Here is a 60,948-nt window from a genome sequence, read left to right as displayed (position 1 = left end):
CCAAAGTGTAGTTTTTCCAAAATGTTGGTAGCAAAAGCGTATCATGTCAAATGTAAGAGATAAAAGAAAAAGTAATACATGTTAAGGACCATTTGTGCAATTCTCCCAGAAAAAGGACACATGATGATCGCTCCTCCAGTCGAGGGCTCTTAGATTCTTTCTCACAGTTGCGTCTTGGAGGTAAAAAAAAGTGTGCGGACGGGCCATTTTGGTACCATTTTGGTAACAAATTTCACCACAACCGGCCAAACACATCAGTGCATCGTACTCTAGTCTTGGAACGATCATGAATGTCTATAACATAAGGACCATATCGATTCTGCTACAATGGCTATAGCTTGCACAAAGCAATCAAAGTAATTTGTCTTCTTTTCTGATGCAAGATCTATACATGATACATTTCCAGAAGAACTAAAACCACAAATTAGAAAATATGCACGTGGAATCCCTACTCCTTTTTCCCTCCTTTTGAAAGAAGGGCTACAAAGAGACCAAAACTGCCAGTAACTAAAGGAAAGAAATCATTCTGAGGCCAGAAAAGAAAATATCATTAAAAACAAAAGAGGGAACTAAGATAGGACAATGACAAGATCCTTTGATCTTCATCTATAACTACACAAGTGAACTTGATGATTTATCGACAGAGCTAACCATCCTCTCCCTAAGGTTAAATTCTTAAAAGCTGCGTGTCCAATAATGTTTTGGCTTTGCACCAGCAGTAAAAAAGCCTTGGCCAGTAATATCTGCCAAATGTTACCAATCCTCTTTCTCTATCGCAACACTATGAAAACGTCGAGTTTTTATCCCCAGCAACCCAATACTTTTTAACAGCAACTAATATCTTTTCGGGAACCAAAGGGCCATCCTCATGATCATACATTTTCATATTCCACCTCATACCTGCAATGATTCTCTTCACCTCTGTTAATACATCAGCATGATCTCGTAGTATAACCGCTCCTTCTGGTCGTAGGATTCGATCCATCTCTAAAAGAATATCTTCCATATTACATCTGCATGAATGTCAATACATGTTGGAATTTTCACAATCCAATCTATCACGCAAAGGCTCAGTTGCAGCAGTGTGCATGAAAAAAGCATGCACGACAATGTATTACATGCATAACCAGATGGGGCTCCTTCTTTTTCTTTTTTTAATTGATCAGCCATATACTCAAATATGCAATGACATGTAAAAAAAAATTTGTTCTTCCATGTATTAATAACTCTTCTGACAATTTATTTTGCAGGAATAAATGGTGAATGAACCATTTTGCTATCTTCAGCAATCGAAAACTGTTAGATGATGAAAATTACACAAAAAAAAAAAAAGACCATCTTCCTGAACAACTTACTTGTCCTTGTACAAGCTGAAAACTCCTTCAGCATGAATAAGGTCATACGTCCTGGGATAAGTGGAGAAGGCTTCGCACCTGAACAGGAAGCAAAATAGTAGTAAAAACAAAAATTGAGAAAAGGAGTTGTTAAAAGTAGAGCCAAACAGATCAGAATAAGTTTGCAGCTATTTCTTTGCAGGTTTGCACCAAGATTGTCCATTAAAAAACTCCCACTTTAGACGAGCTAACAAAACATCGTGGAAGGTTCATATGCTAAGTTCTTAGAGGAGCTAAGTTCCTCATGTTATTTGCTAACAATTGACTTCAATCAATCCTAACAAAAAAGAAAGCTGAAATTTTTCTTACTCTCTTTCTTTCTTTTTGCATGAAAGCCTGAGAGTAGGGGGACCTAAAATGTCGAAACTTGACACTACTGCAGTCATTGACTAGAGGAGGCAGATGTTTAACATCCTTAAAGAGAGAGGCATGCACAACATACAAGAGGTGATTATGATAATTAATCAACTTTTAGTTGCCACTCTCCTCCTTCCACCATTCCTTCATTTAGAAGGAAAAGTGACCAAAGATTAAATGAAGTTGAGCAATTAAAAGAGCATAGAAGAGAGGTTACTGAACAGCAGTTGTCAAAAGACAAATGAAGATTATTGGCTCGCCTTAAGACAAATAGACAGCTCAATTTGCTACCCTGATTAATGAGCTAGCTGTCCATGAATTTCATAGATGTCTCACCATTTCAAAAAATTAATTATCTATGATCTCTTAGGATCTTGTAAAAGTTGTTCAACACCTCATATCTGCTTTTAAGAAACTTTCTCCCCATTGATAGACAAGGAGCTTACATGCAGTTTGCTGTCAAACTCAATATCCCAAACCTAACCCCTCCCAAACCAAATTCCTATCTTTTGAGCACTTTTGCTAAAAACAGATCACTGTCACATACCCACCACTTACACGTATTAACCAACTTGTGTATTTTGGCAGTGAGACTTGGATCAGTTCCATAGTGGATGGCAATCTTAGAAATTCAAAGGACACCAACAAAATCAAAACTTCTGCTAAGTAGCAATGCTAAAAAAGTAACACTTTCTCTATCTAGAGACTCGATACCCTCCAAGTACATAAGCAAAATCCGTGTTCTAGGAACAAAGTATAGCTATTGATAAAGATCAAGAATGACCTAATACCCATCATAGGCTGCATGAAGATATAAAAAGTCAGTGAATAACAATCTTGCCCTGCTCAAAACATGTACCATCTAGTGCACTCTAGTCCTTCAACTATCAGGTATAAAATCAAACTCTGTTTGATTTGAAACCTGATATCTGTTGAATCAATGGCTTCAACCTAATGAAAACTGAAACATAATACAATTAAAACTAAGAAAAAAAAAAGAAAAAAGATCATCTGAAACTTGTATCTGAGGAAAACTAGTAAGATGTAAAACCCATTAAAACATCTAAATTGTTAAAATTTGCAAATCTCAATCAGGGATCTTCATTGAGATCCTAAAAGCACAAACCAAAACATGCAAATTTTTGAGATACTAACCAATCATGGTATATGCCAATCAATCCTCTCTCAAAAATTACTCCTAAAGTATCTCTGTCAGCTATCGTTGGCATAACATTCATGACCCATAGTTTTGGGGATTCAAATGCTGCGGCAAAACTACCCAGGCCAGCATTCATATCCATCACATTGCGGTATCGCCCAGAATCAAGGAGCTTATTTATCCTTCTATAGGCACTCATGTGCTTCTTCCATAATCTGTTGTCCTCCTGAAATGAGTCAATAGACACGCCAGGAATTGATCCACTATCTACTCTTGGAGGAATAGCATGAAGTCTTTCCGGGAAAGGCTTCAATTCACCACCAGCAACTTCTTCCTGACTTCTTGTCTCAGGATAGGGTGTCACACAATTCTCCATTTTCTTGTACCTGCCGAAGTAACAGAAAAGTATTATGTCACAAGAAGACAGGCAAAAGGTTCAAATAAGAGTAATATGGTTGCTGCAAACTTTTATACCAATACAATTGAAGAATGATTGATCATTAACTGTTACCAAAATTGCCTTGGCCACAGAGGTCATCAAGACAACAATAAACCTAAGTAAGTTGAAAGAATATTTACTGGAAACTAACATGAAATGAGTTTCTAATGTATAATTTCTCCAAAAAATGATTAACCTCCCTCATGGTTCATACTTCAGAATTGGCAAGCCACACAAAATCAGATTAATTCACAAAAGACAAAAGAAATGTTATTGAAAACCATCATGAATTATTCGCTTTATGCAAAAGAAACCCACTGTTTATGGATATATGCAAATTAACAAACGTATATGCAAAAGAAAGACAGCATCCCTCTAAAGTTAAACAACACAGGTCAAAATTGTATAAATATTAACAGAAAATAAGTCCATTGTTACACAATCTAAATGAAACATCTTATGTCATGCACGCGTACAGCAAAGAGGAAACAGCAGACAGAGTTGTTTTATGGGATATATATGAGGTTTAATAAGAGAAAGTTGAATTTTGTTCCTTTAACTAATCCCACCTACATAACATTTTGTAATGTTGCCAAAAGGAAAGTATAACAAATGACTTGAAACAAGTCAACGTGAACTTAAAGGTCTCCTGTTTACTCTGTTTTCAAAATAAGGAATATGACCATCACACCTACATGCAAAGGACTTGGTTAAGCAACTAAAAAGTCCTCATCACAGAGAACAAGATTTGGGTGCTTAAGCTCAATCCATTATCAGGGTAAAGAAATGTAAAGGAAAATGCAGCTTTAAGTGTCTGGTGGGATAACGAGATCATGAAGTCAAATATCTTACCAAATATCATCAGCATCCACTGATCTGCACTTGGTAACACGAGAGTCTCCATGACTGCAGTAATCTTCATTTATTCTTTTCCTCCATATTGCAGTTTCACCCTTCTCATGCTTCTTTTCCCAACAAAGCAGTTCAGCGATCTCTTCAATCTTCCTCTGTTCCTCCTGAAGTTCTTCTTTAGGACGCTGCCATGCTTGATAACTGTTTCTCCAGTTGATAGGAGGGCCAGAAAGTATCCAATATCCTCCAGGTCTAAGCACTCGATCAACTTCCATCATGTATTTACCATCTGTAATGACAAGTTAAATTCTTCCTCAGGAAAAGAAGAAGAAGAAGAAGATAGGACATCTTATACAAAAGATATGTCCAAGGCCATGAAAGAAACAGCAAATTGTCAGTAATCCCTTGAATATCTTCCTAAGTTAAATCCCCATGTGTGATCCAAACTACCTCACACAATTACAACACGAAATAGATTGGTGTATGAATACTAAATAACTTCATTGTACCTTCATCAATTATGCCTACCTAAATTAGAGATAAATCTCCTAACCATATAAGAAGCCATGCTTCATATGTCAAAGAAGCACCCTAAGGATATTCATGAGTCAATTCTATTATTTGAATGCACCTCGTCCATCATATGCCATTCCAGAAACAAAATCGATTGTATATGCCCACTTACCATTTGCTCCCCATGGAATCAAGCAACGAGAACAGTGAGCCATATCAAATGCCCTGGAAGGGTACGGGAGCTTTATAGTTCCAAGTACACCAATAACTGCTGGGACACCTCTTTCCAGAGCAAATTGAACTTGTGCTTCATGTGAATCTCTCGGTGCAAATGACATGGTTATAACATTCTTCTTGAACAGATAAGCACCCCAACTCGCTACCTGGCATGATAATAAGCAACAAAAGATTCAAATATGGTGCATCTAGGAACATGAAATCGACATATAAACATATTACACATGAAAGAAAGAATAAAAGACAAATTAAAGAAGAGAGGAAGTAAGAATTGTTAAGGCATCATGGCTGGACAACATTAGAAAACTTGATTACTTACCCCACATCCAGTATCTAATGCAGTTCTAACTGTTCCATCATTTATTGGAATTACAGATGCTAGTTGTTCAATATATGCATCTGCACCATGAGGAAATTGTGTTCCACCACCAGGGAATTTAAACACATTTCCTTCATACTGAACCCAGTTCTGAACTGCTTTCTCAACAGTCAAGCTCTTGTGAGGTGCATTTGCATAAGGTACATAGTCACGACTCTTTGGCCATCTAAAAGGAGTCACATATCCTTTTGGGGCTGGAATAAGACAATGAAGTTTCTCTTGCTCTGATGGACAATGCCTCTCCCTATAGTTCATATCTTCCCGAGGAAATGTCATTGCCCGCGCTTGATCTTGACACGGAGTATAATCAATATATTGATCATCACAAGGCTTATATTCCTTAACTTCTAACATTGAATCATTAACTGCTTTATTGCCATGATGTGTTTCAAATTCTAAATTGCCTAGAATACTGCAAGCTTTAGCTTTTTTTGTTATCTCATATGCTATGTTGTCTCCCTTCCCAGAGCCACTCCTTTGCCATGCTCCTAAAAGAAAAAATACACAACAAAGGCCAGCTACAATGAACATAGACACCGAGCTTTTATTCCTACTGTCTCCAGGATTCCCCTTTGTCACCATGATTCACCTGTCAGTTTTTGTCTTGAAACATTTAAGAAGAGGAACAAGTAGAATAATGCGTGTCATATAAACCAAACTAACAGTCTAATCAGACAGGAAGGAATCGGCTGAATGAAAACATAAAGAGGAACAATTTCCATGTTACATAGAACACAATAATTTGGCAAACTCTGATGCCAAAATCATAAAACATAATGTCTCCTTTTATTTTGTATTTTTGATTTTTTGCTGTCTTTCGGTTATCTTTTCACACATTTCACTAGTTGCCACAAAGCATGACACATCCTACAAGCTGAAGTTCAACCATCTTTCTACCTTACGAAATCAGAATAGATAGCATTAAAGTTAACAACTGATGGTGTTTTAATATATCTAATTAGCCAAGCACAAACTCGTAGTTCAGAGGATAATAATCTTCTGTTAAGGTACAAGAACAAATCAATTCAGTCACCAATATGCCATTGCTAGCCTCGTACATTGACCATACATATCAGTTGGAGTACATCTAAACAAACAAATCCAACAACTAAACTCGTTAATCTGGAAACCTGAATCCCCAAAAACTAGCCAAATTCTAGCTACATAAAAACAGCACAATCAAAATATTCATCAACGACCATCTTCAATAGTCAAATCCTTTATCCCGTCTTCATTGCTGTCTAACGACACAGAAAATCATAAACTAGCTCTGTCCTACAACCAAACTATGATATTAAACTCCCACACTTGAAAGCCATATATGCAAAAGCTCATGAGTACATTGATGTAATACCAAACTAACCAAGCTACAATATTCGTGATCAGAAGTTTGCAGCAAAACAAGAACGCATGATTCCCAATTCATCAAATTCATTCTTCTTCTGCTTTTTCGATTTTTATATGGTTTCATCTTAACCTGACGCATTCAATTCACCCATCAAATCAGAGATTAATGAAAAAATCTAATAGTACAAGTTGCACCTTCACCACAAAAAGCTATCAACATCTCGAAATTCCAACCCAAAACAATGCAAAACAGTTTTGTGTAAACCATCATAATTCCTCAAAATTAACAAACTTTCATCCCATAAGACCAAAGGAAAGGGAAAATGAAAGGACCCCATTTCTCCATTTGCTCTAAAATTGTGACCAATGCATCACAAAATCATCAAGGATTAATCTTCTGCATATACCTTAAAGGAAAAAAAAAACACAAGAAAAGGAACAAGAAATGAACATAACTTGGACAAATTGGAGAAAAAGAAAGAAGAGGAAGAAGAAGAAGAAATCTTACAAGAGTTAAACGAGAGAGCAAAAATCAGCAAATTCAAAATGGGGCCAAATGAATCAGCATTCAGCAACACATGATGAATGCTTCATCCCAGAATGACAACTTCTGTCCACCACTAAATTCATTTCTGCCACATAAAAAGCAGGAGGAAAAAACGAAAAAAAAAATGCTTGAGAGAGAGAGAGAGAGAGAGAGAGAGGAAAGCGAGGGGACGCGAAGAGTTTTTTGAGTCGTATTGGATTGAAAACTCTCCCAAGAGTCAGTCAAGACAGGAAGGTACAACGTACGATGATGTTTCCCTCAGGCACCTCAGGTGTTAACTGGGATTCTCTTACTTCTAAAATATTCTTTCTTTTGATTGCTATCATTTTAATAAACTAGTTGTGGATTAGATTAATAATTACCCAAAACCTGCAATTAACATTAAATTATTACAGGTCATAACAAAAGACACACTTCACTTAATAAAATAACGAATAAACAAAAAGCCACCCTGGCCCTCAACGTGTTTAGGAGCCACTAGAAGGATTTGGCTAAATGATGTGTACAATAAAGAAATGCATAATATTTATAGTGAATGAATTTTACACACAATTTTTATTGTTAATTTTTTTAAATATTTTAGATTATTGCTATATTGGTAGTTATTGCTTAGGAGTGGTTACATTGAAAAAAAATATATGTTTAAATAGTAAGTGCCTGTTTGATAACATAAAAAAGTGCTGAAACTGAATTCATTCAGACATTCAGATGTTTGATAACATAAAAAAGTGCTGAAACTGAATTCATTCAGACATTCAGATGTTGTGGGTGTTTGATAAATAAAAATTCACCTGCTGAACTTATTAAGTGGTGCTGAATTTGTATGTATTTTTTTCAGCACAAGAGTCGTAGTTGAATGCTTAATTTGATAAGAATCAAGATATTTACTTCAACTACTTTATCTTATCTACCAAATATATCCCTGTTTATTAATCACATTCAAAATCCTTATCTAATTAAATAACCTAATATTCCCTATTCAAAATCCTTATCTAATTAAACAAAACAACCTGATATTCTCTATTCAAAATTTTTTTTTAACAATAGTATTTTTTTGCAGTAATATTCATCCACAAACATTTATATTTTGATATATTTATTTTTTTGTGCAGATAAATAAATCAAGAAATGCTTATAGGTAGTTATCTTGACGACATACATTTAAATAATTAAAGTAAAATTAATTTTCATATGGGGTAAAAATGAAAGTACATAGAGTGCCAATAAAATGTTTACATCAAACTCTCTCTTCCTCCTTTATTCCCTTTGTATTTGGTAGTGTTAATTTTTTTGAAAAATGAAATTAATTTGGATAAGTGTAAGAAATACAAGGGGGAAAATATATGTGTATATATATATATATATATAATGGATTAAGTTCATATGTGAAAAAATTGAATTTCAAATTTAAAATTAGATTACATGGCACATATCCAATACTGCTTGTATAAATACTGACAGTGCAAAAAAAAAAATTACCTTATATAATTGGGTGTAATTTAGGTGCGCTAACAAATATCACTAAGCACTTATTAAAAACGAGTAAAATGAATATGAGAGTCATCGTGACAAGCATTTTAGTAGCCCATTAATGTAGTCTTGACACAATATTAAAATCTCACTTGATTTTCCTTCAAAAAAAAAAATCTCACTTGATTTTCCTTCAAAAAAAAAAATCTCACTTGATTTTTATCTTATTAATTAATTCCCACTCTAACTCCGTCTAACGCTCAATGCTCTAACACTCTCTCCTTGTTTCCTTTTTTGCTTGTTTCTTTTTTCTCCTACAAATCTTTATATTTTTGCTTTTGTCTTTTCACAAACTCTTAAAAGAACAAAATCGGCTAAAATTCAACATCACGTTAAAAAAAATTTTTAATTCTAGAGTAATAATAGGCTACCTTTTACGCCTTTGACTTTTGTTGATTTATATTTATTTTCTCATTTTTTATCCTTTTGTATATTTTGCATAACCCAAATCTTCTTTTTGTTCCAAAATTTGGGTAAGAAGTCATCAAAAAAATACAAAAAAGATGACAACTAAAAAGCTTGAGTAAAAATCAATATAAGTCAAAAGCCGTAAGATGTAGTTTTTTATTAGTGTAAAATTAGAGTATCCTTAATGTGATGTTGAATTTTTTTTGCCGATTTTGTAATTTCAAGAGTTTGTAAAAAAAAAAAAAAAGAATATAAAGATTTGAAGGCCAAAAAAAAAAAATGGAAAGAAAGAGCCAAATAAAAAGAGGAAAAAATGGCTGATGGAAAAAACGGTATATTAGAGAGTTAGAGTGGTGCTAGGAAAACTAATAAGATAGAGATTAAATGGGATTTTGCTGATATGATAAGGTTGGATTGGTGAGCATAGTTTAAAGTTTTTCAGGATCATCCTGATATACTTTTTACTCAAATGTAAAATTTTTTAGATAAATTGATGTTTTAATGATTAAATACAGACAACTAGTATAAGACCTAGACTTTTTTTTTTTTAACCCAATGCTATACTAAGTATATATTTTAATAAGGAAAATTGCTTCGTCAGAGTTACAGACACATCTAGGCCGTCCATTGCATATACAGGGCAGCTGGCTACCAGTTTAATCTGTAAAACCACCAACCATTCCAACCTAAAGAATCTCCCCATACTCTCTCTGCATTCTAATTCTACTCTCTGATCTTCCCTGGTTGCCGCCTTCTTTCCTCCTTCAGTTCGATTTTCCATCCGATTCCTTTCTTTTGTCAATTATCCTTTGGTTTTGATGGCAAGGGAGATATGCTTGGAAAACATGTTTGAACGTCTAGATTATTATTTGGTATGAACTCCGAAGTCGGCAAAGATACAAATTCAGGAAAAGAAGAAATTCGCCTCTTGATTGCTTTAGCTGTGGTGAATATCAGCAAGTTTGAATTTTGAATCATTAACAATTTAAAGGAGGCGACCCCGAAAGGGAAGCAAATCGTGTCTCGATTTTTTCTGGTTGCGGCCATGGTTGGTTGGCAGCATAAGTTTTAGTCATTAATAGTAAAGATGTTCGGTTAGTTAAGGAGGAAAGAGGAGAAAGACCAATAAGATAGGGTAGAGACATCAGAGGAAAAGAGAAGGGGAGTGGGAGAAGAAAGGAATTCAGAAGATGAAGTAATAATGTTGGGGTTACAGATAAATTAGCATTTTTAATGGAGTTTTTTTTTTGTAGTATTGCAAAATTAGGTGACCTTAAGTTTGTAGATTACAGTGACTCTTTTAATAAAAGTTTGACGGGGAAAAAATGATCAATTATAATTTAGTTATCATGGTCATAGTTAGACTTCAAGGTTTCTGGGACAGCTATGTCAAGATGCGAGAGACAATACGTGTGGAAAGGCAGCTGTGCCCTTTATGGATTAGTTATTTTTGGGGGTTGTTTTTTAAAATTTTACTATAACATTATTGTATTTGAAAAACTTTTATTGTAGATGTATGAGGATATTTTTGGGGGTGTTTTTTGAGGGAGAGGGATATTTTTGAGATGTATTTTGGGGTATTTGGTAGAATTTAAAACTATTTTAGATGTTTTTTAAAAAATGTACACCACTCACCACCACCACGTACTATACCCTCCTCCCTCCTTTCTTCCTCTTTTTATTTATTTATTTATTTTTTGCGACCTGAAACCTATCCTGACTTGAGCTACTTAGAACTCGAGCCAATACACCAAACCGGGGGATACGCCATGGGCCCCATTACGCATTTTTCTCCCTCTTCCTCCCCTCTCCTCATTCCTCCTCCTTCTTACTCCCCTTCCCTTCTGTCCCTTCCCTACCAGCACCATCTCTCCTCCCTCTCTCCCCCCATGATTGGTCACAGCTAGAGGACCACGACTAGATTTAGGTCTAGTCACAACCAGCTTCTGGTCGTGATTAAAAGTGGAGGAATGAGGGGAAGGAGGTTTTTGACATGGGAAAAAGGAAGGAAGGTCAAGAGGGAGAAGGAGGAAGGAAGGGAAGGAATGAAGAGGGAGAAGGAAGGGGGGAAAAAGGAGGGAGAGAGAGGAGAAAGGAGGGAGAGGATGGTGGCAGTAGTGGCGGTGGGTGGAAATAGTGGCAATGGGTGGTGGTGTGTGGTGGAAGAAGAAGAAGTGGTAGAATTATCATTTATTTATTTTTTTAATTTGTGAGCTACTTTCGTATGGATTGATGTTTTTGGAATTATTTTTTGTTCATGTATTACTATAGCATTGTATCTAAAAAAATCATGTTTTTGAAAAATAGTCAAATCCAAATAGAGCCATTTTGGGCAGATAGTGTGCTTGCTCCAAAACTAATTTTTGTTGAAGTAAGTTTAAATTCTAAATTATGAACTTTTAACGAGAGTTATTCTTGGTAAATTACTAAGTTGAACGTTAATTTCGTTTCCTTAAATTTTGTTAATAATTAATGATTTCAAGATTATATTTTTGAGTTCTTTTTTTCATTTCTTTTATTAGTTTTTGCAACTAAATATTCGTACTGTACATAAACCTTGAAGCACTAGGAAAGATTTGTCATACCTAATGTGCTTTTGATGATTATAACTCTTTCATAAGATGATAGTTTCTTTACACTTAAGGGTAATTAATTTACTCTTTAAAAAAAAGAAGAAGATAGTTCTTAGCACATTTTACAACCCTTTACTTAATCACACTCATGCAGAATGGATAAGTCAATAGTTATTAATACCAATAGTTACCCTTATCCATCGTTTGTTACACAGGAATGGTCAGAATGGAAAGGTCTTTCCACCCAGAATGCTAGGAGAAAAAAAATTTATCATCCTAGTATATGGTATTAGAGCTGTTAATCGAGCCGTGTCGAGCCGAGTATTTGGCTGCCGAGCTCGACTCGAGTTTAATTCGAGCCGAGCTCGACTCGAGCTCGTTAAGAAAACGAGTTTTAAAATGTGTTCGAACTCGGCTCGTTAAATGTACATGTGGCTCGAGCTCGAGCTCAAGCTCAACTCGTTTATCACAAACGAGTCGAGCTTCACGAGCTCGAGCTCGAGCTCGTGCAAATTAACATTAATAAAAATCTATAATTTTTAATTTATATAATTTTGATTTCTAAAATGACAAATATACCCTTCATTAACGAGCTCTAACGAGCTACTCGAGTATTAAACGAGCCGAGCTTACTCGGCTCGTTAACTAAACGAGCATGTTTCGAGCTCGAGCTCGACTCGTTAACCAAAATTAACGAGCCGAGCTCGAGTCTTAACGAGTCGAGCTCTAACGAGCTTTCGAGCTACTTGATTGGCTTAACAGCTCTAGTTCTCTTCTAGTTTGTGGTTGAAATGCTAAGTTTCTCGTGCTCCCTATCCAAAAAGGTTTCAACTGATAGTGATAACAGTGCCCCAACACACAAGCTTTTGCCCTGTAAGCCACTGGACTTGTTCGCAATGTTCTTATGATTTTCCCTTTTTCGTTTTTTGGCTTCATAAGCTTTCTTACACTTGATCCAAAAGGTAATATGCCTTCTTGGTCAGATGGGTCAGAAAGGGAAAGATGGATAATCCAACAGTGTTTCACATAAGCAAAATGCTTCCTCAGAACTGTATCAATCATACTTGTAGGTCATTCACAATTAGAATTCAATGTAAGTACGAATTTTCCAGAATGCATTAAGTGCATTTAATGGAATAAACTTTTCCTCACTGAACTCTCCACTGATTTACAAAACTGTTTATCTTTCGACAAAACGGAACACACATCAATTCTCCTTCATAGGATAGGATATGCATTTGGATGCAAACGAGCCGAGTCGAGTTTTGGCCCAATCAAGCTGAGATTCAACTTAGTTTTATGAAATTTGAACTCGAGCTTGACTTCGACGAGCTCTCAACGAGTAGAGTTCGAGGTTGACCTTAAAAAAAATAAAAAAATAGTTAGTTTATTTTTTAAAAATAAATATAATAATAGTTTTTCTTAAAAAATAATAAAATATTAGATATATATATATATAATTTTATTATTCAAATAAATAAATAAATAAATATATTTATATATATAATCAATCCGACTCGCGAGCTAATGAACTAAGTATCTTTGAGTTCGAACTCGATGTTGATTGAGCTCAAATCGAATTTGGACTCGAGCTGCTCGTGATCAACTCAATTCGTTTGCGGTCCTAATTCCCCCCCCCCCCTCCCCACCACCACCGCCACCACCACCACCACATTGATTCCTAAAATTGTCACTATACTTTCTTATCATGATTCAACTCCAAAGCGCTCATTACCTATTTGGGAAATATCTGTAAAGTAACAACCAAAGAAACTTTACCTCCTTGTTCGGACCAGGAAAACCACTACAATTAAAATTTTGACGCCAGCCTCTCTCATACAAGAAGGAAACAAGAGGACTCCTAATGAAGGCGAGAACACCAACATTAGACATGACTCATAAATCAACGTTAAGTTTCAAAAGGAATGTTCTCATCTTTTGATGAAGCAGCAAGTGGCTACCAAACAGGGACAATCACGAATCCATCAATAACAAAAGTGTAGCCTGCAAGCATGCTCTAGAAAAGTTCAGCCAGCAACTCGAAGAGATGGTAAACATATGCATACCTAAATAGCTCAGTTCATTGTAATCCTTTGATCCAGCAGTAACTGTAAGATCAAGATAGATATTTTTGCTTGAATATGTCTTGTTACACACCCTACATTTAAAACAAGATCTATAAATTGCAGGCCTGCAAATATTCAGCTTTTGAAAGTCATCATGCATAAAACGTATAATGTGTCCGAAGCATTAGTATAAAAGAGGCATTAGATCTTACACGTTAAATCCTGAAGGACCTCTTCAACCAATGGATCATCGCAAATTGTGTTGAAAATGAGATTTGAACTAAAACCTTCATTGATCTAGGAAGTTTCTTCTTAAAAGTTATGATTCTTCATTTTTGCCAGATCAGTTTCTTCTTGACTTTCGATTGGAAAGTCATGACTTTTGGTCCAAAAACTGTCTACCAACGGTTTCTTCATGACTTTTGATCTATAAATATATGTTAGTAGGACAGAAAGTTGGTAACCATTAATTCCTTTGTTACATCAAAAGTTTCTGTAGAAGTTCCAAAGAATCATCTTAAGAGAAAAGTGAAAACATAGAGTTCATAGACTTCCTAAATTTTTGTGCAAATTTGAGGGAGAATTCACAGTTGAATCCTGGGAACAGATTGCTCACACACTTCTGCACAAAGGAAAGGAGCAAAATTCTGTTTTAGGACATTGGTCAAAGATCAAGCCTCTGTGATTTGTAAGTTAGTAATTTATTGTTATTAACATTGTTCTAGTTTATTACATCAGTAATTTGAATTTGTTTAGTGGTAAGATTTGTTACTGGTAGGTTTTTCATTTCCTTTTCTTAGACTTCTCTTTAGTCTCCAACAAATTGGGCAGACAAACAAGTCAATTACTGAACCCTCCTTTGATTCAATTTGTGCTCCCTAAAAATTCTGAACGCAACAAAATCATTCATAGTCTGCATTGCAGCAACAAAAAAATTCTGCTTCTTCCACGTTGAATCATCGTACAAATAAAAATAATAATTTTCCACATTTAAATAGTACAGTTTTTGAAACACGAGTGAGTGATTCATAAATCAAAAACAAGACCGTGGTTGAGTAGCATAATTTTCCAAGAATAAAGTTGGGTAATAGGAATGGGACCATGACTAAGTGTTGAATAAACTCAAGATCACTTTTTGTTTTTTTTTTCCGGTTTCCTATTTCAAAATAATTTGCTGACAAGATATCCTTATGAAAGTTACCAATCGTCAAAATAACGGGCATCAAATTTCAATAGCTCCTAAAGCTTCCAAGACGGTGCAAATCAAACAACATATATGTACATAATAATTCTAAGTATTTGTTAGGCAAGGAAGGACAAGAAATATTTTACTGGTTCAAGAGCAACAGCAGAGGTGGCCGGGAAGGATCATTTGTGGAAACTGTTGAGAGGAGAAGAGCCGGAGAGGAGGACGAGACAAAGAACGAGTATAAGAAAAAAAAGGGCATTTCTGATGTAGAGGAAAATGATGATCTTGAACTCCAATCATCCAAGGCGACGAAGCCACGAGGCCCACGACAGCCATCTCAATCTTCCTGTTCTTCGTCTTCTTCTTTTCAGTATTTTCGTTCTTTTTCTTGTCTTTGCTTAATGGGTTGGGACCGTTGGAGAGCTTTCTTCTTTGTTCTTTCTGCTTCCTTCTCGACGTTTGTTGGTGGCAGTATTATACAGGTACATAGACAAGGCTATATATATGGGGGATTTCAAGACGGAGAGGAGGAGAGGATGGAAATTTTTGTGATAATTTTGTTGCATTATTCTTTCGTGGGATTTCTTGATTTTGCGTGGACAGACGAGGAAGGAAGGAAAGTAACTAACTAGTTCTGATGCCTTTTTGCTGCGTCATAATTTCAACCACTATAGGAATTTTTTTTAAAGTCTTTTTCATCTTTAAATACGGTTGTTTGAAGCAGAGAAACTCCATTCTGGAATCTGGAATACAGAATTAAAAAATGAGGAAAAAAACTCATGTTCAGTGTCATCTATACATTTTTTATTTTAATAGATAAAAATTCGGATAGATTTGACTTCAATCATCACTACGGATCAAAACATACTTTCAAAGAGTTCATACAAATCGCCATCATAGAGTCATCTATACATTTTTTTATTTTAATAGATAAAAGTTTAGTAATTACTACGGATCAAAACATACTCTCACAGAGTTCTCACAAATCGCTACCAATATAGTTTTCACGTCATCAGCGGGATTTAAAAATGATCTTTTATGAGAAAGTGGTCCATTCTTACTAACGAAAGCCAACTGGTGTTTGCGTCGTGTATGTATTAGTCCATGCGACAGTATCTTATACTTCCAAACTAGTAGGTTATTAGAGTAATCTAATTATAAGACGATCTTTTTAGTTAAAAAGAAAAAAAAAACACACACACACACACACAAACACACACTCGAGCCTTTAGAACAGTGGCTTGTCAATTAGTCGTGCAGCAGGCAGTGATGATGGATTTTGCACACAAGGTTTGGTTTCTACCGATAAGTGATAACTCATCTATCTATTCAAGGTGCAAAAATCAAGAACAAGAGACAAAAAGCTGAAGTTAAAGAGTTCAGTTACAAAATGAACGTCCCCTGAATTAACTGAAGGTCCCTGGATGAAGCAAAAGCATAAATTGGGAGTTATGATTTAGGAGGCAGCTCCTCTTGTATAACCAAATGTTAAGAGATCCAAGCAAAAAGGCACTTTGTAGAATATACAGAAACCAACTCAGAACTCCTGGTTCCGGATCCACATGTTAGGAGAAAATCACCTTCACTTTGCTAGACAGGGCTTGCCCCATTAGTTGTTTGTATATCTCCTGGCGCTCCTCAGGGTAAATCTCATAATCTGGATGTTCTGTCCATGTGAAATCTGCAAAATAAGTACTGCAAAAATCTCTGTATGGGCTCAAACAATCTAGACGTATGTGGTATAACCGCCTCAATGAATGTCTAACTAAAGAAGGTTATACCAATGATCCAATATGTTCACGTGTTTTTATCAAGAAAAATGGATCAAATTTTGTAATAATTGTGGTATATGTTGATGATCTAAATTTGATTGGAACTCCTGAAGAGATTCAAAATAATGTTGAATATTTGAAGAAGGATTTTGAGATCAAAAATTTTGGAAAGACAAAATTCTATCTTGGTTTACAAATTGAGCATTTAAAAAGTGAAATTTTTATCCACCAAACTGCATATACCCGGAAGGTATTAAAGCGGTTTTATATGGATAAGGCACATATATTAAGTATTCCAATGGTCGTCAGATCATTAGATCCTAATAAGGATCCATTTAGATCGCGAGAGGAAGATGAAGAGATACTTGGTCCTGAAGTACCATATCTCAGTGCAATTGGCAAAGAATATTGGAATGTGACGATTAAAGGATCCCAAATGATGTTTGCATCAGGGGGAGAAATTAATACACAAGAATAGTGTACTCTTTTTCCTTCACTAGGGTTTTTGGTTCCACTGGATTTTTCTCTAGTAAGGTTTTAATTAGGCATATTCTTTGAGTAATGGACATCCAAGGGGGAGTGTTATGAAACAATTAAAAGTATGGATGTCCATTTGTATTCTCAAGAGGATTAATTCATGATTTATGATTATATTATGTATAGAAGTTACAATTCATAAATCTATTCATGTAGTGGAGAAACCGTTTCATAGGTTTCTTCATATTATTGTAGTAGTGGATGTTTAATAGGATTTATGTACCTTTAATCTTGTAGTGCCTATATATAGAGGTACATTGAAACCTTTTAAGAGAACTTTTGTATCTTGTTGAAATATAAGAATATCATTCTTCATTGCTCTACTTTTCCTCTAATATCTCTATTCATACTATAGTATTTTATTAGTTTTATAACATTGAACTATTTTTCCTATTATTTTTGGTAAGTTTTTGTTGAGTTAAGATTGCAGAAAAGCCCAACTAAAATTTTTGATGAGCGAGCTAATAATTCACAACTGGAGGGCTTGAGGCCCATTATATAGCTGGTTACAATTTCAAAATTTCCAGCTTTATGGATTTTTTAAAATTTTTTTCCTTTTTGGGTGGTCTAAATATAATTCTTTATCCTTTTTTCCCTTTCTTTTTCCCACATTGTTATCAGTAAAGGTATTTAGTACTGGCTGCACCTAGGGGTGGTAAACGGGTCGGGTTCGGATTGGCGGGTCGGGTTGAGGCCTAAGTATAACAAAGAACCTGCTGACCCGAACCTGACCTGTCAATCCGAAACGGGTCAGGGTACTTGACACGAATCCGAAAATTTCGGGTTGGCGGGTCGACCCGAAATGACCCGAAACTTAATTTTAATTTATTAATTTATCACTGTAATTTCTAATAAAATCAATTTTTCACAAAATTTATTACATCATCAAGTAATAAAAATTTAAATAAATAATTTCAAACCAAATCTAAAATAAATTAAACACCATAAAGGTGTTTTATCCCAAACTAAATATAAAATAAATTAAAACAGCATAAAAGTAAAAAATAACATAATATATTATTTGTCCAAATATAATAATTTTAACTTTACACAAGTTAAATAAATTCATTTAGGATTAAGTAATTAATGCCTTTGGAAAAAAAGAATGATTTAGTTTAGTTAGATAAAATAATTTTTATGTTTATTAAATTAGTTTTAATTCGTAAACGGGTCACATCGAGTCATATCAGGTCACAACGGGTTGACCCGAAATTGACCTGTTTTATTTTCGGGTTCATCGGGTTCCACCCGATTCTGACCCGAACTCCCAAAATCCCAACCCAAACCCATTAATTTCGTGTTAGGTTCGTGTCGTGTTTTCGAGTCGTGTCAGGAATTGCCACCCCTAACTGCACCCCTTGGTTCAAAGCACGTACATTTGTCATATGTTTGACATACGAGTTAGGATTGCAAGTGAATCGAGCTACTCGCTATCTGAGTTTGACTTGAGTTCGGTCAACATCAAATTTGAGTAAAAGTCGAGCTGATCAAATTAAATTCAAGTTCGAACTCCAAATAAAAAATACTAAACTCGTTAGGTCACAAATCGACTTAAACTCGATTATATATATATACTCATATATTATTTTTTATTTTAATAGTAAAATTACATATATATTCTTAAAATTTTATTATTTATTACGAAAAATTATTATTTTATTTATTTTTAAAAAATAATTTTTTATTTTATTTTTTAAACTCAAGTTCAAACTTCATAAATCTAGATTAAAACTTAACTTAAGTAGGCCAAATCTTGACTTGATTCAACTTGTTAGCACCTCTAATATGAACATTTGTCATACATTTGAAAAACATGTACATTTATCATGCGTTCGAAATACGAATATTATCGTACATACATTTGAATCTCACTATTGATGTTTAAAGAAAGAAGACTTCGACTGCTACTATCTATTTTAGAAAAAATTCCACTTTTGATGTTTAAAAAGAAAAGAAAAGAAAAAAAAAAAAACTTTGACTCCTCGTCCCACTACCGGTATCTGAAAAAGAGAAGTTTTGACGTTCATTGATTTGTATGCTGTTGAGAGAAAAGAATATGACATGACAATAATCCGATCAGATCAATTTACAGCCATAAATTTTCCTCAAAAACTATATATGTATCATGCGATCAACTCAAAGGAAACGCAGGTTGTTGGATTCTCTAGAAGTTACAATGTAGAGGAGCCACAGAAACTGATTGCACAATTCCAAGAATCAAATGGAATCATGCGTTACACAAAATTGAGACTCCTTCGCAACAAGAACTCAGCTGAAACATGAATCATTTCCTATAAAATTCAGAAGGCCATGATCATTATATGCAGTAAGAAACACCTACTTATACATGGTTCAAGCAAGTACTTGTCCATTTGAGAAAGTCCCCAGGCTATCATTATTATCATGTTGTACCCTCCCACTTATCTCCAAGCACAAACCATTATTCAGGCATTTGTTCAAATTCTCTTTAACGGATTTCCTAGGCCCTGGATCCACAAAAACAGGTTGAATTTTAAGAGTAGGGTTTGGTTTGATGCGGGCCGATTCTCCCTCCTCTGATGGCTGTAGAAGAAGTCTGTTTTGCAACTCTTCAGAGGCTTCATCTTCGTTCATCAGCACCTGGAGAAAGCATAGCAGGAACAAAAAGCATAGCCAAAAAGCGAACAAAACCAGCAACTTATATAGAGATCCGAAATTAAGTAGAAGTAATTTGACAATAGCACGACGATGATGCCCATAAGATGGTACTGTCACATTGTAAGTTGGATCAAGGGAAGATTTTCATGGCATCCAATGATGCTTGTGAAATAAGTCACATTATAATCTAAAGTGCAATAATGTTTCAATGATTTCCCTTGCTGGAAGGAACTGTAGAACTGAAAGAAGATTTAAGTTGACAGTACTAACCTTCCGACCAACCAGATCAAACGTCATAATGACTTTATTACGCTGGGCACGTTCAGCCTCCTCTATCTCTTCTCTTTTCTTCCTTAACAGTTCTTTCTCCTGTATGGGGAAATAGGGAAAAAAGAAAAAATTAGAGAAAGCTCAGCAACAAATAGACAGATACAAGCTAAACTATACTTACCTCCTGTGACAGCCAGCTATTCCCCTCAATCTCATAATAGTCACTTTGGTCATCTATAACTGTTGTACGTGCAGCAGCGTTTCGGTCATACTCAACAAGCCTCTTTGCATAAGCTTCAGCAGCTGCCTCAGCCTCTGAGAGGGGAACTGCACCTTCATGCAGACCAGCATAGGAGCTTCCTTCCCTCAGCACAAGGGCACCACAAAAGTTGCATGGTCCCTCACCTTCTTGTTCACAAACTATTTTCCCACAAGATAAACAATTGCTGATGAGCCTGTGCTGACGAGCTTGGCAAGAACATGGCTTCCCTTTCTGATACACAATTGATCCTTTTGAAGCCTCAGCCAGGGATACAACCTTTCCAGACTTTTTCTTCTTAGAATTGCCTGTGGTTCCTTTATTCACATTCTGTGACTCTGATGTCCCAGTTGAGGTTCGATTTTTCCGATTAGATGAGGCTGCAACATCTTTCGATGCTTTCTGTGGTTTTTTAGCTCCAATGACCAAGCCATCATTAGTACGTGGTTTGACATATGCTTGTAAGTTGGAAGTTGAAGTATTTTGAGTAGGCTTATTCACATTCTGTGGCTCAGAATAACCTCTCCGCTGTAAATACTCTGCAATCACATTTTTGCCAGCTTCCTGGCCTATGATATTCTGCACAAGAGAAGAATAACAAACAGTCAGCAGTGACAACAGCAGTGGCACACTTGATTTTGGATTTGCAAGCACGAACATCTCAGACAATTTACACGTGCACAAATTCTCTCAGGGTAGATTGGCACGTTGACAACTTAAGTGGGAAGCTAATTAGGACCAACAACAAACCTGAAAGAAATCCAAGAAACACTAACCTAGAATGGCCAGTAGTGGAGGCTTAACTGAATTAAACAGTTAATCGCACATCTATCACATCTATTTCTTAATATGTACAGTATCTGTGTGATCACTACTTCAAAAAGGCATAATAAAATATCATGCTTCAGCAAGCTGTGGGTGCAAATTTCTAAAGTCTTTAAGTTGCATCCAGAAGGCTTTTATTCAAAGTCCAAGTTTCATACAGTGAAACTATATCCTAGTTTACCATAGCATAACTTGACCCCAGAGAATAAAATTATCCAAAAGTCAGAACATAAAATGCACCCGTATTGGGGTTAAGGCCTGAAAGACTAATCAGTGACATCAAAAACTGGTGTTTTGCCTTTTCTTTTCCCAATGTGTGCTACTGAATTCAAGATTAGCATAAACATGTTATCATAAAACGGAATCAGAATGCATGGCATGATTGAACAACCTAACTCTTTTAACCATGCTAACTCAGTAGCACAAAGAACATCCTATGTAGTCAGCGAAGAGAAGTTTTCACCCTAATAGCCAAAATTGTGGTCCTATACCAAACTCCCAAACTGCCAATATCTAACAACTAAAGATTCAAGCTTTGAAGCACCACCAATAACGTATAATTGCATATAAAATCTCCAGGAAAACAACACCCCAAAAAAAATATGAAGCCAACTTCAAAAATCTAAACCAAAAACACAAAAGCAAGAAGACCTCCCCCCTCCCTCCTCCAAATATGTGACCTTTTTGCATATATAACCAACTAATTTGCAAAGAAAAAAGAAATCCCAGATGATAAAATTCGCATATGAAACTGAATTCGCAGAATTCGTAGAGAGGAGAAGAAAAGAAGCAAAGTACATACATCAAGATACTCTTTAGCATCAAGAGGGGGGGCCATCTCACAATAGGAAACAAGCCCAGATATGATTTCAGCATCCAAATCAAGACCCGTTTCAATCTTCTTGCATAGCTCCAGCAATGCCTTCTCTAGCCACTGCCCTGCCGTTTCCATTCTTCTGTTGCTAATACTATACTACTCTATACTATGGCGTATGCTTTGTTTGTTCAATGCTCTGCCTCTTTCAGTCTTCCTTCCTTTTAAACCTGCACTGGAAGGGTAGCAGTAATTGAAATTGACCCCTTCACAAATTAAAAGGGAAAAAAAAGGAAGAAAAGAAACAGGAAAAAGGAAGGTAGTAATCCGGTAATCCGCACGCAAGAAGGATTTCCGATTAGCCAACAATTCGTGGGTTAAAAAAAAAAAAAAAGGAGTGGAACATGAAGGTGTAATAATGCTACAAAAGATTATCAAAAAAAAAATAATGCTACAAAAGAAAAAAAAAAAAGGAAAATGCTTTTCCACAATTTTTGTGTGTGTTATGTTGAGAATAATTGGAAAGGAAAGAGAATAAGTTTGTCAATATTATTATTAAATATTTTTGTATTTTTTTGAGGCTATTTGAGCTCCTTACTTATACTATAGGAATCATTCTGGTTTTTGAATAATTTTTTTTATGTCTAAGTAAATTAAATATTTGCTATAGAATAGCTATTAAATTAAGTCTGCACTAATAAAATTCAAATGTTTATTCTTACTGTTATTTTTGAAAAAAAAGTCTCCCATAACAATAAATCAATTATTGTATGTTCAAATAATAAGGAAAATGAGCTTATTATTAGAGATAAATTCTTCACCAAAATTTGTATACTGATAAAATTTAGCACTCAAAAGCCAAAATTTAATAGAAATCGCTTTAGTTTCAAATATATTAAGAGGTAATTGACATGAGGTAAATTGATAAATTGAGTTTATCTTTCAAAGTCATGCTAAGCTATTTTGGTGACCTATCAATTCATTTTGTACAATTTTCGTATTACATTTTAATTAAAAGTTTACTACTCTATAATATTGTAAATCCAACAAATGAGTAAGAATATGTAGTACTAGTTTTAGATATTAAATTAAAACAAAATACCATATTATAAGGTGAATAATTTTACTCAATTTGTTGTAATATTTGTAATTAAGTCGAAACTCAAATTAATGTCTATTAAGGAAATTAGAGAAAAATAGAAAACAAAAAAAAATGGAGTAGCTCATGTGGGGCTTATTGCTTAGAATATATGCCAAAAAGAAAACATCGCACAAATATATTTCTGACACACTTAATTTCTAATTCTATACCGGCCGTGCTGAGTCAGCACGGCCGCGGAATGAATTTTGCAGAAACTCTGCAAACATGTCAGTGGGTCAGCGGCCCACAAAATTTTTTTTTAAATGAGCCTGTCCCAGCCGTGCTGACTGGGCACGGCTGGGGCAGGCAGTAAAAAAAAAAAAGCCTAGGGGCCCGTGTTAGTTGCAAACTTGCAATACATTGCGTTGTTGTGCCTAGTAGGTGGGGTTACAGGAGCAAGAAAGACTTTGCATTATTCTTTTACTGGTGGTGATTCATTCCTACACATTTATATGTCTTCCCTTAATTAACTTGCAATTTTTTCAGGGATCTGTTTGGATTCAGCATTTTTCGAAAAATAATTTATTCATTTACAATGCTACGGTAATATACAAAAAAAACTCAAAAAATACAATATCCAAATAATATATCAAAAATAACTCCAAATATATAAATATATACATTAATATATATTTTGTATATTTGGAGTTATTTTTGATATATTCTTTGGATTTTATATTTATATAAACTCCAAAAATACTCCTATATAAAATATTTTTTATATTTATATAAACTCCAAAAATACTCCTATATAAAATATTTTTTATATTTATATAAACTCCAAAAAATACTCCAAATATTTTTTATATATAATATTTATATATAAATATATACATTAATATATATTTTGTATATTTAGAGTTATTTTTGATATATTATTTAGATATTGTATTTTTGGAGTTTTTTTTGTATATTACCGTAACATTGTAAATGAAAAAATTATTTTTCGAAAAATGCTGAATCCAAACAGATCCCTGAAAAAATTGCAAGCTAATTAAGGGAAGACATATAAATGTGTAGGAATGAATCACCAGTAAAAGAATAATGCAAAGTCTTTCTTGCTCCTGTAACCTCACCTACTAGGCGCACTAGTAGTTACAGCAGCTAATGCACAACAACGCAATGTATTGCAAGTTTGCAACTAACACGGGCCCTAGGGTTTTTTTTTTTTACTGCATGCCCCAGCCGTGCCCAGTCAGCACGGCTGGGACAGGCTCATTTAAAAAAAAAATTTGTGGGCCGCTGACCCACTGACATGTTTGCAGAGTTTCTGCAAAATTCATTCCGCGGCCGTGCTGAGTCAGCACGGCCGGTATAGAATTAGAAATTAAGTGTGTCAGAAATATATTTGTGCGATGTTTTTTTTTTTGGCATATATTCTAAGCAATTAGCCCTCATGTGGGGGGGGGGGGAAATAAAAAAAGGGAGACACGTGTTGACTGCTGACTTGCCACTTGCCAGCAACCAATTTCCCGTTTGTAGTTTAAACCAATAGACCTCTATGCACGGTACAAAATCCTCATCTCTACAATCCCCTAATTCAAAGCCCTAGTTCTTCCACTTTGTTTCTTCAATGAGTTCTGGTTCCTCCTTCCTCCAGCATAATCGAGCTATTCGAGTAATGCTACTTTCTCTCAAGTCTCAGGTAATTTCATATCAGTCTTGATATGTGGTGCATTATAAATTCAAAAATTGTTCTTTTGTTGTTTTATCCAAGGTTGCAATATGCTAAAGTTGCAAACTTTATGACATGAGGGTTATCAAGAAGTACAAAACAAGATTAAAAAGATCAAATTTGAGATGGGTTTTTGTGGGTTTTCATGGAAAAGTTGATTAGAGTTAGTTTAGTTTGGGAAGACTAATGAGTTCTTCTATACTTCCTAAACATGTAGTGGCTGTTGTAAGGCATCAAAAAGACCCCTTGAGGGCACTCGAGATGTTCAATTCTGTGAGAAAAGAAGATGGTTTTAAGCATAATTTGGTAACTTATAAATGCATCATTGAAAAGCTTGGTAATCATGGAAAATTTGAGGCCATGGAAGGTGTGATGGCAGATATGAGAGCGAATGTCGATAACCATCTAATGGAAGGGGCTTATGTTAGTGCCATTAGAAATTATGGTAAAAAGGGGTTGATCCAAGAGGCTGTTAATGTGTTTGAGAGGATGGATTTTTACAACTGTGAGCCCTCGGTTCTGTCGTATAATGCCATTATGAATATCTTGGTTGAGTATGGGTATTTTAATCAGGCCCATAAAGTGTATATGCGAATGAGAGATAAAGGGGTTGAACCTGATGTTTATACGTTTACGATTAGGATGAAGTCGTTTTGTAGGACAAATAGGCCTGGAGTGGCTTTAAGGCTTCTAAGAAATATGCCTGGACAAGGTTGTTATGTTAATGCTGTTTCTTACTGTACTGTAATTGGTGGATTTTACGAATCAAGTTATCAGTTTGAGGCGTATGAATTGTTTGATGAGATGCTTCAGCTTGGAATTATTCCCAATGTTGAAACATTTAATAAGCTCATGCACATACTTTGTAAGAAGGGGGATATTCGACATAGTGAAAGGCTTCTCAATAAGGTGCTCAAGAGGGGTGTATCCCCCAATCTTTTTACGGTTAATATTGTTATTCAAGGCCTTTGTAAAAGGGGCTTGCTTGATGAGGCTGAGAGAAAGTTTGATAGTGTGACAAGAGAAGGTTTAGCTCCTGATGTTGTTACATTCAACACCCTTATCTCTGGCTTGTGTAAGAACTCAAAGGTTTTAAAAGCTGAGTCCTATTTGCATAAAATGGTGAATACTGGGTTTGAGCCTGATATTTTCACCTACAATACTCTCATTGATGGATTTTGCAAAATGGGCATGGTACCAAAAGCTGACAAAATTCTCAAAGATGCAGTTCATAAAGGATTCATGCCTGATGAGTTTACTTACTGCTCTCTCATTTATGGACTATGTGGTGATGGTGACACCGACAGGGCCATTGCTGTATTTGATGAAGCCAGGCGAAAAGTTATAAAGCCCAGTATAATTCTGTACAATACATTAATCAAAGGGTTGTCTCAACAGGGGATGATTCTGGAAGCGTTGCATCTTATGAATGAAATGCCAGAGAAAGGCTGCAAGCCTGATATATGGACTTATAATTTGATTATAAATGGGTTGTGCAAAATGGGATGTGTATCGGACGCCATGAATATCATGAATGATGCAATCTCCAAAGGGTTTCTTCCTGACATTTTTACCTTCAACACTATTATAGATGGTTACTGCAAACAGTTAAAGATGGCTGATGCACTTGAGATTGTAAATACCATGTGGGAGCATTGCGTTACTCCTGATGTAATCACTTACAACACGCTGTTGGATTGCCTCTGTAAAACTTCAAGTCCCGACAATGTGATGGAATTATTCAAGTCAATGAAGGAGAAGGGTTGTGTTGCTAACATTATCACATTCAACATTGTTATTGAAAGCTTGTGCAAGTCTAGAAATCTCACTGGAGCTTTGGAAATGCTTCAAGAAATGGAAAACGCTGGTGTGTGTCCTGATGTTGTGAGTTTTGGGACATTACTTAATGGATTCTGTGAAGATGGGGACTTGGATGGAGCCTCTGAGCTGTTCAGGAGAATGATAGAGCAATATAGTATATCCCATACAACTGCAACATACAATATTGTTATAAATGCATTCTGCAAGAATTTAAATATGGGCATGGCTGAAAAGCTATTCCGAGAGATGAGTGACAGAGACTGCCACCCAGATAACTTCACTTATCAGTGTATGATAGATGGTTTTTGCAAAATTGATGACACTGATTCTGGATTTTCTCTTCTCCATGAGAAGGTCAAGAGTGGATTCATTCCAGCAGTTAAAACCTTTGGACGAGTTTTAAATTGTCTGTGCTTGAAGCATAGACTTCGGGAAGCAGTTGATGTTATCTTCCTTATGGTACAAAAAGGTGTTGTTCCTGATATTGTGAACACAATTTTTGAGGCCGATAAAAAGTTTGTAGCAGCTCCTAAGATTGTTGTAGAAGACTTATTGAAGAAGGGCCATATTACTTACTATGCATATGAACTCTTGTATGATGCAATTAGAGATAAGAAGCTTTTGAAGAGAAAGCTACCGAGTAAAAGTTCAAATGGTTCCAGAGACAACTTTTCTAAATCATTTGATGGGCTTTTTGATCAGAAGGAAGCAGTGCAGATATGAGGCACCCAATTCAGAGACTGTAGCTATCTCCAACAGTGATATGGGATGCTTAGTTCTACTGCCATCCGGTCGAAGTGACAATCAGACAATGGTAGCCTAATTTTATGAATATTGTTTTTACTTCCATCCTTTTTCTGCTGCATGATGGGCTCTGGTTCATGTTTCAGGGTGATTCAAGCACATGGTGCAAAGTCATCCAACTGAGAGATTATCTGCTCCTTTAGAATGGATAGCTCAGTCTCATAGGTTTATTTTCTAATTATTCATTTGGATGACAGCTGGACTATGATGCCAGTTGAAATCTTGCCACAGCATTGAATAAAACTGGGCCTGTGAATCTTGACTGTGTTAGGTTAGTTCCCCATTGATGGCAGTACCTCTAAAACGGCACTCAATGATAATAATTATAATAAAAGGGATTAAAACACATGGAGGAGTAGCTTAGGCATCTGCTGCTTAAGTTTGATTTATGTAAACAGAAATGAAGAAAAGATACATTTAGTGGAGTTCTTGATTAAGTTTTTCTCTTTTACTCTCTCTGTGAGAGATTATCTGCTCCTTTAGCATGGATAATAGGTAATAGCTCTGTCTTATAGGTTTGTTTTCTAATTATTCATTTGGATGACTGCTGGGTATGATGCCAGTTGAAATCTTGCCACAGCATTGAATAAAAGTGGACCTGTGAATCTTTACTGTCTTAGATTAGTTCCCCATTGATGGTAGTACCTCTAAAATGGCACTCATTGATAATAATTATCATAAAAGAGAGTAAAATACATGGAGGAGTGGCTTAAGCATCTGCTGCTTAAGTTTAATTTATGTAAACAGAAAATGAAGAAAAGATACATTTAGTGGAGTTCTTGATTGAGTTTTTTCTCTGTTACTCCCTTTGTCTTGCTGAATTGTCATGTTTTCCTTTGTGACCTGTCCCAAAATTTACGTGATTTACCAAATTTAGCAACAATTTTCTTGCTTTTTTTCCATTTAACCTCTTGTGGACTGGTAACAGTGACATTACATCATTGTTGTGGGCCCTCTCCATGTCATTCAATCCAATAACAAGTTGTTAGATACGCACGCATGACTTAACAAAATTATATGAAGTTAATCAGCATAATAAAACATAGATATATGCTTTGTTCTTGCTGATGGATATTGTGATGACAAATATGTGATGTTGGCCTGATGTCTGTTTCCCAACTTCACCACTAGAGAAGCATTTTAATCTATTTCATATTCAAATTCAGATGTTGAAGGACAAAAGTGGAAATGAAGCAAATTAAACGCCTTGTGTGCAACTGCTGAAAAGAAAAGCACAAGTCCCTGAAGACGACAATGTTTATGGGACAGAGGTAGTATGGTTTTTTACTTGGAAGTGGTGAAAAGCAAGCTAACAAAGAGTCTATTAAAGCTTTTGCATTGTTGAGAATTTGTTTTTTTATGGAGTTTAAGTTTCATGCTTTCAGTCACTGCATTACCTCTTTCATAAAGTTCAAGTTTTGTATTGTGTGTATTCCTCATTGTTAAACTTTAGTGGTACAACCATTAGAAAATAATTGAAGTTATCAATATGGTGCTTAATTTCATATTGAGAGAGGAGGTTACTGCCATCAAATAAGCCCCGTACTGTACATCTCTGCCATTTATTAACAATGGAAAGTTGAAAGTTCTAAAATGTTGTCTCTCTGTCTCTCTCATTCTCTCTCAGTTTGGAAAGGAACTGTTTGTGAGGCTAGTTTTAGGGGGGGAGAGCACTATCTTGGATTCCGTCATCTCTATATATAAGCAGTAAACTTTATCGGGAATGTAACTATCTGCGGTTTAAATATGACTTTTTATTATGAATACAGGCAGATAGTACTCCTAGCCCAGGAGGTGCATACACTTTTTTCCAGTTGTTACTGAGGAATTGAGTGATTAATACTCTATATCTTTATTAAGAAGCATCAATTTGAGGACCTTTTGCATTTTGCAATGATTGCAGAATACTACTTAGACTTGTACTTTGATAAGAGAGTACATTTTTTTGCCACTGACACTGAGGAGATGAATAATTGGCACTTTTAAGAGATCTGTTACAAACATGAATTTTAGGGAAAACGGCTTGATGATCAATACATGCATGCTATGTTTTTGAAGCAGGGGACAACGGATTCTCAGCTGTTATATTAACTTTTCGATATACACGTGTTCACCAAATGTTATTGTCCTGCAGATCAATGTTGCAGATGAGAGCACACAGACATAATTGCATGGATACCTGCATGGCCATTAGCAAAGCATATCAGATGATTGCTATTGATGGTTTATGAGATCTTATTGAAATGTTCGACACAATTTCTGGGGATTCCTTGTGCATACCATTATGCACTCGTCTCTTTGCAGGTACTCATAAAGAAGCATGCCTCCTGTATATAAATGCATTTATACGTGAGTTGCTATTTGCCATGCATCTTGTCCTTTGAGATCTTTTTGCAATTGGAATTTTGACTTGAATGGTTACCTGTCCATTGATGATTTTTGCTTGCCTGGTTGCTGGTATTCATGTTTCAAGACTCTTAGAAAAATGGTAACTCTTACAGGAACTTGGAGGTAGATGAGTGCTTTTCGGTACTCGATCAAGTGAGCTGGCATGTAGATTTTGATTGATACTTTAGCATGTAGTTGTCAATGCTTGTAACTTTGTATACTACTCTTACGGTATAAGAAGAGATGCAGAAACTTGAGTGGGTTGAGGAATGAATCATATCGATCTAGCTTTTGGTGCATCAAGGAAACAGAGGTAGTATTCACAATTGGAGCTTTCACTAATTACCTAAATACACGCCAAGTATGGAGATTTGATCGAGCGGAATCATGCTTCAAATAGTTTATCCATGGATGCAGGTTATCAAATTGGGTAAGCCTGGAAAACTGTGGTCCCAGATGGTAGCTTATGCGTAGCTGTACCACTTGTGATTGGTAAAAGCTGAAATCCAGAAGAACAAATCATCCACATGTACTCAGTCATCAGTAGTTACTGAAAAAAGAAATGTACAACAACATTGTCCTATGGTGTTTGGAACCAGATAGGCTGCACAGGTACTTAAACATATTCTGGAGCTTTAAATTGTTTTGCTTTCCTAAAAATGTAATAACTTGAACAATGGTAGACTAGACACAACTTTGATGACCTTAAAGGAACAGAAGCCATCTTGCTTTATTAGCTTGAATATGCAGTTGACTGGATGAAGTTGTTGAGAAAATATTCTTATTGCATGACTCATTTGTAGAGAACAACCATCTTTGTCCTTGTTCTGGCATCAAACTAAACACAATTCTTTTTGCATACCTGAGTTTGGTAATATTCCTTAAGATTTTTCTTACTTTCTCCCATCAGTATGATGTTTTTCTTGCTTTTCCTTGTCAGTGTCCTTCGGTTTGTTCGCAGCAAATATAATCCCTATAGCAAGAGCAAGCTCTGAATTGACATGGAAAGAATCAAGCCTAATTACCTCTTTCACATTGACAACTGACTTAACGTAATAATACACATAGTTCAATTAGAAAGAAAGATAAGTTTTGGTCAACTAATTGATAAAACAATTAATAAAATTGGAGTGATTAGCAAAAAAATGCAAATGAAAGTCAGTTAAATTTTGCAATTGAAATAACCAGGGGACAAATTGAAGTGGGAAGATTTTTTTTTTTTTTTTTGTCGACACAGGGGTGTCCGGGTCAATCCTTACCGGGCCCGGCTAATCCCCTGCGGCCCGGGCCCGGCGTCCCAATCTGACCCGAATACGTTAAGTGCGCGGAGAAATCCAGCGAAGCGGAGGCTCGAACTTGTGACCTCAAGGTTCACTGGTGCTTAAATGGGAAGATAATTTAGGGGAATTTACCTTATTTTACCTTCTTTTAAAGCCGAACTTCAATGGTTTTACCAAGCTCAACGAAAATTTTGGTCCCTCTTCAGATTGCTATATGTTTCCGCGTGCATGTAATATCTGTAGTTACTATTTTTTTTTTGTATGAAATGTTTGAATGAGAGAAAAAGTTGGAATGAGTTCGACTTCAGTCATTATTACGTGTCAAGGCATCAATTTTCACATAGGCAGTGAAATTCAAAAACACGACTTTTTTATTAAGAAAAAAGGTAGTCTTTTCTTATCAACTGCACCAACTTATGCTGGCACCTCTTTAATTACTTTGATCCGAGAAAAAAAAATCTCCATATATGGTGATCATCTATGGGAATTTGAAATTTTGATATTTGTTCTAAAATACAACAAAATTTTGCCTTCAAGAATTTAAATGATTCACATTGGGAAAGGACTAGTGGGAAGACTAAATGGCAATCTAAACAGAATTGACAGGGACAATTGACAGGGACTAGTTATTCATGTACTCATTCAACCAACCATCAAAAGAAACAATTTTGGTGATTTAATTTAGGCCGTATTGCGCGGAATTGAATTTCGACAAATTCCATTGAAATTTCTGAATCATTCCAAAACATTAGGGGTTATTTTCCAGGAAAATGATAGAGCATTGAGAATTGTAGGACTCAAGATTGAAGCTTGAAATTGGGACCATTTGTCTTTGAAAAAAAATTCAACTTCCCTAGTTGCATGGAAGACATGTTTAGCGTTTACTTAGAAGACCTTAACCACCTATATAAACCATGGCCAAAAGGCTTGCTAATTGCAAAAAAAAAAAAAAAAATCCTTCAAGGCCAAATTTTCTACTAGTCATAATTCAAAGCAATTAGGAAAGCAATGGAAGCCAAATCCTCACAAGAGCCTCTTGTGGTTGCATTTCTTATCTTTGCAATCTTGCTTTCATCAACCATAACATCCCATGCAGCTGGAATTACTGGATTAACTCATCGAGGTACATCTAATTTTATTTTTCTTTTATCTTGCTAAGTCAATTAGTTTTTTTTTACTGCTATCTTGCTAATTTTTTTTTAAAATTCATTACTTTTTGGCTGAAGCAGAAATTATGCAGAAGCCAGGGTGTCCTCAATGTTTATGTTGCCAGAGGGAACCGCCACCAGAGTGCTGCTATTGCGCCTGTTATGGTACTGAATCAGGAAATAAATACGGACTTGCTTACATTATCAACGCCTATTTCAATCATCTTTTTATCGCTCATGTACTTTACATCAAAAAAATGTTACAGTATTTTTTTAAAAAAAAAAATTATTCCAAATAATCTTCTATCCAAACACACACAATGTCCAGGAAAATTACGCTCGAAGCCCTTCAATTTCGACAAATTTTACAACTTGCTGTAATAGTTATAGTAATAAGTTATCTACAGTTACAAAATACACACGGTGTAATTCTATTATCATAAGCAAGTCCAAGAAGGGAGATGGAGGGCATCGGCTTGAAAGCAAGTAGGGCAGTTTGCTTTACCCTCTAATAACTCACATTCTATTCTTTTTTTTTTTTTTTTGGTTTATTGTCATTATTTACACCTAATCGTACTTTAATCTATACTAGGGGGTGATCCAACAGAGCCACGGGAACCGACGAAAATTGAACCACCATCAAACCATACTGGTACATTAACCATCTATGTGAATATAAAAGAAACTACATTAAATGACAACTTTTAATGGGAGGCGAGATTTGAATCCTCCTGCCTCACAGAACATGTGGTGGGCATCTATTTAAGTGATAGTTGATTAGTAGCCCTGCCATTCTACCGACTCCAGTAGAATTTCATTGTCCCTTGTTCTAGACCTGCCCGGCTTTCATGCCTCAAGGGGTCTAGGAGTTGACGGTAACCGAAGATGTGAGTCTTCATCCACCGGACTGCTGCCATTGCGGCTGTTACATCATTGAATCCAGAAATGGAGTTCCATTAAAATTGCACTTAGACCCCTTCAATTTCAACAAATTTTACAACCTACCATCATAGTTATTGTAATGAGCTATCTTACAAGCAACTATGTCCATTTATGAACTTTTTTTTTATTTTCCTTAAAATTGAATGATTCAAATTTCTAATTTTTTAAAAATGATATCTATACAACCTTTTGACAATTTTAGACTTAGAATTACTTCATTATGCAATGAACTTGTCAGTGTTCTGGTACATGTTTGTGAAAATATGAGTTTAATTCTCTAGAGCGTTGTCTAGCAATCTAGTTAAGTGGATTTACACTAAATAAGCTTGCGTCAATTATTCTCTTTAATATTTAAACAACTATAGATTCTTCAAAATTCAATAGTTACATAGAAATTATATCACTTGCCATTTGTCAAAGCATTTCAAGCCTTACGAAGTATGCTTTAAATGTTTCTTTAGACCACTTGTTTTTTTTTTTTTTTTGAATGGTTCAAAAGATTTTCAAACCACAAACTTTAGAAATTTTATATTTTTCATTAAAAATGGGGCGCACAATTTCAAAATGGTAAAATCATTTCAATTTCAACATTAATCTTTTAGGATGCAGACCTTTTTATTTTTATTTTTTGCTATAAAAATTCCAACTAGGGTGGAATCCGTAAAAATAAACAAGGTAATTTTGATTTTGGTTTTGCCAAGAATAATGGAGATTGTTCAAATAATGGTGCAAAGCATCTAGCTACTTTTTGGGATCTATACATATTAATTGATAGAATTCCATCCCTTGTTAATCTTGAGTTAATTGTGCTTACTTCCTTTGAGGTTAGGCAAACTTATGAATCAGATCCCAAGGTTCTGGACAAATAACAAAACATTCTCTCAAACCTTACAAAACTATTAAACAAATGAGTGTTGTTAACATTTTGATACCCGTTAAATACTTGAAACCTACTCCCTCTGACTCATTGAAGTTGTTATGCTTTTCTTTTTTGTCTATTCCAAAATAATTGTCACATATCCAAAATAGAAAACTTTTTTACATCCAATTTCAACATTTACCCTTTCAAAATATGGGTACCTACAACTTTAACTCAAAAGTCAAAGTAAAAAGGAAGCACCACAATTTGGTGTGTGAAAAACACCCCCAAATGCGTGTTAAGCGTTGTTGATACATGATCTTTGTCATGCAATTTTGAGTTAAACAAAATAGATAGGCCCTACAGCAATATATTTCCAACATAACTTTCTTTGTATGCATTACACGTTAGAGAGCAAAAGTGGAAAGTGAAATAAAATTTGCAAGATTCAATGCACTGTTGATAAAAATTACATCTTCCCAAGTGCAACAAACTTATCGGGAAAGACGGAGTATTTAACAAGCACCCATAAGCATCATTTCTAATGTTCAGTAAAGGGGTATTTGATGAACATTTTGCCATTGTAAGGAGTTTATTGGAATTTGATCAAATTATGAGGTAAATTTTGTTATTTGCCCAAATATCGAGTAAGGTAAATGTAATAAACTTGTACTTCCTAAAGTCGATGAATTCACAGTACCCAAATTGCGCAAGAAAGTTCTTTTAATTTTCAGGAAATTTTGGCTTTTGATATAATTGTGTATTATTTAGATTTTATTTCTTTCTAGAATAAATAAAAAAAAGGCAAAACAAGCAAATCATGAAAAAACAGAAAACAGAAAACGGGAGCAAAGCCGAGGAGCAAAAGGAGGTGGAGAAGTTGTCGTCCTCACCGTCGCTGCAACTGCCGATCACTTCCCAATTGATGTTTTTAAGGTCCTTGCTATCCCAATTCTTCAGAACCTGTGCCAAGTGCCAACCCTTTTCAGTGATCTTTAGGCCTTCAATGCAATTGACTTCAAGAAGTTCATGGTTGGCACTGAGGAATTTTAGCCATGGCAGAGTGAATTTAGTGATATCTCCACAGGGAAAGCCAAAATTCGAGACTCATGAAATTGAGCTGCCTAAAAGAGACAAGTGGATGACAAAGAAGACGTTGAAGATGCAAAGGAAAAAAGAAAAGCAAAAGAGAAAGGCTGCCAATAAAAGAGACCCCAGAAGACTTGGTGTCAAAGGGAAGAAGAAAAAGCAGAGGTTTGCTAATGCTGAGGAAAGGCTTAAATACAAGCTTGAAAGGGTAAGTTGACAAACAACTATCTGTCTCAATAACTGCCTGTTTCTGAATAAGATAATTCAGATATGTATTCTCTTTTGAAGTTTCTAGTATTCATCTTCATATGTATGGACTCAATTAATAGATTACCAATTGTGTGCCTGACACAAACTCTGTGCCTGGAATGATCATAGTGGATAGTTTTGGCTAAGCAGTTCATAGTTCACTGGTTAAAAATGGGCACATCGCAGTGCATCTTTGTGGGGCTACTCAATTTGTTACCGCTTATTTCGATGTCAATTAATTCTTGTTTGTGTTTTTTAATCTATCTGATCAACTAATGGTGGTCAGAATTCTCCTTAAGGTTGTCCTTTAATTCCTGGGCATTGATTATTTCTATTTTCCCCGTTTTTCCTTCTAGAGTTATTCTCAAAGAGAAAGAATCGGCTATTGGTCCTATATGTATGCCTCAGATTGGCTTAGTTTGGTTAGTTAACTGATGAGGCTGATTTTTCTTTTCCTCAGGCTAAAATTAAGGAAGCCTTGCTAATTGAAAGACTAAAGCGGTAGGAGGTCAACAAGGTCCAGGGTCCTGTTGTTAAGCCACATGAGCTGACTGGCGAAGAGCGATTTTACATGAAGAAAATGGCCCAGAAAAGGTCGAATTATGTACCTATTGGTAGGAGAGGAGTATTTGGTGGTGTCATTCTTAATATGCATTTGCATTGGAAGAAGCATGAAACTGTCAAGGTCATTTGCAAACCTTGCAAACCTGGTCAAGTGCAAGATTGTGCTAGTGAAATTGCCAGGCTTAGTGATGGAATTCCAATTCAAATAATCGGTGATGATACAATAGTTTTTTATCGCGGAAAGGATTTTGTGCAACCAGAAGTTATGTCGCCCATCGATACATTGTCCAAGAAGAGGGTAAGTTTCTTGTATGATTTACTTTGCTTTTAAATATATACTTCTTTGGGTACTACATAAGTCTCTGGCTACCTGTGGGAGATTCTCAGTTATCTTTGATTGCTTTGTGGATTGGTTTTCCTACATATCTTTTCTTCTGCATTTTTTAATCCTATTAGTGTCTGAGTTGATTTAGACTCATTCATTGGCTTGTATAACTTATGCAACTTCTGATCATTTTTCAGTTACTTTTCCTTCTTCAAGACTCCTGGGTCTGTTTCTGATGAGATGGTACACTTCATTTTTGTTTCTTTGAAGCTGAAAAATTGACATTGGACATGGGACATGAAGACAATCTACAATGACAAACATGTTACTTGAAATAACATAACCAGACATGTATAGTACATTTGGATTATTTGGTTATTCCTCAGTCATACAGGCCATCCTTTATCACTGAAGTTTCTACTGAACTTTGGTTACAAGCGCGTGTTGTTGCATGTATGATCATATGGGTGCAAAGTGGATAGAATCTAAGTAATATTGGTATGTCAAATTGCTAGCTTTTGAAACGTAGTACTAGGGATATGTGTAATAGAAATTCGCAAGATTTTTAGAACTTTTTGGAACATACTGGTAGGACCTTTCTTGTCCATAGGAGTTGGTTGACCAAAAGATTTTTTTTTTCTTGGGAATAACTATGCACTCTGCCGGAGTTTTTGCAAGCATAGTTTGAGCATTATATTTCTCCCCTGTGTTCTTGGCAATATATCTATTATAATGAAAATGTTGGATGTCTGAAAAATGTTGCAAATAAATGTGGATTGTTTGCCCTAAATATATTCATCCAGGACCATGATGAGTGCCTTGGTGTTGTTAAAAAGATCGAAGGATTATTTGCCTTTACAGCCAGTTTGATGGTTCTACATGAATATTTGATCTTCAAGTTGTGAATTTTCTTTATCAATTCAGTTGTTCTTGTGATCCAACAATAAGATTGTTTTGTGTGCAATCCTGAATATTGATTGTGGCTTTGTTTTTTTGGGTTCTATTTTAGACGCTAGTGGTCCTGTTTGCATTTGGAAATAGCTCTTAATTGATTCAAGGATTCCAACCATGTCAGTTAATTTGACTTTTGACATCAGTGCCTTTATGCTTCCGTTTCGATTGATAAAGGCTTAATTTGGTGACTTTATATCGGGCTGTTGGTGGTTTTTATATGATTGTATCAAGTCCTAGCTTAAGGCCTGATGCTGAATTTCGGGAGCACGGCATTGTTGTTTTAGAAAAGTCCTCAACTCTAAGCCATGATAACTCGCTTGTGTAGGAATTATATGGTTCTTTGGGTGCTAAAACTGAGATTGGTAGAAAATAATAAAGAAACAAAATTGAAAAAGGGGAGGGAAACAAGGCTGTGTTTACGTTCAACTTGGTTACTACAGGAATTTATAGTTCTTTCCTTGTCATGGTTATCATGGATAAGTACTTGTTTTGTCTATTGAAAGGAGCATATATGGAGTTCTGAACAAGAGTTCCATGCTTCTGTTAGGTACCAAATTCACTAGACATTCAGGGATGTCTGACATGACATGTGAGAATGTGCAGTTAGCTTTTACTGTAATTTTGTAACTGCGATATCACTATAGGTAGTGGCAGTGCTCTATGAATGTCTTCATCAGAAATGCAAATGTCACGTTTGTAGTAGCACTCAAGCTGATAATTATACTTGGACTTGTCGTAATAAATTTCAAGTTTGCTTCTTGTTTGAAGTCGATGACAGATTTTTATAAAATCTAGTGTTTTGAAAGCTGCCTCTTTATTGGATTACTCTATGGAAGAGGTCCTCTTTCATTTATATCAAAAGGTTTATTTGGATTCCAGCTGTGTCTAAAATGAAAGAAGAAAAGGAGGGAGAAATAAAATTCTGGACGATGAATTGGCTTGAAGGTGAAGCCATAATTTTGAAAATGACCGCATTCTGGCACTTTTTTTTTTTAAAAAAAAGTAATTTAATCTTTAGCTTTCTGCTTTCTTATTCTGTTGTTGGGATTCTTCATAATAATTTTTAACAATTATTCATAATAATTGTCCGCAAGGTTGTCATATGAAGGTTTCATTTTTATAAACCTCACCATTAACATTACCTTATTCGAGAATATTGTGGAATCTTCTTGGCAAAAAATTTTTTACACTCATGTGACTTTTGCTTGAGCTATGTAAATGCTCCGTAGATGGGCTGTTTTGTTGGAATCATTCGTCTCCTTTATGATTGGGTATCCTGTGGACATAAGTTTAATGAGCGGTCATCTCTTAGGCAATCAAAGAAAAAGGGGTCTTACTTAGCATACATTTGTCTGGTTTTTGATGTGCTCTTTTTCCTTCTCTTTTCCATTGTAGATTACAATTTTGTTAACCTTTTCAGTGATTTTTTCTTCTTCTTTCAGGCATTAGAAAAATCCAAGTACGAGCAGTCACTTGAGTCTGTTAGACGGTTTATTGCTATTGCTGAGAAGGAGCTTGAATTATACTATAGACATGTGGCACTTTACGGTGACCCAAATGACCGGAATCCGAACTCAATCTTTGATAAACCAAGATGGATGGAATGGGCTAGGAAGGTTGAGGTAAAAGAAGATGCATCTTCAATAACTGAAGAATGTTCGCATACTTTCTTTCAAACAGAAATTGATTCGATGGATGATGAAATCTTAGAATCTGAAGAAATCTCAGAATTTGATGATAAATGCAAGAATAATACTGCATCTGCAATTGAAATAGATTATGGGAATGATGGAACTCATATTGGGGAAATAGAGTCATGTGATGAAGAAACAGGTAGTGTCTCTTATACTAGAATACCAGGTTCAGGATCTGTACATCAAAGTAAATGGAATGCTGAATGAGAATTTGTTTTGAGCAAGATTTTATTTCGCAATATTCATTTTAATTTGTTTACACCCACATATTGATCTGTTTGTTTTATTTTCTTTCAGGAGCTTACTTTCCTTAATCTTACATATACTGCATTTTATCTTGTTATAGATGTTTGAAGCAGCAAGCACTTAAGTTTTGGTCTCCCTGTTGGCAAAATTTAAAATACTTGTTTGTCTTAATGTCTATTTTGGAAAAGAAGATCTGATGCATGATTGGCCAAATATTTGCTTTACATGTGAACTTAGAGGATAAAAAGAATGCTCTTGCATCTTTAGCTGGAGCATATTTCTGGTTTTTAAAAAAACAAGAGTATTATGGTAAAATTTTGTTCATTTTGCTTGTCTGTTTGCAAGAAATGCATGCTAAACTGAAGCTATTTGTTATAGATGTTTTTATATCTCCAAATTGCAAGACAGTAGATAAGCTATGATCAGATCAGTAGGACATTGAGTTTGTCAGCCAAATCTAGTAAAACGCACTGTGTTATGGTTACAACTTCAAGGAGCAATGCAGTTCAAGATTAACGAATGAAGAAACTCAAAAAACTAAACAAGTGTGTTTCGAAATATGTCCTGACTATCTGATACCTGTGAAAAGTTTAGATAGAAAATTGAAGTTGTTGGTGGTCATTAACTTCATGAATAGCCAGAGAATGATGCTCAGTCACTCTTAATGACTGGTAGAAAAGCAAATTCTACTTGTTAGATAAGTTTAATGTATTTCTAAAGAACTGATAAATGAGCCATAGCTATTACTCCATGGACTTTGATAATAGCATGTGTTCATTAACTTTGATGAAAGGTACATATGACATTTTTGTAGAATTGCACCACGTGGACTTTTACTTCATAGCTATTCAAGTTTTGGTGACACATGTTTTCTGCACAAGCTAATAGTTCATAAGAGCTATATAGGTCTATTTAGCTCATAGCATAACAATTTCTTGTGGCACACAGTTTGTGCATTATAGTGTGCAGCAATGAAGTAACATGTTGTTTTGTAGTTATTTAGCTTTTATATCTAAACTCATACTTGGTATTGATTTTCTTGGGAAAGAAGCTGTATATGCAATCTACTAGATGCATCCATTTTTCTGGTGCCATTTCTATAACCAATTTAATTGGGAATTAGATGAAAAAAGATGGTTTGGGTGCTAATGAAGTGAAAATTTCAGTCATCTTTATTGAGTGGAGATAATTTGAACAGAAGAGCTGTAGGCATGTTGTTTTGTACATTTTCATGCCAAAACTTCAGTTGTTGTGAAGCAGTGGATGAAAATGGTGTGCTTTTACAAAAGCTAAATTCAGGGTAAATGCTGGCAATGACGAAAAGAAGCATAGAAAACATGAGTTGGCCAGCCATTGTTTCAATAAGCGAGGGGGAATGAGTTTTTGTTCAAGTAAACCAAATCTGGAGTCTAAATCAAAACAATTAATTTGATGTGAAAAGAGTAAAATTGCACTGTGAAAGTTGTATATGTTATAGGATTAATCTTTCCTGCATTGACAGTTCATACACTATTAGCGTTTGATGAATGATAACTGTGCAAAATTTGAATTTGAAATTTAACTTTTACACACATGTCATGAATCAAACAGTGATAGTCCATACACACACTGTCAGTGTATATAAGATTTACTCTATGTTATACACGACAATAGCTGGTCATATAAATTAGTAGCGAAAATTAAAATATTGCACATGAATGTTAAATGTTTTATATAATCTTGCAATCACCAGAGCTAGAAAGTTATTGTAAATGAATTCAAGTAGGAAGTAAAGAAAATGAAGTAAAAACAAAAAAAAAAAGTAGTTAAATCAGGAACTTGGTAATTAAATATTAATCCCCCAATGAAATTCTGCAAGTTTTTCTGGATTAAAACTTAAAAAAAAAACAAAAAAGAAGAAAGAGATGTTTTCCGCCCATTTGTGTATAGGACAATTTCCTAACTTCCTCTTTTATACTTTTCCTTCATTTCCTTTATTAAAAGAAATGTTTCCCTCCTAAACAGAGAATTGGAGCCAAAGTTAGTCTTACAATTAGTTACTTAGTTGGACCAAATTTCTTTTAAATTCCCTCCTAATCTGCCGGAAAATAGTTTAATTTTTTCCCTCTTTATAAAAGATTATGTCCCTCCTAAATTAATAGAGAGTGTTGCTTATTGGAGCCAAAGGTCATACAAAAAAGCCTCCTAATAGTCATAATCAATTGACCAAATTACTTTTTGATTCCCTCCCAATTTACCCATGTCAATTAGTGTTACTTCCTCCTCCCTTTTTTTTATAAAGATTAATTTCTTCCTAAATTAATTGAGAATATTGCTTATTGGAGCCAAAGTTCATAATGAAAAGTCTCTTTTAAGTGTCAAAATTAAGACCAGTCATGGAAAAGCGCCCATTATCCTTCATTTATCCACTTACATTTCTTGGCAGATGGAGATGTTTTGCTCCACGGTTGTTGGGTCATGACATTTGATATTTTTGTCTATACGATACTATTTGATTGCGTTTAGATTAAGAGATTTCACAAAGAATTTGAAATTTTCTCAAATCCTTCTGATGATTGTTTAGACTATTTAGAAAGTATTTGAATTTGTAAATCATTAATTAATCTAGTGTTTAAAATATATTTAGATAATTGATGAATTAAAATATATGTTTGTGAGTTCTATGGATCAAGTTAGTATTAGTAGCCGAACAAGCTAAAACTCTCGAACTTACCCTTTAAATATACTAAAAATGTCTTCAAAATAAAAATGTTTGCTCGTTCAAAATCAAATGTCAGTTTGTTTACAGCCAGATGCGAGTCACTAATCAATTTTGTTCACATATTTTTAGTTCAAAACCACTTGCCCGACAAGTTTGAAACTTTGAACTTTCTCTGCCCCTCTGCCCTTGTAATCCAAGACAGTTTTTTGGAGCCCCCCTTTAAGTTCGTTTGGAGCCATTGAATGAATCAATGTAGTAGATTGTGTCATTTCTGTCTGCCGGTAAGGGTGATAATTTTTGACACGACCTGAAAATACGACGTGAATCTAACACGAAATTAATGGGTTTAGATTGAGGTTTTGCGGGTTCGGATCAGAGTCGGGTCGAATCCGATGAACCGAAAAGAAAATAGGTCGAATTTAAGTCATCCACGGGTTGACCTCAAAAACTGTTTATGAATTAAAAAGAATTTAATAAATATAAAAATATTTTATCCAACTAAACTAAGTTATTCTTTTTTTCCCAAAGGCATTAATCGTTTAATCCTAAATGAATTTGTTTAAGTTGCGTGAAGTTGGAATTATTACGTTTGGACAAATAATGTATTACATTATTTTCTACTTTTATAGTGTCTTAATTTATTTTAGATCTGGTTTGGAATAAAACATTTTTACAGTGTTTTAATTTATTTCAAATCTGATTTGGGATTATTTTATCGAGATTCTTATTACTTAATTATGTAATTAGCCTCGTGCGAAATTGGTTACGTTAGAAACTGTAGTGGTAAATTAATAAATTGAAATTATGTTTCAGGTAATATCAGGTCAACCCGAAATTGACCCTCCAACCCACTAACTCGAAAATTTTAGGTTCAGGTCAAGTATCTTGATCCGTTACGGGTTGGTGAGTTGTGTTCGGATCAGCAGGTTCCTATTATACATGAGTCTCAATTTGACCCGATTGCCACTCCTATCTGCTAGTCCCATTTGGCCTTTCTCAGTTAATTAAGTTCACTTAAGTATAAGTTCAGGTTTTCATCATCTTTATGCTCAAGCAAATGAGATTTTGGTCAAGTGTAAACTTCATGAATTTACGCACAAAAGTGTCTTGTTCTATAGTAACCGACAAATTTGATATCATTAGACATATCATAGTGTCACTTGAGATCCTCGGTGACATGTTTTCTATGCCAACCCAATGCCACAAATAGTGTTGCGCCAAGTGTCATGTTACTATTTAAACTTATATTAAACCAAGCCAAGTTGAATTATTAGAAAATTAAAGTGTAAATAATAACAAGACACTTGGCACAACACTATTTGTGGCATTGGGTTGGCATAGAAAACATGTCACCGAGGATCTCAAGTGACTTTTAATTACTCCAGTGTCATCACTTGAGATCCTCGGTGACATGTTTTCTATGCCAACCCAATGCCACAAATAGTGTTGCGCCAAGTGTCATGTTACTATTTAAACTTATATTAAACCAAGCCAAGTTGAATTATAGTGTGGATATAAGTACTTGGGCTGATATTAAATAATTAGTGAGGACTAATTTTACTTTTCGCCTCCTAACTTATGGCTCATTCTCACTTTGTACGTTAAATTTTATTTTTAGATGCATTACACTCCTAAGTTTTCAAATTCATCATATTTTATGCATTTGTTGACTGTGTGAAGAAAATTAATGGAACTTTTGTGTATGCAGACGACACACATATTAATCATCATGTCATCCCTTACTTATCTCACAATTGTTCAAAGTTATATTAAAAGACATTAGAACCTAAACTTTTGCCCACAAAATCTTAACTAAGGGTCAACTAAGATTCCCCGTCCTTTTCCGTCAACAAGTAAATGAAAGTTGATGTGTACAGTTATAGAGAAAGTAAGAAAGCATGAGCTCCTTTAAGCATCATATTTTGTAGCTGAATTCAAATTTCAAATGATCATTTCTAGCTCTTACAGGTTTACGGTTACCTTCTCTAAAATAACATATGAATATGTTACACTATGTGTGAAAAAAAGGGGTAAATCACTTATAACTCCTATGATTTTATATAATGTCAGATGACCCGTCTAAGGTTTCAAAATAGTTATATAACCTTCCTATGATTTCATGTAAAGTGAAAAATGAATGAAATGTACAATTAATTTTTATTAGTAGTCATATATAATTATTAGTATAATTAATAATATCAATTATATTACATATACTAATATACATCATATAATACATATAACTAATAATGTCATTATCATAAGTTTGTAACTAATTAAATTAAATATTATATATAATTATATATTTATTTTTTTTAAGCGGGTGGCGGGGCGGGGGTGCCGTTTCTAAACGGGGAGAAAAAATTCCCCACCACCCCACCCCCTGCCCCAACTCCCCTCCCATTAGCCCCCCGCAGGGCGGGTGGCCGCACATTGCCATCCTTATTTTTAAACATTGAGGGGATTTCATATATAATAGGCAAATCACAGGAGGGTTATATGTATTTTACCCCATTTTTTTCTTACAAGAAAAATATGGTTGGTGCAACTTAAAACAAAAAAGGATTGCATCAACCAAATCATTCGTAATGAGGGTGGTTTTCTTGCGGTATTTTTCCGAGAAGATAAGGTAACCAAGAGTTAGAAATTGGATGAGTTGATGATTGTAGAATATTTGGGAATGCATGGTAGACTAATGTGGCATCATGAGGAGTCTTCATGTAAATTTCATCACGCCTTCCTCAAATTGAAAAGTTAACTTCATTTTTCCCTTGTTTGTCGCTTATCATGGCATGTTTTCAAACCTATTATTCCTGCTTTGTCGACCTTGCTGCCTGACTCTAATTTGTAATGATAAAGATCAGTTTCGATCAATTAGTAAAAAGATCAGTTTTGATCAATTAATTGATAAACAATTAATAAAATTGGAATGATTTGCAACGAAACAAAAATTAAAGTCAGAAAAGGGAGACAGTTCAGGGGAATTTACCGTATTTTACCCTCTTTTGAAGCCATTCAATAGTTTTATCAAGCTCAACAAAAATTTTGGTCCCTCTTCGTATTGCTAAATGTTTCTCATGCAAGTAACATTTCTAATTATTTTGCCCCAAGAAAAATCTCTAATATGGTAATCATCAATTTGAATTTGATACTTTAATATGGGTTTTTCTAAGGGTGCTCGAACAATTATACACTTACGATATATATACACTTATGAACAATTATTATCTTCCCTTACATTTATATGTTTTTGTTATTTAATCTTGCTCACTCTCCCTTGTATTTATTTACTTTCTCTAATTAATCTTATATTTCTAAAAATATGACATCTAAAATATATTTTAACAACCGTGTACTAAAATACAACAGAACTTGCCTTCAAGAATTTAAATGATTCAAATTGGAAAGTACTGGTGAAACAGTAAAGAAAATTATGAGATGATCAGGACATTAAACGAATTGAACTTGGTAAAATTTTCAACCTTCTCTAGCATATAGCTAAGAATTGACAGCGAGACATAATTTCACCAAAACACTTTTCTTTTGAGAAGGATTAGGTTGGGTGGTAATATGAAAGGGGTTATACATAGGTGATTCTAAATTCAAAATCTCTCACTTATGAAAAAAAAACATTTTTGATAAAACATCATAATTTCATTAAAATATGCACTAATGGCATAAGTTACAATATCATACATACATACATATTAAAAAATAGATGTGAAGAATAATACTACATATCTAAAGGTGATGTTTTTGGTAAAACATCATCATTTCATCAAAAGTAATGACAGAAGTTACTTGATCAAACATCTATAGATATCAAAAAACAAATATGAAGAATGACTATTATAGATCAGATAAAAATTACACTGTAAAACTTCAACAATATTTTTAAAAATAAGATAAAATAATTGTAATCTTGTGAACATCTATGCATGTTTCTAATTAGCATAATTAACTATCTCAAGTATACCTGGCAATTGGGCGGGTTTTGGGCGGATTAATATTGGGTTTTCACTTAAATGGGTTATACCCAACCCGTTCAACTTTAGATTGGGTTGATTTTGGGTTGGGTCATATTGGGTTATCTCAAACCCATGACCCAAATATGACCCAACAAATTAATTAATACATTTTAATACATAAACTTTTTCACATACATTTTAACACACAAAATATTTTTTTTCACATACATAAATGTATTTTCAAAACACACAAACACACACTCACTTCTTAAGTTCCTTGGAAACACATCATAAATAGAATAATATTTTATATTGCTTGTATTGTGAATTTTAGATAATAAATTATACATTTAAATAGATTAGCTAAAAAAATTGTTTACTTTGTACTTTTTTTTAATATTACTAATTGATTGAAACTTATTTTTGTCATAACTTATTAACACTTTTACTATTCATATCTGTTTTATTGTAAATTTTAATATTCTATGTATATAAATTATTGAATGCTAGATTATATTATACTTGAAAATGTAAGTAAGAGACATATAATTTGTTGTATAATAATTTTGAAATTATAGAAAATAAGTTAGTACTTTAGTCCTTATATTCTCAAAAATTTTGATTCGACGTTGATTCTGCAAGTTGAGTCCTAACTTTACCCATTGATTCAATTAATTTTGTTGAAATTGCCTCTTCCATTAAGTTTAGTTACTTGTGCACACACTTGTTAGAAAACAGGATTTTGTGTCGGAATTTGTTTAGCTAGTGTAGTAATCTAGGTTCGAAGTGGATTCTCCCTCTTCTTGTTCCCTTGTGTCTCCATTGGATCCTTCCCTTTCCCATAGCCACTTTTTCCTTTACCATAAAAATTTTTTAAAAAAATACTTAAACAAATGATAGCCAACTATGTTGATTCGAAGTTAATATCATGATCTATATACATATAATATATATTAGAAGGTACTTTTTTATTGATTTGATATACATAATGCTATGGTCATATTAATATTTTAGAATTACCACAGTTCTAATATAAAGCAGAAAATATTATATACTTGTAAAAAGTACTAGTATTGGTTCCCAAAAAATTATTAAGGAAAATCCCAAACTTTTTAAGAAATAAATGAGAGGAGAATTCATGAACTATTGACATTTTTACCACAAAAAAAAGAAAAAAAAAGAGGAAAAAAAGAACATACTTTTAAAAGGCATTATAAATTATTATAGAAGTTGAGCAAGTTTAACTACTGTTATAAAAGTAAAATAAGCATGAGTTTTTATTTCAATTTTCTTTTTTATTTTAAATAAAAATTAAAAAATGATTGAAAAAATATATATATGAGAATTTTGAATACAAATTAATTAATTAATTATTAACACATGTCCAAATGTAAATAGTTGGGCATATGTGTATTAAATCTTGTATTTATTATTTTGAATTACTTTTAAACAAGTTGGGTATTGGGTACCCAAATAAAAAACTCAACCCGCCCAATGAATAAGTTGGGTTGTTCTTACCCAACTCAATAAAACCCATAACCCAATTGACCCAACCCATCCTCTAAAATTAGTGGGCGGGTTGGGTGGGTTGTTGGGTTTTGGGCTTTTTTGCCACCTCTAGTCTCAAGTCTTGATATTATAGTGAGATCTACCAAAAAGATTTAAGAAATTCCAAATTTAACAGTCAAAACTTCCAAAAAACAAAAGCTCAGATCTAATAAAAGAAAAAAGAAAAACTACCTAAACTCTCACTAGGAATCCATAGAAGAGAAGAAAACTGTTACTAGAAAATCTATGAAAGTAGAAGAAAACTCTCATTAGACAACTCTAAAAGAGAATATACTCTCATTAGGAAATCCTAAAAGAGGTTTTATTCATAAACGAAAAGAAACAAAAGAGAGGATTTCTCCCATGGGATTAGATAAAAAAAAATACATACATATATATATATATACATACACATATATATATATATATATATATATGATCTATCTCTTATGAGAGACTTGGAGGAAATTTTGGCTGAAAATTTTTTCTAGAGAGTTTTAAATGAAAACATAAAAAGAAGTACACTTTCAACTAACCATTAAAAGAAAAAATAAATTGATGATTTGATTGAGCCTAGCCTAGGTATGGCAATGGGGGTGCCCGCAAGGGGCTAATGGGGCGTGGTGTATACCCCCACCCTGCCACCCGCTAAAAAAATAAATATATAAATAAATAAAAATATATGTATATAATTATATATATATAATATTTAATTTAATTAGTTACAAACTTATGATTATGATATTATTAGTTATATGAATTATATAATGCATATTAGTATATGTAATATAATTGATATTATCAATTATACTAATAATTATATATGTCTACTAATAGAAATTATTAATTAGTTATACTAAATTTACTAATACATTTATACTAAATTCCTAATTACACTTAATACAATAATACTTTTTTCTCAAAAAAAAAAATACAAGCACAATAATGAATTAGTGATTGTATTTGTGCCGAAAGTGAAAACTTGACTACTTTAGTTGTATTTATTTTATCATGTTGGATAGTATTCAAATAATTTTTATTTGATTATTTTTATGAGTTTTAATTATGAAATTACAATGAATAATAAGTTGGTGATGTGTTGATATTTTAGTACTTGATTATCTACTAAAATTTAATTATAATAAAATTATATAACAAATTTTTATTAGTCCCGTGGGGGAAGCGGAGCGGAGCGGGGGAGGGGCACCCCTCCCCGCCCTTAATTGAGCTCCCCATTTTATACTGTGTAGAAATTGAATTTGGACAAATTCCATTGAAATTTCTGAATCATTCCAAATGCATAAAAGATCTACGCGCGTTCTTAATGGCTATAAGCAGCCTCCAAAACATGAGGGGTTCTTTTCCAGGAAAATCACAGAACGTTGAATAATGAGCAGTACTAGTATAGACTCGAATTTAAGCCGCCTGCGTCAACTCCCTCAGCTGCGTGGGAAATAAGTTCAGCGTTTACCTAGAAGACCTTAACCACCTATATAACAATGGCCAAAAGGCTTGCAAATTGCAAAGCATCCTTCAAGAACTAAATACACCAATTTTTATAGTACCAGTCATAGTTCCAATCAATTATGAGAGCAATGGCAGCCAAATCCTCCCAAGAGTCTCTACTTGTGGTTGCATTTGTTATCTTTGCAATCTTGGTTTCATCAACCATACCATCCCATGCAGCTGGAAGTTCTGGATTAACTCATCGAGGTACATCCAATTTTATGTTCTTGTGTGATTTTGCTAAGTCAATATATATATATATATATATATATATATATATATATATATATATATATAATTTTTTTGTAATTCAGTACTTTTTGGGTGAAGCAGAAATTATGCAGAAGCCGAGTTGTCCTCCATGTATATGTTGCCATAAAGAACTACCGCCACCGGATTGTTGCTACTGCGCCTGTTATGTTACTGAATCCGGAAATGAAGCTCCATGAAAATTGCACTCAGAGCCCTTCAATTTCGACAGAATTTTATCCTACAGTAGCAATGATATAATGAGCAAATTATGACTACTATTAATTTCCATGGTTTCATTTTCACTTGTTATAAGTAATGATGATGTCCAATTTTTTTTTGTTTTTTTGGGTTCGTTTGGATTCCTTGTTTTTGCCTCTGTTTTTGAAAAACTGTTTTTCACATTCCAAATGCTACAGTAAATGTGTATTTTCAAAATAACTCTAAAAACACCATATCCAAACATTATATCAAAAACAACTCCATATGCATATTTCAATTTGTATATTTCAATTATGTATATTATATATATTATATTAATATAAATTGAAAATTATATGTTTATATATTATATATTATATAAATATTTATATACATTAATATTATACATAATATAATATAATATACATAACATAATATACATAATATGTAATATTGTATACATAAATGTATAAATATTTATACATAATATATTATGTACATTATATTATAATAAATACATTATTAATGTATAATATTATTATGTACATTATTGTGTATAATAATGTATAATAATGTTATGTATATAATATATAATATACATAATATGTATAAATGTATATTATGTATAATATATTATATTATATATATACAATATTATGTATACTATACAAATTGAAAATTATATATTATATAAATATTTATATAATGAAATATACAATAAATATTACAAATTGAAATATTATATAAACACCATATTTATAATATTATAATATTTATAATTAATATTAATGTATATTATGTATATTATGTATATTAAATATTTATATATTATATATTTATTTATACATATTCTAAATATGTTATTTTATTTAAAAAATATTTTTATATATTTATGATATTTGTATATAAATATTATATATTATTATATTATACATTTATATAAATGTACATTTATACATAATATATATATATATTTATGTATATTTATAATATACATTTATATTATGTATTATATATAATATAATAGATTTATACATTTATATTAATATACATAATATTAATTTTACATTTATACATAATATTAATACATTAATACATTTATATTAACATATTAATACATTTATACATAATATTAATATATATTTATAATATATTAATTTATACATTTATATAACATTCATTTATAATTTATACATTTATAATAATATACACTTATATTGTGTATTATATATAATATAATACATTTATAATGCATTTATAGATTTTTATATAAATATATAAATATATTTATTTATAAATATTTATAAATGTATTATAAATGCATAAATGTATATTTATATAAAAATATAAAATTATAAATTATAAATTATATTTTATAATTTATACATTTATATAATATTCATTTATAATAATATACATTTATGAATATATTTATATTATGTATTATATATAATATAATACATTTATATATTTTTATATAAATATATTTATTTATGAATATTTATAAATATATTATAAATGTATATTTATATAAAAGTATAAAAATTATAATCCATAATTTATACATTTATACATTAATATAATATTCATTTATAATTTATTCATTTATAATAATATAAGTTTATAAATATATTTATATTATGTATTATATATAATATAATACATGTATATATTTTTATATAAATATATAAATATATTTATTTATAAATATTTATAAATGTATTATAAATGCATAAATGTATATAAATATAAAAATTATAAATTATAAAAATACTCAAAAACATGTTTTAAAAATACCTCTAAAAATAATCCAAAAAACATCTACACTAAGTTTTTCATATAGTTTTTGAAAAACAACCTCACAAACAACTAATCAAAACGGACTTGTATTTCAAAAACGAAATGCTACAGTGCTGTTTTTGAAAAACAATCCCAAAAACAGCTAATCCAAACGCAAGTTTTTTTGTTTTTGAAATGATGTATAATAAGCTGTCGATGATACCACACTCAAAATTACTCTTCTTGTTACACAATAATTTTTTTAGTCTATTGTTATGTCCTTTAAGATATGAATTTCAGTCTCTTGGTAAGTGGATTTACTCCAAATAAATTTGTTACTTAGAAATCATATCCACAAATGCTTGTAGATGCAAATTGTTGAATGCTAAGGTACAACTCAAAAAATTCCACCAAAAATATACAGGCGATAAATTTCATAAAACCAACAGATATGGGGAGATAATTTACACACATAATAACATGCAAGGAACAAGAGGAATAAATCAATAATATATATAAAAAAAATTACACATAATAATAAGTCTCTCAAGTTTTGCTCTTATCAACTAACTACAATAACATGACTCCCTATTTATAAACTAGATGACTTGATAACTAGTTTTACAATCATACAATTTTTTTTTAATAAAATGCTAATTTCTAAATAATAAAACTACCATAATTTGACTCAAATAGAATTACTAAAACCTTAACATGACTAAAATACTATTAAACAATAGTAATATAGAAACTTGTGTATCTTTTAGGTAGACATTGGGCCTAAAAGGGTCACCTGTATCACTTCGTAGTAGTGCATTGTGCAAGCTGAGTAAATGTAACATGATGAACATTAAAAGGAAGAAGAAGAAGGTAATATGATTGTAGGCTTCAAAATTAGGGGGGTAAAAAAAAGAGCATTCCTAGGTATAATAAGACCAATTTGTACAATTTCAATTTTTTTGCGTATAAATTCCGTTGATCTAACAGACTTGCAAAATGGATGCAGAAATGAGATCATCTCAATGACTTCATCTTCTTTCAACCAACTTCTTGAGCTGATTTGAAACCTGTCATTGTCTATTGAAAACAAAGTTGAATACAGTTGCAACGTACAATTATCTCTTACTTACAAGTGTGTGGTGATTGAATTGATTCATCAATGTAATATTACGATTTCTATAACTAGATATAAAATTTAGGAAAAAATTCTATGATCCCTTCTGATTACCATTCCTTCAATTTGTCTCTCTCACTAAAGATAATAATTTAAATTTTAAACATTCAATAATATTTAATTTAAGGGTCAATAATACTTCTTTCACCGTCTGAACGCGAATGTGACTTATGAGTGTGGTGATGTCCATAATTGACTATACAATCTCTCATTTAAAGTAGCCAGCCAACAGGTAAGGGCGGCTTTTATTTGTTTATTTTTTTTTTGTAATGGTGTCATCCAAGACATTATTTAATGGTCTATCGCATCACCACCACAAATCATACTTTCAGAAGTTAACACTCCTCTTATAGAAAGAAGGACAACTATGCCCTATTTATTATAGGGAAAATCGTCAAAACATCCCTCACATTTTATAAAATAACTTTTTTCATCCCTCACTTTTAAAAGTATAATTTTATGTCCCTTATATATTCACATCGATCAAATTTAGTCCCTAACTAGGTTTCTGATCATTTTTTGGCCGGAATTCATCACGTGCAAGGCACGTGATCATTTTTTAAGGGTAAATTTGTCAAATTATATTTTACATAATCTGATCTATAGTCCTCCACATTTTATAAAATAAATTTTTTCGTCCCTCACATTTTATAAAATGATTTTTTCATCCCTCACATTTCACAAAATGAATTTCTCCATCCCTCACATTTCAAAAAATAAATATTTCCATCCCTCACTAATTATGTATGTGAGGGAAACCCTAAAAAAAAATGTGTGTGTATACATTTTGTTTAAACACATGTATATGTCTGTTTGATTTTACTTAATAATACGAATAGCATAAATATATGTATATGTCTATTTGATTTCACTTAATAATACGAATACTATATATTATACGTGATCATTTGATTTCATATGGTATTAGCTGGTAAATAATCTTGCATTCATTGTCAAGTTAGCCAATAAAGCTATTTTCAGTCAAAATACAATAAGAATATACAAATTAAGGTTCTATTGGTAAATATTAGTCATAATCATACAAAAAGAGAAGATAGCCCACAACCTGGGCCTAATTACATACATGTATTTATGCTATTATTATTAAGCACAATCAAATAAACATATACGTGTGTTTAAAAAAATGTATTCACACACATAATTAGTGAGAAATGAAAAAATTCATTTTTTGAAATGTGAAGGATGGAGAAATTCATTTTTTGGAGAAATTCACCTAATTGATTTCCTAATTTTCCCTTTTTGCCCTTTTTGTTCTTAATTCTTTCACGCCACCACTTTTGCTCAATTATACAAGCAAGAAAAATATGCACTATATCTCTAGAAAAATCTAACTTGATTAGTTAATAGTTTCTTCGTATTATTGTCGTAGGTGATAAATAAATATTTTTTATAAATATTCATCAAAGAATATATATATATATATATGTATGTATGTATATTGGTATTGCATGACAGTATGTTGCAAGAATCGAAAGGTATTTTGCAATTTTTCTTGAACGGAAATTTCATTCTCACCGTCTCCTTCCAATTTCTATTTCTACCTCCCATCCATTCCTCTCCTCAAAAAGATTACAAAAGAAATTTTTTTTCTTTTAATTAAGCCATTAATAAATAGATGGACTGTAAACAACTACTTTAACACCTCACCAGTTTAAGTAAGAGGAAAAAAAGGAAAATAAGAGGAAAAGGCTAAGAAAAATATTTAAATTGTTTGGTGTATTTCTGCCAATCAATGCCTCAGCTCTTAAAGCTAGATTACATGCTGATAAACAAAGGGAAAAATAAAAGTAATCAATAGGGCAAAACTTTTTCCTGTTAAGGTGAAAGGGTTCACTAAAATTAATTCTCAGTCGATTGGCATCAATTTCATTTTTTCCTTCTAATTTTAAAACCAAGGCCAGGATTATTACAACCTTATGGGAGCTTCAGTCCAAGCAAAAATAACAAAAAGAGAAAAATCCTAATAGTCAATAACAGTAGTATATATGAGCTTCAATCTTCAAGAAGTGCAAGTGAAAAAACGGTAGACAAGTTGACTTGGTGCGTCAAAGTCAACCAAAATATTTTCCTTTAAGTCAGTCAAAATTAACCTCCCTAGATGCTAGACCAAACCATGGTTACACAAAAGAAAAGAATTTTGATGAAATTATACATATGATTATAGTAAACTCATAATGGTTTCACTATTACACGCAGATTATAACTTATAACTCAAATATAATATACAAAAAACTCACAAAAAAAATGAATAAAGACTGTAATTAATAACCGATGAATATTGGGATCAAAACTAGCATCTAGTTAAAACACGTTCACGTATAAAAAATCACGTTATGCATGCAAATGTAGATCAATTAAAAAACATAATGACAGCCAAAAGGTTAAGAAAAACTATCCTTGTTTCCAAGAAATCGCACTCAAGGAGTTTGTTAACATTCAAATTAATTCGTACTTCATTTTTGACCAAAAAAATATAAACAATTGCATTCTTATCTTCAAATTAGGATCTCATCATGCGATACCCTTGACAAACTTTTGGTGTGGGTCATGTCAAGTTCACCGATTACAGTTAAAATGGTTCCATTGTCAAACACCAGTTTCGAGTTTTCCTCTTGGGTACGCAAGTGATCATAGTTTGAATCCAGACTCCAAGACTTTGAATGAAATGAACGGAAATTCAATACTAGTAATTAATTCCAACTACGCCTTTGCAGTTTAGACTTAGGACCATGACAAGTTTGAAAACGAATGCATTAGTTTAAGTTAGATAAGAGAAAAGGAAAAAAAAAAAACTATTTTAAGTTGGATATTTACAATATTTTATGGTTCTCCAACCCCTATAAAATATGCCCAGAATTTGACATCCGAATGCACCAAACAGTTTCTGCAGACAATGGCACTGAATTCTTCTATGAGGGCTGCTGTGGCCACACTTGTTCTGTTCTCCATTGTTCTCACTTTACCATGTGAGGCAACAAGACCAACCCCAGGTACTGAATTCCTCATCAAGATCTGCTAGAGCAAACTTCTTGATCAATATTTAACGTTAAACTATTTATGCAGAAAACAGTTTTGTATTTTCATTGATTTATGTGTTTTATTTTTGGTTTTGCATGCAGAGCTTATTAGGCGACCCCCGATTGTTTGTCCTGCCTGTGTTTGCTGTGCACCAGCGCCTCCAGGCTCATGTTGCCCCTGTCGCTGTCCTCCTGGAGTGGGAAGCCCTATCGGCTACGCAGCTGAAGCTGATAACACTTCGCCATGACTTGACCGGCACAAGTTTGTTTACTTTTCTACTTGTGTGTACCCTTCCAAAGTACCAATGTACTAGCATGATAAACATATCCAATTTCGATTGGATACCATGTTGAAGTGAAATACCTGATTACGAATAAGTCTCGTTAGACTCTCTCTCTCCGTAATTTGGGATAAAATAAATTATACAATTGTTATCATTTTTGAATTAAAAAAAAAAAGAATATGGGGGGGGGGGAGGGAGTTTAAAATCCCTGCTTTCACTGTTATTTGCATGTATTTTTTTTTTTATTTTGTTGATCAATATATTGGGCTAATAGGAATACATATTGTGATACTGGGTAACTTGGACTTTGTGTGATGCTTGTCCTTAAAAATCAGATCGGGCACACTAAAAACAGGCATCAAAATGAACGAAAAAGATAATATGCAATATCAAATCAATGAGAAAAAAGCAAACTAGAGGTTTCTTTGCTTAATAGTATCAATTAAATCAACACCCCAGAATCAACTTTCGACCAACTACAACCGTCATAATTTGACAGTACAAATTAGGATTGGTGAAAAACTATGGATTTACGTATTCTTATCTCTGTTCTTGGCTTCAACTAGGTAAGGGAAGCAGCAGACAATAGTGAAAGTGCATTTTTGCTGACAAAAAACCAAGAGGCCCTGTAAACTTTTTTTCCTTGTCTTTTATTGACCAACGTAAACCAGTCACTGTTCACGAGGCTTCGTGCTTTACCCTCAATGAGACCTTAGAACCCCATTAACTAGGCAAGACAGGCATTTAAGCTCCTCCCCAGGGGAAGACTTGCTTTGTACTCGCACTTGCCTGGCTAGCGTTCCATGTCGGCCCACCTCGAGGAAATATTTACTTCAGTCCTAGAAGGTAGATAGACGAGGCAAGGCACCGGTTCACTGTTACATGATTTTGTTTTATCCTTTCTTGTTTCTCGGGGTTTGATCAGCAAATATTGCTATAGAATCGGTGATATTGGATTCCATTCCATTGCCAGAAAGATCATTACAAGCGCCTCATTGTTTCATATCCTGGACTTTGTAACCGTTATGCAGGTGAGAGTTTTACAGCGTTAAAATCAGAGTCTTTTGAAGAAGCATGTGAAAGCTCTCAATGGCAAAAGGCAAAACTGCAACTCCGTTCCCCCATAAATGCTAACGAGAGAATATCTAGCCACTCCTCTTATGTTTGTTAGCAAACTCCAAAAAGCAGACTTTGTTACCTGCACAGGAGGACACAGCTTAATTGACAACGTAAAAATCTGATAAGATAACCAAGGTTTAGTAAAGTATCTTGATCTAGTCAGGGAGCTGGAAGCTTGCATCATGAGAATGAAAGAGCAATTATAGCTTTTCTCTCCTCTCTCCGTCATGGTTTGAAGTCGCGGTCCCGGTCCTGATCCTGGTTCAGACCATTCCACATCGATCTCGACATATTGGTCAAGGTTTCAGTGAGACGCAAATTTTAAAATATTTAATATTCTAAAAATTGTAAATAATATTCAAAAATATGCTAAACAAAAATAATTAAAAATTTAATTAAAAAAAATCTGTAAAATATAAATTTGTGAGTTGACTTAAAATGACTCGAGCCGACTTGGCCGAGTCTATAGACTTCTCGGCTGAGTTCTCGACGAGTTAAGTATCTAGGAATCATCTCATCCTGATATCGTATCGGAGGGGTCCGTTCCGATGACGATTCGGCCGAGTCGTCTTGGTCTCGGCCGAGACTTTGAACCATTCCCTGTAGATACTTTGAAGCTTCAGGGGATGTTTACAATCAAAAGCTACTTTAGCGAAACAAAAGGTTTCCATATAATATGCTGCATACTAGCTCCTTACAGCCAAAAGTCAAAGCTAAATAAATTAAGCTGTCAAAATTGCATGAATTTCACCCAAAGTAACTACCTCACTCGTACTAGATTCAGAAATAGTATACAATCTGAGCGAACTCTTTGAAGTTAGGCTTCAACATTTATTCTTTAGCAATGATGAAATCTTCTAACAGATTCCTACCACACACTATACATACAAGATACATGTGAACAGATCCTACACATGTTTAGCCGCACCAAGATTTTCCTCAAGCCATCCATCACAACTTCCTTGAGAGTAGGGCTGTCAACGGGCCGGGTCCGGGCCGGAATTCATTATTCCGGACCCGGACCTGAATTACTATGCCGGATCCAGATCCGACCCGTTTACCCGACGGGTCTTTTATTCTATGTTCCGGATCCGGATCCGGCGGGTCCCTGATCCGGATTCGGGTTTACCCGAACAAATTTATCAAATTTTATAATTTCTAATAAAAATGAGAAAAAAATATATTTGTAAACTAATTTCTAACTAATGCAAAGAAAAAACCAAATAAGAAAAGAAATCAAATTAATTTTATTAAAATACATCACCCTAATCAAATTATATTGATAAATATATATTTTTTAAATTATTAATTCATTTATATCCGGATCCGGGTCTAATACGGGTCGGAATACTATATTCCGTATCCGACCCGTTTTTTTGTTTGACAAAACGGATCCGGATCCAGATCCGGGAAACGGAATTAAATCCCTACCCATACCCGCAATAATTTCACGGATCCGGTCCGAATCCGGGTCTAGACCCGACCCGTTGACAGGCCTACTTGAGAGACTCATCACAACTTGAGCAAAGTCAATCAAGTTGATGTGACATTGCATTGCACCTAGAAAGAGCAGAGACATATTTTAAGTTCCATGCGAGGATTTACATCTTCCTCGTGTTTCTTCCCTTGACTTTTCTATCGATGCGCTGAAAAATAGTTTGTGAAATCGTCAATTATTTATTTTTATTTCCGAAAGCATCATGTTACTTTGCTCTTGCCAAATAAAACACTACAGCTACACCTAATTTGCACTCAAATCATTGCCCTTTTGTGTGGGCACATATCCAATCCAGCCATTTGAGTTTTCTTGAGTTTAAAAGAGATCTCATACACCATTTGGCAAGAGTAATTACCATATTCAAATGGCTGATACACAATGTGAAAAGAGATGATTTAATAATTTTGCTAAAAAGATTGGAGGAAAAAAAAAGTGCTAATAGCACCAAAGTAAAAAGGTTACTAGAAGTAAGTCTCATTTTGCTTGCCTTTAAACAATGAAGAGCAATTGTAGAAGATAACATTTCAATTCAACCATGCAAAATTGCCAGTAAAAGTACCTGAATTGATCATCCCAAAGGGGCCTTCAACTTGCAGATTCAGTTGAGAGAGAATCTTCAACATCCATGATGCATGTGGTTTGCAAGTTTAATAGACTAGCTAATGAAACTTACAATTGGTTGAAACACCTTTCAAATGTAAGTTAAGTAGGAGACCAAAGCTCTTGTAAACTACCCAACCCTGCAGGAGTACAAGATACGTTTAATAGCTTTGTCCTCTCAAATTTTCAGAAGATAAATGGCATAACTTGTCTGATTTTTTCTGTAGATCCAAATAAATAGAATCTGTTTAAGAGGGAGAAATATTGAGAATGGGAAAAAAGAAATAAAGGACATCTGTAGGATTCTCCAGATAGCATGCAACGATTTGATTATGAATCTTGCTCGCCTAGGCTCCTTAAAAATAATAAGCAATCTCTTTTTCTTTCTATTTTCTTTTCCCTTCCTTTATCCTGATCCTCATGATACATTTTGAATATTAAAATGGAAGCATGATGCAGCAAGAAATCTGCCTTGTTGCAGACCATTTAATGGAGATTTTTTAAGCACAGCACTGTGGCATAAGCGAAGTTAACATAAACAAGAATGAATGTAAATATTTGCCAGGCGAGACAGGAAGCTATAGCCATGTTGGTCCATCTTAGCATTTCAATGAATTAAGGCTAAGTTTATAAACTGCATAAGTGCATAGGCAATACCAGAAATGTATCACTAGTGAAATAAGTCGCATCCGTTTGTTAATGATACCTTACATGCCAGAAAAATCTAAGCATCACTTGGAAGCAATGCAAAACCCCAATCTGCATTCAGCATCCATTATTTTAGCTTGTAATTTAAGTAGCATGTACTGCCCAGAAGACTGAATATCAATCAGAGTCATACTCCACTCACCAAGATACAAAACAATTCATATACAATACAAATTAATTGTAAATAAAAGCATACAGTCACAACAATAACTCATTTTGAATACTGTGCAGTCTATAGGATTAACTAAAGGTAAACCTCAAGTGCCCAATGGAATGTTCAAGTATATTGGTGAAATGTATTAGGAAACTCAAAAACTGCAGTCAAGGAAAATAAAGAATGAAGGAGTTGAAACAGAACAAATAGAATTTACTGTGTTTGAAAATCCTTTCTGTCGACAAATGCAAAACTCAAATTTCAGGTGCCAATATTTAGGATTGAAAGAAAAGTTCCATGCATCTCTTACACTGCTAAAATTTACACATACTCCCATAAATTTTAAGGCTAGTAGTTACACTTTTCTTCTTTTCTTTCTAAGATCAGATGCCAATCAAGAATTATCAGGATCTTGGCAGGAATAAAAGAAAGAAAATAATCCAAAAACAAGACATGCAGAAGCAGAAAATACATAACAAACCGGTTCAGGTGTTGTGTAGTTCAAATTAGTGGAAAGGAAATAGTTATGCAATAAAATTCGGAAAAACTTCCTTGAAACCATCTGTTTTGGAAATAATTGCAAACAGAAAAACTTCCAACTGTTAGAAGGTAAGAAAACTCAAGCAAACTCATGCATTTGTTGCACTTAGATTTCAAAAGAAAGGAAAAAAGAAGAACGAAAAGCTTTCTGTGACTGGAAGGTCGGAAAACATGAGGAACTTGGTATCCTCCATCTATGTAGCATTCCAATTTTAAAAGAAGAAGAAGAAACCAAAGAATATCAAAGATGGTAAAAATTGGGAAATATGTATAAAGAGTTTTGCTGAAGAGACAATAACAAGAACCTGCGTATATGTAGTATTTTAGGTACATATGTTTAAGAGATTAGAAGGAGATGCATACTTTGTGGTCAAAGAGGATGACCAAAGTTGTCTACTGTTTTAACATAACCATGCCCTCAAACAGCAAACTAACTTCAAATATTGTGCATTTAGCATAATTTGATTTAACGTCTCTGTCTTCTCCCAATATGATTATGCCTAAACTTAGATATCAACTGCAATGGTGAAAAGATCAGTTAAAGAAAACCAACTTGTTTGGGTAGGAAATGGGGCACAGAAATTGGCAAGTTATATTG

The 60,948-nt window shown here is 33.6% G+C and overlaps 5 protein-coding genes and 1 pseudogene across 20 annotated transcripts in view; 3 read left to right on the top strand and 3 right to left on the bottom strand.

The window, feature by feature from the left end:
* Positions 1-338: 338 nt before the first annotated feature.
* On the bottom strand, positions 339-7,519 carry LOC113738736 (probable methyltransferase PMT2). Of its 3 annotated transcripts, XM_027265985.2 has the most exons (8): positions 7,186-7,519; positions 7,011-7,084; positions 5,271-5,919; positions 4,887-5,097; positions 4,202-4,490; positions 2,907-3,296; positions 1,356-1,433; positions 339-1,013 (listed from the first exon to the last, which is right to left on the bottom strand). In XM_027265985.2, the coding sequence occupies exons 3-8, from the start codon at positions 5,910-5,912 to the stop codon at positions 782-784; spliced, it is 1,842 nt and encodes a 613-aa protein (XP_027121786.1). In that variant the 5' UTR covers positions 5,913-5,919; positions 7,011-7,084; positions 7,186-7,519; the 3' UTR covers positions 339-781. The 3 variants fall into 3 exon arrangements, with proteins under 3 accessions (XP_027121786.1, XP_027121787.1, XP_027121785.1); XM_027265986.2 differs by lacking the exon at positions 7,011-7,084 and having other exon boundaries at positions 5,271-5,933; XM_027265984.2 differs by lacking the exon at positions 7,011-7,084.
* Positions 7,520-19,435: 11,916 nt separating this feature from the next.
* Positions 19,436-22,447, bottom strand: LOC113740318 (uncharacterized). The gene is made up of 4 exons (XM_027267907.2): positions 22,093-22,447; positions 20,388-21,044; positions 20,207-20,305; positions 19,436-19,918 (listed from the first exon to the last, which is right to left on the bottom strand). Exons 1-4 carry the CDS (start codon positions 22,240-22,242, stop codon positions 19,652-19,654), a joined length of 1,173 nt encoding a protein of 390 aa, XP_027123708.1. The 5' UTR covers positions 22,243-22,447; the 3' UTR covers positions 19,436-19,651.
* Positions 22,448-24,713: 2,266 nt separating this feature from the next.
* Positions 24,714-30,792, top strand: LOC113740317 (uncharacterized). 9 transcript variants are annotated; one of them, XM_072046299.1, is made up of 6 exons: positions 24,715-27,555; positions 27,632-27,710; positions 28,712-28,816; positions 29,680-29,849; positions 30,047-30,246; positions 30,351-30,792. In XM_072046299.1, exon 1 carries the CDS (start codon positions 25,107-25,109, stop codon positions 27,462-27,464), a length of 2,358 nt encoding a protein of 785 aa, XP_071902400.1. In that variant the 5' UTR covers positions 24,715-25,106; the 3' UTR covers positions 27,465-27,555; positions 27,632-27,710; positions 28,712-28,816; positions 29,680-29,849; positions 30,047-30,246; positions 30,351-30,792. The 9 variants fall into 9 exon arrangements, with proteins under 9 accessions (XP_071902401.1, XP_071902400.1, XP_027123704.1 ...); XM_027267903.2 differs by having other exon boundaries at positions 27,632-27,816; XM_072046301.1 differs by having other exon boundaries at positions 24,717-24,890; positions 25,138-27,816.
* Positions 30,793-34,876: 4,084 nt separating this feature from the next.
* Positions 34,877-39,302, top strand: LOC113739390 (uncharacterized; annotated as a pseudogene).
* Positions 39,303-49,013: 9,711 nt separating this feature from the next.
* On the top strand, positions 49,014-55,825 carry LOC113738378 (uncharacterized). Its single transcript, XM_027265559.2, has 4 exons — positions 49,014-49,213; positions 51,536-51,542; positions 55,233-55,420; positions 55,550-55,825. The coding sequence occupies exons 1-4, from the start codon at positions 49,087-49,089 to the stop codon at positions 55,693-55,695; spliced, it is 468 nt and encodes a 155-aa protein (XP_027121360.2). The 5' UTR covers positions 49,014-49,086; the 3' UTR covers positions 55,696-55,825.
* A 270-nt stretch (positions 55,826-56,095) lies between these two features.
* Positions 56,096-60,948, bottom strand: part of LOC113738377 (pentatricopeptide repeat-containing protein At1g74600, chloroplastic) — a 10,411-nt gene continuing 5,558 nt past the window's right edge. For 2 of the 6 annotated variants that reach the window (XM_027265552.2, XM_027265558.2), the window contains exons 3-4: positions 58,908-59,088; positions 56,096-56,929 (exon numbers count right to left, since the gene is read on the bottom strand). The gene's annotated coding sequence lies outside the window, so the exon portion shown is untranslated. The other 4 variants (XM_072046298.1, XM_027265556.2, XM_027265553.2 and 1 more) reach the window with 4 other exon arrangements.

The sequence above is a fragment of the Coffea arabica genome, chromosome 4c (genome assembly GCF_036785885.1).
Source record: "Coffea arabica cultivar ET-39 chromosome 4c, Coffea Arabica ET-39 HiFi, whole genome shotgun sequence".
NCBI lineage: Eukaryota > Viridiplantae > Streptophyta > Magnoliopsida > Gentianales > Rubiaceae > Coffea > Coffea arabica.
The sequence above is the reverse complement of the archived record's forward strand: the minus strand, read 5'-3'. Positions and strand labels throughout refer to the sequence as shown.

What these genes read in the sequence shown, in the direction of transcription:
- LOC113738736 (XM_027265985.2), bottom strand. Translation starts at nt 5,912, where the DNA reads ATGGTGACAAAGGGGAATCCTGGAGACAGTAGGAATAAAAGCTCGGTG. An exon ending in ATTGGCATATACCATGATTG is followed by an intron (nt 1,434 to 2,906) that starts GTTAGTATCTCA and finishes CTTCCTGTTCAG; the next exon opens with GTGCGAAGCCTTCTCCACTT. An exon ending in TTCAGCTTGTACAAGGACAA is followed by an intron (nt 1,014 to 1,355) that starts GTAAGTTGTTCA and finishes ACATTCATGCAG; the next exon opens with ATGTAATATGGAAGATATTC.
- LOC113740318 (XM_027267907.2), bottom strand. Translation starts at nt 22,242, where the DNA reads ATGGAAACGGCAGGGCAGTGGCTAGAGAAGGCATTGCTGGAGCTATGC. An exon ending in ATGCTAAAGAGTATCTTGAT is followed by an intron (nt 21,045 to 22,092) that starts GTATGTACTTTG and finishes TCTCTTGTGCAG; the next exon opens with AATATCATAGGCCAGGAAGC. An exon ending in TTGATCTGGTTGGTCGGAAG is followed by an intron (nt 19,919 to 20,206) that starts GTTAGTACTGTC and finishes TGCTTTCTCCAG; the next exon opens with GTGCTGATGAACGAAGATGA.
- LOC113740317 (XM_072046300.1), top strand. Translation starts at nt 25,107, where the DNA reads ATGAGTTCTTCTATACTTCCTAAACATGTAGTGGCTGTTGTAAGGCAT.
- LOC113738378 (XM_027265559.2), top strand. Translation starts at nt 49,087, where the DNA reads ATGAGAGCAATGGCAGCCAAATCCTCCCAAGAGTCTCTACTTGTGGTT. An exon ending in GGCAACAAGACCAACCCCAG is followed by an intron (nt 55,421 to 55,549) that starts GTACTGAATTCC and finishes TTTTGCATGCAG; the next exon opens with AGCTTATTAGGCGACCCCCG.